The sequence below is a fragment of the Parasteatoda tepidariorum genome, chromosome 2 (genome assembly GCF_043381705.1).
Source record: "Parasteatoda tepidariorum isolate YZ-2023 chromosome 2, CAS_Ptep_4.0, whole genome shotgun sequence".
In the NCBI taxonomy this organism is placed as follows: Eukaryota; Metazoa; Arthropoda; class Arachnida; order Araneae; family Theridiidae; genus Parasteatoda; species Parasteatoda tepidariorum.
In genome coordinates this window covers 46911674-46964623 of record NC_092205.1, presented here as the reverse complement: position 1 = coordinate 46964623, position 52950 = coordinate 46911674, and the positions used below count along the sequence as shown (strand labels likewise).

The 52950-nt window shown below is 28.5% G+C and overlaps 2 protein-coding genes across 2 annotated transcripts; both read left to right on the top strand.

Annotated features, from left to right (window-relative positions):
* The first annotated feature begins 20616 nt into the window (after positions 1-20616).
* On the top strand, positions 20617-27854 carry LOC107453491 (zinc transporter SLC39A7-like). Its single transcript, XM_016070350.3, has 3 exons — positions 20617-20702; positions 22517-22596; positions 26246-27854. Exons 2-3 carry the CDS (start codon positions 22517-22519, stop codon positions 27546-27548), a joined length of 1383 nt encoding a protein of 460 aa, XP_015925836.2. The 5' UTR covers positions 20617-20702; the 3' UTR covers positions 27549-27854.
* Positions 27855-42274: 14420 nt separating this feature from the next.
* Positions 42275-52412, top strand: LOC107453501 (zinc transporter zipt-7.2-like). The gene is made up of 3 exons (XM_016070360.3): positions 42275-42316; positions 47558-47658; positions 50975-52412. Exons 2-3 carry the CDS (start codon positions 47558-47560, stop codon positions 52161-52163), a joined length of 1290 nt encoding a protein of 429 aa, XP_015925846.2. The 5' UTR covers positions 42275-42316; the 3' UTR covers positions 52164-52412.
* Positions 52413-52950: the final 538 nt, after the last annotated feature.

The following is a 52950-nucleotide window of genomic DNA, read 5'->3' as shown; positions in this document are numbered from 1 at the left end:
ATAAATATACGTAACAATTTTATACTTCATTAATGAGAAATAATGTTAATAGCATATCTTTAAGGAGAAAAATACTTGCCATAATTGTTAGTTTATTAAAGTAGACACATTATTATTTTATAAAATAAAATAAATATCAAGTCATATATTTAATAATGATATTTCTAGAGACATTTCTTTAAAACTAAAAAAACAAAATTCCACTTAAGCAAACAAAATAATGAGCAATTTATAATATAATGAGGCAATTATTTTTTAGCACTTCCTTTCGTACTTAGTATCATTTGGAGTCCATTTATCTCTGTCAATTTTATGCAGTCATACTTTCCATCGTTCTTTATTGCGATCTCCATCAGGTAAACGATATAATTTAAACCCTAATTTTGATTTATTAAACACCCAAAATGTGCAACAACCTGTAGTTATCCATTTAAAAGTATGAAACAAATAAAGTAATAAGAAAAGCGAAAAAGAAATAACAGATCGAGTGCAACGATACTTCATTGTTCAAACTAGTCAACAAAATGGCACCTGTTTACCCAAGTGATCGGAGACAGCCAATCAAAATCGAAAGCGGCACAAATGTCGCGAGAAAAAGAGTGACGCGAATTAAAGGCTAGGGCTTTAGAAAAAATAGCATCGATTGATGTTTATCTTCTTGTTGTCGAATAAGCAGGATTAGTTTTCAATTGCGTCTAACATACGTTTCTTAATCTTAATATATCCAAAATTCTTTTCATTCTGCATTTTTCATATTCATATTAAAATTGTCGGCCAAGACGGTCTTGTCAAAGCAAACTTTTCATACCATCCATTAAGTCATCGGTTATTGAGACCAATTTAGCATGCAGCAAGGCAAAATTCTACAGCTTCATGAATCCCTGTTACATATATGCTTGTATGGTTTGCACGTTTATCCTTTTCTTACATAAATATAAACGCCACTGGACTTTCTGGTGCGGATTACAGTTGAGATAATTTTAGTTGCCAGCTTAAAAATTCGGAAACTTGACATTTTCCCCTGGTATGGATCATGTCTCTTTCAAATAGCCGTATATCATTCTGCATAAAGCTGTAGTCAAATGTTAAGTCTTTTTTGTGGGAATTTACAGACTGCACATTATGGTAAATATATTGATCATAATTTTCCTCGCTTTTATGTAAAAAGGCAACTTTTTGTTTAGATTCAATGGCTATCCATCCATCCATTTAATCTATTAAATTCTATTTGGAAGGGATCATCCCCTTTTATCATTGCAGTAGGATGGTGCTCATCTAAGACGTTGGCACTGACCACATGTAAATGCTACTTATTGCAAGGATTGGCGACCAAATCAAGCGTGCATTGCTAATCGCTATGGCTCCAACTAAAACTATTGAAAACTGATGACGCGTTACCTTTTACACTTTGTTTTTGGTTCCATGAATGTTTTGTGTTTTTAACTCCATCGGCGTTAGATAATATTCAATTTTGCTGGTAATCATATACCAGTAGCGAACAGTCCTTGTTTTGGCTCCAACTTCTTTTTCCGTCTGAAAATACTAGCCAAACGATTTTGACACTTGTTTCTAGAGTGTTTTTTATACTGCAAAATTCAACGCAATATGCCAAAGTCCCCGTTGTTCAGTTTGTATCTTGTAAAAAAAATAATCAAAAGTAATTCATTTTTTACTCTCTGCATGGCATTAAAAATCATAACGAAAATTATTATCCTTTTTATCGTCTTTTACAAACATTAAAAAAATATTTCAAATACATTAAACAAGCAATAAGGTAAAATATTTAAATTTGTAAAACTACTCATTGAAAATTTAAGAGCCTTAATCAAAAAGGAGGTTCCCCCTAGCAGTGCACTTTGATTGGTTGAAGCAGGGGTCGCCAAACTTTTTTGATTATCGACCCCTATATAATTTTTCGAAATCTCCATCGACCCCCGCAAAAGTAATTTTCTGTTAATTAAAATAAAACTCTATTAGATACTGTGTTTGTACATTTATTTTATGATTTTAAACATTTATTAAAGTAATAGTACATTGTGTAACAATAGTTTTATGAAAAATATATTAATATTGAAATTTAAATACCTTATTATTAAATAATAAGTAATTATGCATAAGTAGATATAATAAGTAAAGTAACTAAAGATTTACTGCTTCTTGATCAATAAGATGGGTGTGCCTGGTGTTTTTTTGCAAGGTTCGCTATATTGGGTTCAAAATTGGTCAATTTTAATTTTCGTCAAAATTGGTCAATTTTGTAATTTTCGTAAAAAAATACAAAGTGTGCTATAGTTTTGTCGCGGGCTGTACTAATCCATATCATTAATGCTTACCTTCTTTTTTGTGCATTGATAATTAAAATTGATATCTAAACCAAACGAATGGTTTTATCGAAACAATAACTAATTATCCAAAACTATAAAAGTTTTAATAATGACACTGCAAATATTCAACACAGTTTGCAAAGATAGCTGAAACTGCGTATGATATTTGCATTTGTAACGTCAATGCTCGTCACACGTGACATTTGGACAAGCGCACATATGCATATGACTTATAAACTGCGCTGAGTTCGTGCCACTGCGCGGTGGTACGTAAATACTTGTTTCACCCCAATAAATATACGTTTATTAATTTATGTTTTATAAAGAAACTGATATTGAGTCAATTAAAAAAAAATTCACAAATTTTGCATACTTAATTAGGTATGTGTGATTTGCGTATTGGAGAACTGTTTCTTTTTTCGACCCACAATTGACCCTTCCGATTCAGATCGACCCCCCATTCGCCCCCCTGTCTCAGATCGACCCCTGCTTTTGTTAAATAAACCCTTGGGGTCTATATAGACCACTTTGGCGACCTCTGGGTTGACGCTTGCCAAATCTACAAATTGCGCTTGCTTGGGGTGCACAATTTTTGGTTGGGAATAAAACATAGTGGTATGCTTTACTGCTGTGAAAATATTCTCTTAACTTTTTTTTGGCCTTACTTTGGGAAAAAAGAGAATATAAAAAATTAAAATCTTTAATATATTTTAGATGTCGGAAAAATAATATTGAAATAGTATAAGTTTTTAAAATGGTTTGAAATTCGTTCATTATTCAAGGAAACAAAGTTCCCAATGCTTTTTTTCAAATTTAAAAATAAGAATGACGCAAATTGGTACCTCAAAGTTAATAAGAAATATATTTTTACCATGAACAATCGGGCAAAAAATCTGTAAATTAAGCATTTCAGACATAACTTATGAAGTAAAAAAATATCATTGTAAACTTAACTGTTCTCAAAATAGTTGGAGAAGAAAACTGAAAATATCGAGTGTTGAATTGTTATAGTGAAATATATAAAGCTGCTTTTATGTTTAAGAATATATTCTATTAATTTAATTTGATTTACAATTTATTATGACTGAATTATAATTATTTCCCAATTTTGACTAATCTAAGAACCCGATACTATTCTAAACATTTTTTTTATCTAATCTATTGTTTTTACATACAACGCCAAATGAATTTATTAAAGCAATATGAGTAAGTTCAATTGCAATTTTTGCTTTCTCTGAGCTGTGGAAAAGGAAAATGCAGACACTTTATGCACACAATCTATTAAATTCTTATACATTCTTTGCAAGAAATTATTTATAACCAAACTATTAAAGCAGAATCAATAAAAATTAAATTAAAATTGTTTATAACTATACAAAAATATTAAAGCAGAATTAATAACATTTATATAAAAAATTGTTTGTAACTATGCAAAAATATTGAAGCAGAATCCGTAACAATTATATTAAAATTGCTAGTAACTATACAAAAATATTAAAGAAGAATCAGTAACAATTATATTAAAATTGTTCGTAACTATGCAAAAATATTAAAGCAGAATCAATTCCAATTATATTAAAATTGGTTGTAACTACACAAAAATATTAAAACATAATCAAAAACAATTATATTAAAATTGATTGCAACTACACAAAAATATTAAAGCATAATCAATAACATTTATATTGAAACTGTTTGTAACTATACAAAAATATTAAAGCAGAATCAATAACAATTATATTATAATTGTTTGTAACTATACAAAAATATTAAAGCAGAATCAATAACAATTATATTAAAATTGTTCGTAACTATACAAAACTAAAGCAGAATCAATGACAATTACATTAAAATTGTGTATAACAATACAAAAATATAAAAGCAGAATCAATAACAATTAGAGGACACAGTTATACGGGAATTAAATTAAGCCTAAATAACGACTTAAATAAATTACTGGATAAAGTCTAAATAATTACATAATAAAGCCCTAATAACAGCATGGAATACAAAGCAAGTTGCCACTATCCTCAATAAAGCTGTTCCTCAACGTCAATGCGACTATGGAAATTGGAACAAGTTTAGTACCAGAAATTTTCTGAGTCACTACGAGAAAAAAAATCACTGTGATTCATAACTGCCAAGAGCCGTATCACAAATTTGTCATGATCACGATTAATGTAAAAAAAAAAAGTAAAAAAAAGAAAAAAGAATCTTCTGATTTGTAGATCAACATATTTAAAATAAAGTAAGATTTTTATGCATGTATTGTATTTTTATAAATGCATTTTATTTACGCTTTAGACTTTTATATATGTGCATCTAAACTTGCGATGTACAGGGTTCTAAACCTCTGCCAGGTAAAAATCTTATTTGCTACCCACCGGTTCCGGGTACCCGATAAAAAATTAAGATTTGTTTCTCAGTCGAGTATTATAACATTCAAGCAAAGCAATATAAAAATCATATAATTTTCAATTGAACAAACAGCTTGCAAGGTATAGTTCTAAGGAAATTTATTGTACGTCTATATTTAAAAAAAAATGTTTAATTTTTAGTTTTTTTTAAAAACTAAATTTAAAAAAAAGGAGTTTCTAAAAGAATTTATGGATGACTCTTCAGATGTAGAATGATTAACGCAAACTATGGAGACTGGAATAAATTTTACACCAGAAAGTTTCTGTATCATCCCCAGACAAAAAAGTGAGGAATCATGGGGGTTAAGGAATGAAGCGAGAAAGGACTGAAGTCCCTTATTATTTCAAAATTATATCTTTACTTCCACTTTAAGTTACTCAAATTGTAGTGTCGTTAGCTTGGCGTTAAAGCAATTCCTAAAAACACAGCCTTTATGCTGAGTGTAAATCATGCTACGCAACACTTACTTAGATGAAGGATAGCTAATTCACTATAAATTTAAATTCTTAGATCAAAAATTTTACGGAAAAAAGAAAAATATTGAAGTACATATTATTTTTGAAACTACTTTCTCACAAATATTTATAGCATCGCAATACTTTTGTTTATTAGTTCCAATCAAACAACTTTCTCAGGTATGAGAACATTAAAAAAAGAATTAAGAAAAAAATTGCGGCAAGTTCCTTACTTAGGAGACATTAATATGTTGTTTTTTTCCCTCTAAGTAAGAGGATATAGAGAAGAAAAAAGAGTTTTTGGCACTTTGGTATTCAATTTCCAAAATCTAATCTTCTTAACGTAAATAGCAATTATATCCTCTTCTATTTTAAGGTAAAATTAAACTTATTTTTGTTCAATCAGAGTGAAAATAGTATGGTGGGAAATTTAAACTTAATTATAAATGAAGATCTTGAGAATAAATTCTAGAGGCTGTCTTTTTTCAATACAATTTAAGTCCTAACTGCACAAGATTAATGATCTGTATCAAAAGAATAACTGCCAAGTAGAATGTCATGATCATGGCTTGTATATATATNATATATATATATATATATATATATATATATATATATATATATATATATATATATATATATATATATATATATATATATATATATATATATATATATATATATATATATATATATATATATATATATATATATATATATATATATATATATATATATATATATATATATATATATATATATATATATATATATATATCCTGGAAAAATTTTATTTGTTACCAGACAGGTAACAATTGATTTTAAAAGAAGTAAATTGATTTTAATTGATTTTAAGTAAAATTTGAATTTATTTCCCGGCCCGAATATCAACATTTATGTGAAACAATATAAAAACCGTAAGACTTTCCATTAAACAAATAGCTCAGAGGATATAGTTCTAAAAAAATTTACTGTACACCATTATGAAAACCTTATTTTGTTTTTCATTTTTTTTAAACAAATTTTTTAAAAAAATGTTTCGAAAAAAATGTGGGATAATTGTTTGAATGTAGAATGATTAACGTAAGACTTTGCTATGTAGTAGGGACATGAAGTCTGTTTATATTGGACTTGATAATAGATTAATTTTCACTTAATTTATATAAATTTTCGATAACTTTAGAAATGTAGCTTCTGTTAAAAATAGGATATTCTAAAAGTATTTTAATAAAATGACAGTACATTAAATGAAAAATATTTTTTTTTTAATCTGAGTTTATTTTTTAATCATCCAATAGCTAAAAAAGCATAAATTATCTGCAATGAGATTTACTTAAGTATCATCTCAAAAATTTTCTGTTACTTGATGAGAAATTTTATCTTCTATAAAATTTTAAATCGATGATTCTTATAGCCGAACAGAAGATTCGATTCGTATGCTTTGCTTAATGTTACGATTCTGTCTTCGTATTAAGATTCTGCAGGTAGGTCAGGGCAATAGCCGAGTAATGAAAAACACCAGTTACCGGGTAATTGCTGGTTATGAGGTCCATCTCTAATTCAAACCTTTATCATTTAAAACACAAGTGGGATAACAAGTTCAAATTTACGAAATGAGAACTGAAATTAATTTCTTTTGTCAGAAAAACACAAGTACAACGGAAAACAGCGAAGCCTTCTATGTGTTTCAAGCTTTTAGTTGGAATCTACCTTTAATCCAATAAATATAGAATTTTTACTATTTGTTCTCTCTTGTTGTGTGTGTGTTTCTACTTTTTAAATATTATGATGTATAATCAACTCAATACCATCATCCTAATTCCTATAAATATCCTATCATTACCTAAAAATGCGTATTGTTTTGGTATATATTGTTTACATAATTCAACAAAATTATTACTAAAAATAGCTGTACGAAAAGTGTTAAATCAGCAAGACATGCTCTAAAAGTGCTAGCTAGGCTTAAATTTATACTCGACGAAATTTTCTCCAAGAATGTGGATTTACTATTAAAATATAAACAGATATAGTATAAAGAATTTTTTGGTGACCAAAGGCAAAAAATAATGTAGAACTGAAAAGTTTAAACGCATTGTAAAAATGCTATCAATTTAAAATAAGATTATTATAAGGTTTAAATAGTTTCAATATCATAGACATTACATTAATACAAGAAAAATATCAGAAATGTTGAGTCTCAATTTGCAGCGAGTAAACGCAAACTCAAGGAAAATATTAATTTGCAACATATAATTTTACAAGCCAAATTTTTTTACCAGTCATTAATATTTAATGACCAATACTACACTGGAGAGAGGAAATTTACATCCCTGATTTACAGTACTGTAGTTTTTAATAATAAGTAAAAAAAATTGATAAAATTTTTAGCTTTATCTTAAAAATTAAACTAATTTTTAATTTTAAAATTAAAATTAAATTCCCAATTAAGAATGAATAAATACTCAACTAATTGCTTGAGTTTAAATCTAATTTTTGCTAATATTTCTTTTTATTAATTTCTTCCTATTTCTCAGAAATTATGTTACAATGACAAATGATTATATGAAACTGCTGAAATAAAGTAATCTAAATTAATGTCACCTGTCAAAATTTATCTCGAATTTGTTTAATCCAAAGATTATTGATAATCTTAATCGGCATTAATGATTCTTTAATGCTCCGAAATTTGTTCTTTACTTTCAGTAGAGCATCAAAGGTCCACAAAGCTTGCAGACGATTATTAACCTAGTTTCGCTACACTGAGCTCAAGACATCTGTGAAAATTGGTGGGCGGAAATTGAAAATCGAATTAATCCGTAGTGATCCTCAGATTCTCTAAAGAGAAGGAATTTGAGCAAGTTACGAACAAAGTGTTCTCAAGATTATCAATACAAACATTGAAATAGCAGAGGCAATCTGATAATTTTAACAATGCACATCTTTGGGGAAGGAAGTAATGCGAGATTTGTCGTGCAAAGTTTTCACTTTTTTTAAGAAAAGAATTATCGAATAAAATTGTCTAAGTTTGACAGGTTCTTGAAAAGAAAAGAGCGAAATTTCAAATAGAATTCCGCACGCGAATTTGTAATCAAGTGGGAACAAAGCCATTAACATTTTTAGGAATTTTGAAAGATAGCACTTTATTTGAATTTTCAAATTATGAAATTGATTACGATTTGTGTAGCTGCAAATAAAGTAAACTATTAGTTATTGCTTTCCAAATTAGAAGAGGGGTATTTCGAATAAGGTTTAATCCAATAAATCAGTGTTTCCCAAACTTATGACTTTTGTGTACCCTTTCTAAATTTTTCGTAGCGCTGTGTACCACTAATTAAAAAATGAATGTACTTTTTACTGTAAAAAAATTGCACAAAAGTTAAAAATCACAACTGACTGTTGACGCCACTAATTTTTAACTGTTAACTCTCCAAAAAATAGTCAATAGAAAAATACGTAATCATAAATTTTCATTGCTTAGCTTTGTTTCTTAAAAAAAAAATTGAAATTTTTGTTTGTTATAAGATATTTTGCATAAGAAACGTACCCCCGCTAAACTGTTCCCGTAACCCTGGGGTACGCGCACCACACTTTGGGAAACACTGCAATAAATGGATATATATAGTTTCTAAAAGAATTTATGGATGACTCTTCAGATTTAGAATGATTAACGTAAACTATGGAGACTGGAATAAAGTTTACACCAGAAAGTTTCTGCATCATCCCCAGACAAAAAAGTGAAGAATCATGGGGGTTAAGGAATGAAGCGAGAAAGGACTGAAGTCCCTTATTATTCCAAAATTATATCTTTACTTCCACTTTAAGTTACTCAAATTGTAGCGTCGTTAGCTTGGCGATAAAGCAATTCCTAAAAACACATCCTTTATGGTGAGTGCAAATCATGCTACGCAACACTTACTTAGATGANAAAAAGAGGAGAAGAAAAATAAAAATTATTAGAAATTAAACAATAAATTAAAAAAAATAGTTAAACTTATTAAAATATAATTTGCATCTTTAAATTATATTTTTTATAGTTTTAGTTAATTTTTTTTCTTCATATTTTTCATAATTTCTGTTCCTTTTCTCTTCTTCAAAATTTTTTTATTTCTTTTCTGATTCATGAAGATGATGTACAAGTCATCAAGGTTCATAATACGAGTTCAAAAGTCAATTTTTTAAAATTTGACTAGGATTAAAAGTAATTTAATATTAGTTTTAAAAATATTTCGAAAATCAATATAAATTGTCCTTGCATTGTGATGATAATATGCAATTTTCTTTTTATATGATTCTAAAATTACATGGCATTGACGGTAACCAGACATTCAACTATAATAAACTATATTCAACTACAGACGAGTTTTCAACTATATTGAGGAAAAAAAAAGGAGAATTAGTTAATATAAATATTATTTTAAATTAAAAAAAAAGGAAATCAGAATATATCAATGTTTCTAGAAAGAAAAACTCACTTAAATAAAATTGTATAATTCTAATATTCCTCACTTAAAAAGTTCCATGCAAGAAGTTTTTTAGTTTTATAAATATTTAACAATTTTTAAAAATATAAACTAAACACATCGAAAACATATAAAAATACATAAAGACATATAAATATAACAATAATAATTCACGCTTTACTGAGAAAATATATTGTATTGTACTTGATTGTTAAATTTTTTATGAGTACTGATATAATTTCTTATTTAAAACCATTTTTTAACATTAAAAAGAAAAATTGATGCAGTTTTTTTAAGTTTACACAATATCAAAATATCGTATCCAAAAAAAGTGTTAACAATTTGGAATTTATTAAGTTTCAATTCGTGTGTTACTATTTATTGTTACGGATATTTTATATCTATCGCTAAATTTTGAATTTAAATATGTGTCTCAAATAATTCAGATAAAATTCTTCCAAACTTTAGAAAAGAAGTTTTCTTTTTTCTACTCAACACGCTAGAATGAATCCTTAATATTTTCATAATGTAATTATTTTTTTTGAACCATTGGCAAGTTCTTTACGCATCAGTTAATTTAGTGAATGTTTCTTGAAATTTATGTAAATTGATGTTTTCCACTTTCCGTCTTACGTCCAATTTATTAGCTAATATTTACTGGAGTTAGAGATACTTTTTAGTTATTTCAAAACTACAAACTTGATGCGTGATTGCTCAGTTGCTAAAGTCCTGAGATGTCTTAATGAAGGACTGGGGCTCGATTCCTGGTGGCTGTTTAAGTTAACTCAGCTCCAGATCCATGGGTACCACCATGTTTGGGAGGAGGTAAAGACGGTCGATGTGCGATGTTGCAATAACATGTTGCAAACACGTCGTTGGTCATGAAGCTGTTGAGTCTTAATTTCCATGACACTCCTAAACCACGTAAGCTGTTGCGGGAACAGTTATTTTACAGTTACATAATTGATGCAAGCTTTAATTTATTAATGTCATTGTTAGATGACTTTTTCTGCTATAGTGTTTAAAATTTGTGATCTACATACTAAAGACAAGAAACTTTTAGATTTTTTAATTAACTAATAACCGAATGGTAATTGGATTTCCCACAATATTCTTTTTTTAAAATCAAAAAAGAGATGAAATTTCGGATTGGATCGGAGAATATATTCGTACGTTATTTTCTAAAAAAATTGTAAATCGATATCTAAATGTTTCAGTTTTATAAATTACTATTTTTAAGTAATTTTTTTTAAAATTTCAAGTTGCTTAATTTGCGTAATTTTATGACTTATTTGAGTAACTTTAAAGCTCTATATTTAATGGCAAACTTTAATGCCTAATTCTTAGCCATTGACAGAATGCATCTAAAATTATATGTTTTAACACAACAGAATCTATTCTTAGCAAACCTTTTGAATATAATGAAGTGGCTGTTATGACCTAAATTTTCTGAGAACTCCCCCATCGTTAATTTTCGTGCTCCATTAAACGATCATGACACAGGAGAACACTAGACATATGTTCAATTCTAACTTTGCATTGTCATAATGAGAAATTACAGGAATTCAAGCAAACTATTTATGGTTCAGAACTGAGTAAATATATCAGAAATAAAATAATATTTTCAAATAACTTAATTAAATAAGTATATATACCTAAAGATATTATAAAATCCACTGATCAGTTCCATTAATTCATTTAGAAAAAAAACTTGGAACTTTGATGACGCATGAGAACATTAAAATACGCTCAATTCTAACTTTGCATTGTCATAATGAGAAATTATAGGAATTCAAGCAAGTAAACTATTTGTGGTTCAGAACTGAGTAAAAATATCAGAATCAAAATAATATTTTTAAATAACTTAATTAAATAAGTATATATATCTAAAGATATTATAAAATCCAGAGATCAGTTTTATTAATCCATTTTTAAAAAAAATTTAACTTAAACTTTGATGATACAAGAGAACACTAGACATGTGCTCAATTCTAACTTTGCATTGTCATAAGGAGAAATTATAGGAATTCAAGCAAACTATTTGTGGTTCAGAACTGAGTAAATATATCAGAAATAAAATAATATTTTTAAATAATTTAATTACATAAGTATATACAGGGTGTCCCAAAAGGTCGTTTACAAACTTAACATGCTGGTCTGTCATATCATGATGAACAAGATTTACATAGGAACTTGTGTCCGAAAATTAAAACTGCGACCGCTAGAGGGCGATAATTGCACGAAAACGGGAGAGTGGGAAAAACAATCATTTCAGGCGTGGACGTTGAAGGAGAAGGATGAATGAGTTTAGTAACGCAGAAATGGCCGACATGCATTACGTATACGGCGCCGCTGATGGAAATGGACGAGCCGCGGCACGGACGTACCTTGAGCGCTTCCCAAACAGACGTCAGCCAAGTCATGTTTTGTTTGGACGATTGCACCGCAGATTATGTGAATCAGGTGCTTTCGTAGCACGTAGCCACATCGGTCGAGAACGTGCTACACGCACACCTGTCGTAGAGGAAACCGTGCTACAGGAGTATGCCATCAACCCGCAAAGAAGTCTCCGAGAAGGCGAACGTGTCTTGGGTGTAGCTCGTTCCACCATAATGCGCATACTGCACGATGACATGCAACACCCTTACCACTTCCAAAAAGTACAGGCATTGTGCGCTGACGATTATCCCAAACGCATTGCATTCTCACGCTGGTATTTGCAACAGCGGGTCGCACAGCCAGATTTTCCATCATGGATTTTGTTTTCTGATGAATCCTGCTTTACACGGGATGGTGTCGTGAACCTGCACAACAGGCACGTATGGGAGCATGAACATCAACAACGATTCAGCGTAAACGTTTGGGCTGGTATTATCGGTGACATGTTGATTGGCCCTTACCTTCTACCTGAAAGCCTCGACGGAAATACCTATCGCATTTTTTTTTAAGGAGTTTTGCCGGATCTGATGGGTGACGTTCCAGCAGCTACACGCCGAAACATCTGGTTTCAGCATGATGGAGCGCCTGCCCACTTTAGCTATGTTGTTCGAGAATACCTAGATAGGATTTATCCTAATCGCTGGATCGGTAGAGGCGGACCAGTCTCATGGCCGCCGCGATCCCCCGACCTGACTCCCCTGGATTTCTACCTGTGGGACACATGAAGTCCATAGTGTACGAGACACCTGTAACATCGGACATGGATTTTATCACCAGGATCGCGGAAGCGGCAGCACGTGTCCGTGACACTCCTGGCCAATTTGAACGGGTACGTGAATCCATGCGCCGACGCTGTGAAACGTGCATTGTGGCGAATGGAAGAAATTTTGAGCATTTGCTGTGATGTAATGATGTTTTATAATAAAAATCATATTAACACCGCTATCGATATCATTTTTTCTCTCCTCATCCAAACCTGCACTTATCGCCCTCTAGCGGTCTCAGTTTTGATTTTCGGACATAAGTTCCTATGAAAATCTTGTTCATCATGATATGACAGACCAGCATGTTAAGTTTGTAAACGACCTTTTGGGACACCCTGTATACCTAAAGATATTATAAAATCCAGAGATCAGTTTCATTAAATAATTTTAAAAAAAAAATTACTTAAACTTTGATGACACAAGAGAACATTAAAATATGCTCAATTCTAACTTTGTATTGTCATAATTAGAAATTACAGGAATTCGAGCAAATTATTTGCGGTTCAGATCTTAGTAAAAACGTCTGAAGTAAAATAATGCTTTTTAATTAACTTAATTAAACAAATATATATACCTACAGATACTATAAAACTCACAAATCAGTTTTTTTCCATCCATTATTTTAATTGTTTCTTAAACTTTGATGACACAAGAGTACGCTAAACATATGCTCAATTTTAACTTTGTAATTGTCACAATGAAAGGAATTCAATCAAATGAAGGAATTTTAAGCAAATAATTTGTGGTTCAAAACTGGGTGAAAACATCAGAAATAAGATTATGGTTTTGAATAGCTTAATTAAACAAATATATATACCTAAAGATACTACAAGACTCACAGATCAGTTTTATTGATCATTTATTTTTGAATTTCTTTTAATCTTTGATGACACAAGAAAACATTAGACGTATGCTCAATTCTAACTTAGCATTGTCGAAATGAGATATTACTGGAATTCAAGCAAATTATTTGTGGTTCAGAACTGACCAAAAACATCAGAAGCAAAATAATATATTTTTTAAAAAACTTAATTAAGCAAACATATGTACCTAAAAATACTCAGATTAGTTTTATTATTGAATTTCTTAAAAATCCATTTAAACTCTATTGCTGAGAGATTCTGAAAAGTTTTCTCGATTGAAGAAATTCTTAACTTCAGTCTACAAAGATAAAAACAAACATTTATCCACTTGTTTATTTTTAAGAGTATGCAATTAAACATAAGGTAAGAGATAAATAACACGAAATTTTAAAATAAAGAGATTAAAGTAAAAAATTATATTTTTCACAAATTATTTCAATGCTTAAAACATAAACATACGATATTGTTTGTCTTTAGAAATTTCAATTAAAACTATTCTTTAGTTTGATGTTAAATAAATAAAAACAAGACAAAATGATAGAAGTCACATTCGAAAAAAAAATTAACAATGTCTTATTCTTGATTTTCGGAATCCTATAAATGAAGTGTAGATTTGAAGGTGAATTTAACCCATTAGGAACTAGATATAAAAAGTGACCTATATACGAAACACAACAACAGGAAAAAAGTGGTAATACACATTTGTTTATTCTACCACTGTTGTTTGTTGTCGAAGTGGATATTTCGTTTTGTTATCTTTTGTTTATCTTTAAAAAAGCAAACTTGACCAACGACACAAATATAAATATTTATATTGCTATTGTTTCTTATGAAGCTTGAACAAACTAAGCAAGTTAGCCACCGGCCTTTGTGAGTTAAGTCAGTAAGGTGCGCTTTTCGTTTAACAAGAGAGTACCGCTTGGGTGAAAGTACGCCTTAGCTCAAAACTTCCCGGATTGATTGCAACCCTTCTCATTCGTGAAGCCACTTCCATAGTTTTAAAATAGATCTGAAGTTGAAGAAAATTTAATTCAGTACTCATCGTGCTACTCACCGAACAACCACAAGATTTAAGATACCACAGACTTAACAATCGCTTACATCAAATGTACTCGATCTTTAGTGGAGTCGAAAACCGAAACCCGGTCCAGCGGGACCAGAGTTCAATTCTCTAACTACTGGTCTACCACGGCTAGTAAACATTTATATTTCAAATATATTGTGGGAGACCGAACTATTTCGCTTCTGCAAAATAATTCTTAAGAATAACATCCCTATACCACCACTTTTTCCTTTTTTTGAAAAGGGAAACGTCTTTTTAAAAGAACTCTAAGCACAATTGGGTTAACAATTCGGTATAGAGGGGGTTGAGTGAATGTCGTGAATTATAAAAGCATTAAAAAATGCAATTTCTTTTCTAACTCAGTGTTTGGGATCTTCAAACACAAACAATTGCATAGTAAGCTGAAAACATTAGTGAATAGTTGGTAAAGCACGTTAGTTATTTTGCCTTTCTTTCTCCCATAATATACACTTGCAATGGATCCCATCTCATGTCGATGTTGAGGGTAATGAGATTGCAGACTCCTTGGCTAAGAGCGGAACTGATCTGCCCTTGCATTCTTCGGCATCTCTGACTTTCTCGGAGCTCCACTCCCGTTTTAACAGGCTTCGTGATCCTGTGGCCCCTCCTGTTCATCATTGGTATCAGTGCAACCGCCCAGGTGGCAGCCTGACCCTTCAGTGCAGTAGGCGGGATCAGACGGTTATATCAAGATTTCGAAGCGGTCACCTAAGAACTATGTTGTTCAGTAATGGTTCAAGAGTTTTCCCTGTTCGCACTAAGTGTAACGACCAACAAGCTACTCCTGAACATATACTTCAATGCCTAAATATCTCTAAAGTGGACCTCTTTTCAGATCCACTTTTTGTTACAGACTTACTCAGAGTCTCTGGAGTCATGGCCTTGGTTTAGCTCCGCTAACCGTGTGGGCCAGCAACAACAACAGTTATTTTGTATTCTTTTTCAATTTTTTATTTTTGAAATTTAGTTTTTTATTGTCAGTTATGCATATATATGATATCTAATGTACAAGGTTAAAAAAATATTTAAGATTATGGAATATTAGCTTAAATATAATTTTAATTGCACCTTTTTAAAAAATAAACGCTTAGCTTTGTCAATTTCTTAAAATTAATTCAATTTTTAAAAAAATTTAGTTTCTAATAAGGTTTAAATAAATGCAACAAAAATGCTTTTAAACATATATATTTACATTGATCAACACAAATGAAAATTTTTTTATACACTTCTTAATAGAGTGGTGTAGAATGTTCTGTTAAAAAAGAGCACTTGAAACAGCTATCTTGAAAGCTTTCATGTAGCTCTAGACCCTTTTTTATAACCAAAATTTTAATAATTTAAAACGAAAATATTTGTTTGGGGTATTTTTAATTATTTATAATTAAACACATGTTTGAGGTAACATCTCACTAAATCTCAATATTTTTAGGAATTCTCGTCATGGAATCCTAATAATAATTGTTGTTTTCTTGCTTAAAAGTCATTATTTAAAAAAAATAAACGATCAGTAAATAAAAGATTTTTGATGAAATTTATTATACTAAGTGCCTAATATTTGCATTAAATTCTGCAATAGAACAAGGTTTGTTTTTTTTTTAAAAAAAAAGAAACATAATGAAAAATAAAACCATTAACTTTCTTAAAAATTTCAAACCTTCTGTGTTTAATTTATATTCACTGCAGAGGTTTGAAAAAAGGAATGAATTACTGTAAAAAAAGAATTTAAAAGTTGTCACTTTTAGTGCAAAATAGACTTTTTTTAAAGTAGCTCAAATAGAAAGTTACAGTTCCAATGCTTTCCTTCAGGCTATATTCTTATTCCTAATATGTTTTCATAAACCGAGTGGAACCATGAGGTATAAATATAAAATGATACTTGTTCTTTTTATTAAACATTAAATTAGATATGCCTAGTTAATTTTATAAAAATTCCAGAAATGTTTTGCAATAAATATATTCAATGTAATATTATCTTAATGAATTCAAAATTGTAATAGTTTAAAGAAATTATTCCACTATCTAAATTTTCTGAAAGAGCCTTTCCTTTTTGTGTCAGGTGTATTAAACTCTTTATTACAAGTAGCTCCAAAACTACTCACGCGGAAACAAGTTCAAGAGAAAACTATTATCACTTTTGCGTTCGTATAATAGGTAATATGTAGTATTTTAGCGAAGGGGCATGGCAGATAAGTAATATTTGGATTTAATCTGATAATCTAAGAAATATATTTTTAATGAAACACATAAAATAGGAAAATTATGTTTTAATCAAATTAATAGTTACAGAACAATGCCTGGAATTCAAATAATTTATTTAGAGAAATAAACAATAAAATTGTTTGGATGGAGTATTGTTTTGAAATATTATTTATCGTTTTTTTGTGTAAAATAGTTTTTTAAGTTCATGAGTTGATCTGAAACTTTTGCACTGTTTTTATAATAAAAGTTTTCATATTTTTCAATTTCGAATGTTTTTGCAATTAAGGATGATTCCTCTTGTCGAAGTAAAATTTAAATAAAATGATTATACATTTTACATGAAAATATATTATTATTTAAATGAAAAGAAGACTATAGATAGTTTTTTTAAATATTCTTAATGATGCAAATTGCACAATAAAAAGGAATGATGGAGTGTTTAGGACAGATAAAAATTAACTCAGATTAACAAAGGTTTGAGAAAACAAACCTTCTGCTTGATTTAGATTGCTTAATTACAGCACTTTTTTGAAAGCTTAAGATACACAAAGAAAAAATTTTTTAAAATTACTGTTCATTTCTAGTAAAAAACTTCACAATTCTGGTTATAAAAACTAAAATATATAGCATTTAAATCATTCATTTGATAATTTTTTCATTTATATGGTAACGGTTAAATTGGAAATTTCGGTTTTCAAAAATAAAATTCTTATTACCCCACATTTAAACACAAATACAAAACTAAAACGTAAATTTAACGGAATAAAGGGATTTTATGTCATGGTCTAAGATAACATGACAAAATTGCCAAATTTTACCAAATTTACTTGTTTATTTGCATTTTCTTTAATACATGATCTCATTGTTACTTTGATCTGAAAATACTATNAAGAAAATTAAAAAAGTTTCTTTGACTGAATTATGAAAATGATTGTTGTTGTACTTCATTTACGTCACACTAGAATTGCACAATGGGCAATTGGAGACGTTCTGGGAAACATCCCTGAGATTGGCATCCAAGGACATGCCATCGCAATTTTGATCCTCTGCAGAGGGGATGGCACGCCGGCTTTGGTAGCCCGACGACCTGCACGCGAAGTCGAGCACTTTACGGTAGAACAGTTTTAACGAAGACCAACACTGAACACCCTCAGTCCCTACTCAGACTAATCCCAGTTTTCACCCACACACTGACCGCAGTCACTGATGCTTGACTTCGGTGATCTGCTGGGAACAGTGTCTTAACGATCAGCCCACTGCGGGACTATTAAAATGATGATAATCATCTTATGAATGATGATTTATAAACCATATTCACCTCTAGGCAATTTCTTTAATTAAAATTTTATTCTAAAATACCTGATTGTTTTTTTTTTGAAAAATTGTGCGGTGGTATTAAATTTAACTCTATAAGTATTTAAACTATGTGGTTTTAATAGTACAAAACATACCTTAAGAAGGAAAAAAACGTGCTCTTTCATATAGTTTATAGCGCTTAAAATACTTATTAAATGAAAATAAATTTTGGAGCTTGTAATAAAGTTTTAAAAAACATACCATAAGCTTAATTTAATCTTTAAACTGACTTATATTTTAGTTTCATACGAGAGTCGAAGCAAGATATTACTGTTAAGAAAAAATTATGTCTAAATATTTAATTAAAATATGTTTAACTGTTTTCTATATTCCTAGCACAGTGCACCATCTTTTTAAAGCTATCAAGTTTTTTTTTTAAAATTTAGAAACTCTTAGCTTTTATAGTTTAATGTAATGAATCACTGGAGATTGAGCCGCTTGAAATCTATCTAACTTCAGAACTGTGGGTACCGGATTATCTTGAAGTGAAGGCGTCTGGTGCGCTATGTTAACCACATAATCTCCTTCATGTCCATATGTCCATACTTACGAAATTCTGGCGACTTAACTTTCATGAACTCCCTTTTCTAGAATAAGCTGTTCCTCTTTTACTTTCATTTTACTTAAAAATCTAAGCTTAAAGATACGCTTCCATGTCTTAAAGTTGTGTGGCAAATATGCAATAGTAGTTATATAAAAATAATTGAATAATTGAATTGAATTGAAAAAAAAAACATGTTTGACTGTTTCACTAGATTCCCTATTAAAGTTACTCATATTTGTTTCCAAGTAATAAAAAAATTATGATTTTCCAGCTGAGAGACAAAAAAGTTTTAGTAAAATTATCGTACTGTATGGTAATGACATTTCTGGAAAAAATAATATTTCTGGTTAATAGAACCAAAATATACGATATTTAAACCATTAATTTAGAAATTTTTCCGTTTATGTGTTAACGATTTTCTTGAAAATTCTGTTTTTCAAAATTATACACATTTAGTAAAAATAAGAAACTGGAAAGTAAATTTTACCAAATAAATGGTTATTATGGCATGGTCGAAAGTTTCATATTGAATTACTAAACTTTAACACATTTATCAAATTTTATGACATTTATAAAACAACATTTTATTGCGAATTTTACCAAAATCTTACCAAATTTTTACGGTAAAAATTATCACTCTTCTTGTTGTTCCCGTGGAGACAGAAATATGATATATACTACCATATTCTTGCAGTAGTTTCTATAGTATTTTTTTCTCAGTAAGGTAATTATAGGATTTATTTTATATATTATAAAATAAAAGTACAAGAGTATGGTATTTTGAACTTCGGATTACATAAAACATTTTAAATTTTTCACTTAAAAGTCATAACTCTGAATTAATTTAATATTTCCTACTGAACTGCTTTAAATGAATCTATCTTAAAAAAATTCTGTGACAATACTCCAAGTGCATTTCTAGAAAATATTTTTCGATTTTCCTCTTTGATGATTTACATAAATATTTATTTACAGATAAAATACTTTATGCATAAAGTGATCGAAAAATCTTCTTCTCTTTAGAACCACACTGTTTAGTTATTGGAAAATGATTTATATTGGAATTGTACTTCGGGTGAAATTAAAATCAATAAAAAAATTAAATATTAAGAGCGTTTTTATTTGAATAATACAGTTTTTTGTTGAACATTAAACTAGAGCTACTTCATGCACATTATGGAACAATAACATAAATATTATTGCAAAATAATGAATGGTTATCTGTTTCAGAACAACGTGATATAAATTTTAAGAGAATAAATTCATGTTAACGTATTGGGAGCAGAGTCTAGTTAGGAAATAAATAAATTAATGCAATTGAAAAATAAAAGAAAACCAATTCACTCTTTCTCACAGCATCGGGAGAACAATTTCTACCCAAACGACTTTAAACACTCTTCAGAACCTTCCGGAGACGTTGCCATATTCAAAAATAATAATTTTAACCGCTATCAATAAATGCAAACGATCACAAAACGGGGCTGGACAAACAAAAGTTACAAAAAAACAAGTCAGATAATAAATATAATGACGAAAATTGATCAAAGAAATTGTTCTTTCTTTGTTTTTTGTCTTTTTTTTTTTTGAAAGCAAATGTCTATTGAAGGAAGTGAGTGACGCCGTTACGCTTGAAGTGTTAATTCGAATTCTTCGGAGGTATAGGAAGTAATTTTTAGGTAGGTGGGGGTGTTTGGTAAGTAATCTTAAGGTAGTATAAAAGGATATGATACATTTTCATTTCCATCACACAATCTCCATCGAGCAAGTAGCTCCAGCAGCACTTACTCGGAAACAAGGTATCTATTGGATTATTATTTTGTGGATTAAAACGATTTGGATTTATATTACAACTTCAAGTTTGTATTGTGGTAATCTCATGTGTTCGGATTAGGATTAGTATAGAGTGTGTAATAGGCATGAAGTTTTTAATAGTTCCGGTTAGGAAATATCTAGTCTCTTCAAAATTATTTTGCGTTAATATCAGTTAAAAAAACATTATGTTCTATTTTAAATTTTTATGATAAAAATCAAAATTTTGCAAGTAAATTTATTTTAATGTATGGGAAGACAATTTGGAATGTAATACTGAATATGTATAAATAATTCTGAATATGTCAAGAAAACTTTAAATATTTCGAATTTGGGTTAGTATAAGCAGTAAAACAAGCGAGAAGTTTTATGCAATGGAGTGTATATTTAGAAATTTTTTTTTAGATTCTTAATATCTCTTAAATTATTTTCGAATTTTTCGCATAAATTTCAGTTAACTAAACATAAGCTTAATGTTTGGTATAATATTAAAAAATTAAATCATATTTTAATCTTTACGAAAATTTTTTTTGAATTTTGCAAGTAATTTTCATTAAGTGTAGAAAATTAATTTTTAATATATCTATACAATTTAAATTTAGTACATCAATATATGAAATGTATGATATAATTGATAAATATTTTAAATTTTGATATAAAGCTTTATAGATTATCAAATGAAATTAAAGGAAATGGATAGCTAATTTTAATTAAATACAAAAGATTTATAAAAAATTTTCTTTACATTCTTAAGCTTACATTCTTACTACTAAATATCTTAGTAAAAATACATTCATTGTTAAACTAAATTCAATTTAATTGTGAAAAGGCTTTACTTACACAAAGTATTCATTGCAAAAGATAAAAATAAAATTTATAGACATGTCTGTTTATCTTAAATTTAAAATGAATTAATTCATGTTTGCAAAAATATAGCTTTTGTTAATTTTTGTTACTAGAAAATTAATTGTATTCTATGTACTATTATTTGAAATTATGTCTAACTATAAATTCTAAATTTATTTAATTTTAAAACAGTTATTATTTTTTTAAAGCAATTTATTAGTTTAAAAAATAAATTAGAATAACATAGACTCTTAGAAGGTTTTGAACATAAAATATTGTTGTAATTTTACATTCAGATAAATAAATTAGTCGTGTTTTCGTAATATCATAAACTGTTTTATAAATTATAACATAATTTATAAACAATTTAAAAATAGGAATATTAATTTTTGTGGACATAAATAAAATTTTAAATTTTGGAATGAATCATTAATTTTTATGCTAATAAATATGAAATCTTCTAAACTTTTAAATCTATCTTCTAAACTTACTATTTCGTTTGAAGTAAGTACTGCGCCTATAAGATTGTTCTTAAATTATATCGGTCAATCTTCATTAAATGCCTATTAATGAGCAAAATAAAATAATAATTTGATAATGTTTACTTAATTTAGACAGTAATTTTTTTCTTTGCTTAAAAAAACATAATATATTTCAATTACGGAAAAATAAATGGTTAAATTATTTCTCTTTGTTGTCAAATTAGCTTCATTTTTACCAACATAAAACCAAACTAGTATCATATTTTCTCTCCCATTAATTCACTTTGTCATTTTCATACTCATAGTAAATGACCACATTTGCACAGAAAAAGAAACGTAATTTTCTTTTATTTTGTACTTATAACAGGTCATAGCGCTCAATGTTATTTATTGGTACTATGTGATTTAGTTTAAGTATTCTTAATATTCATTATTAACAACTTATTTAACTAAAAGTAACTTTTGAATTTCAGATGAAGATCAATATGAAATTAGCGTTTTTGTTCCTGATTGTTGCTGTGGCTTACGTTACAGCTGAACCAGAACCTGAACCGTAAGTTATACCCCTTGTTTTTCTTTCTTTCTCAAAAGCTAGTTCAAACAATACCTAACATATATTTATATACTGTCAAAATTTATTTAATTTTACTACATTTAATTTACTATATTTAATTTTACTATATAATTTAACAGTGCTTCAATATTTTATATTATAATTTCTTGTGAATGATATCACTAAAATGTAAAAATAAATGTGCAGATTAACTAGTGTGTTACATTTAAATATCAAAAATTAATTGTTTTATTCTTCCATTTACCTAAATAATCTGTGAACCACCTAAATAATCTAAAAATTACCTACTAGACACTCATTAATCTGCACTTTACTTACTAAGTATTCATTAAAGTGAAAATAAGAACTTTTTCTGGAACATCAGCCTTTCTATACTCTTAATTAAACTTAATTTATTTAATTTTCTAAATCTAAAGAATAGAATAAATACAACTAAACAATAAACTAGTTTTATAGGAACTATCAATCATAAATAATTAAAAAAAAACTTTAATGCTTAGAATCAAACGGTTTTAAAATATTATTAAAATTTAAAAAATTAAAATCATGTACTCTATTTAATATTTAAAGAATTGTAGCTAATATAATCAAAAAACCAAGTCAAAAAATTATTTGAAACAATCAGTCAGCAATTAATTGAGAGTTTAAAATAGATAAAATCAAATGGCTGAAAATGTTATTAAAATTCAGAAAAATTAGCTTGCTTTTTTCTTAAAATTTTGAATGGAGGGATGGAAAGAGTAAGTATGGGGATGAGACAAAGAAATTTTTGAACTTAACGATATGGAAGCTGTTAATGTGCACATTACAAAAGTAAAATGAGTAAAACTCTTGATTCCATGCTTTAAGGGATCATTTTAGTTAATCTGAAGATTAGCTAGGTAATGTGTATGCTAAAGACTTTCAAGCTTTAGCTGTAGCATATTTAATAATCGTTTATTGATTTGAAATGCAACAAATGAAATGTCATTTTTTAAGATAATAATATTTAGGTTTGCGGACGAACCTAATGAAACAAAAAAGAAACTGTTTACTAAAATCCCGTCTATGGTGGATTGTTGTAAAGTATGTTTCACATAAATGGATCGCGTATATACTAGCACTTTTAATAGATTTAAAGAACTGAGCATTATTTTTCAATATAGAGTAAGCGTCAAAAACGCATAATATATGAAAGCACAGAAAACTGGAAAAAAAAGTAATTTATATTCCTGAGGGAAAAAAATCATTATATTCTCGTAAATAATAGCTTCATCAAGAAAGGATGAATGAAACTATTTTTTTAAACTCTTCAATGGTTTGTGTATAGTTTAATATAATTTAAATTTTCATAAAAAAAATTTTTTTTTGCTGAACTAATAAGTTTTATAAATTTTATTAAATTCAATTTTCTCCATCGTATAAAATTCAATAATTTTTGCAGAAAGGATAGACGTAACACACGATCATTCTAATTTATAGTAAAATCAATGTATTAATAAATTATAAATGAAACTTAAATAATAAAATTAATATATGATATTGTTGTTCTCTACACGATTTATAATTAGGAATATAGTTGAGAAATGAAAAAAATGCACTCTATATAATGAAAATTTACTATTCTCTCAAAGCGTGTCTTGATTCAAAAATTGTTACCAGAAATGTTTAAATTTTTTTCTCACTTTAATGAGACTTATTCTAAATAGGATCAATTAAAATACTATTTTATGCAACGAATTGTTTAAATTATGCTTAAAAATAAAGTACTACATAATCTAGGTAAAAATTACAGACACGCACCAGAAATAATTGTGGAATAAAATATTAATCCATAATTAATTAAATTTTGAATAAGCAGATGCGTAATTTCGTGCATTTTATAGAAAGTCTCTAAATTTTAAAGTGTTTTAAGGAAATAGTTAGTTTTTGATTTATAATTTATTATGAGCCTTAATTTGAATTTATTTTCCAAACGTAGGTCTTTGATTCGAAATCTAAATACTGAGTTGTTTCGGGGAAATTTTCAAAAAACACATATTTTTTACATATAAATTGATGAAATTGTCTGTGTTCATTAAAAATTTGTTGTATTCGAAAATTCTTCTACGCTTAGGAATCTAATTTTTATTATTAATAGAATTATACAGAACTTAGGAAATAATTAAATTCTGTATTAGAGAGATTAAATTTTCCTTAACTAGAAGACTAATAATTTTTCAATTGATGAAATATGTTTTAGTCAAATAAAATGCATTGCTTATAAAAATACTAAATAATTAAAGAGAATGAAATATTTAAGAAAAATATAAAATTAAAAATGTGATTCATCGCATTAATTTTAAAAATTGATTTTGAAACTGAATTTTTTTTTACCAAAATTAACATGCATCTGAACATACTAAGATTCGATCTTTTTCAAAAACAATTATTTCTTTTACTATTCAGGAGTATTTAGAATAACGCTAATATTTTTGTATTAAAAGAATGCGCTTTAAACGTAACTAATTTAAATTAAGCTGCTGCTTGAAGTTATTGCTTTTCCAACTGTTTTTAAAAAAATAATTTATTTTAGTTTCAACTAATTTTCTATCCTTTTCTCTACTCAAAGAGCTTTAAATTTTATGAATTCTTACTTTCAAGCTGCTTTATAAAAGATATAATTCTTTAACAACACTGATTTAAAATCATATGATATAAAAAAATCATAAAAATACTGAAGGGGTTTTAATTGAAAGTGTTTTCGTTGGAATGTTTACATTGATAAAAGTCTAAAAAAAGTCTAATTAATATACATTTGGTTTTGCTTAAATATTTAAGAATGTATTGAAGACAAAAGTTGAAACATAAGCAAGTTGTTTTGATTTCGATAAGCGCAGCAAGCAAGTCAAACCTTTTGGATGGTCTGTATAATTAGTCAAATAACTGAAAATATTTCAGTTTTTAACCTGGATAGTTTTGTTCGAATAAATTTCAGATATTTTTATTGATTTGCACATAGCCTTTAAAAACACGGTCACTAAATTTTTCAGATAATAGTTGATCAGTAGAGCTTTTGCAAGGTAGTAAAAATAATGCACCAATGTGACGTCCCACACAGATTTCATTTTGTCTTACAGACAAAAATTAGTAAATACAAAATTTTTTGAATGCAAATAATTCTGCTAATAAATCTTTGTCCAAAAATTGGCAGATAAATCCTTGAATTTTTCCTTGGTGGTGAAGGTCAAGAGAGAAGTTTCTCCTTTTGGGATCAATTATACATAGATGTTTTTTCATTCTTTCTTAAGAAAGCACGACTTTTTTAGTACAGAACTCAGATATTAAAATTAAAAGATTGCGTATAGGAGTTGAAGAATATGATAGAATAACATGTAATGAAATTTTAAAAAATGCTCAAATTTTTAAACTCGAAAAAATTATCTATGTCAAAGACTTGAATTGAAGAAAAGATTTCAAAAATTTCTAAGCTTGTCGGATAAATCTCTATAGGTAAACTTAAATTAATCCTTTTTAATAAAAGCTTAACTGGTATCGATGTAATTTATTCTGTTATAAATACGAGTATAAGAAATGTATTCATTCTAATTTTAGAGTAAGTAAGCAAAATCATTTAAAAAAAATCTTTATTTCATTTATTTTCTTTTAGACATGATGACAAGAAAGTAATAGTTATTAAAGACAAAAGTGAACACCACCATCACCACCACCATCATCACCATCACCACCATAAGCATGGACACGAACATAAGCATGGTCATGAACACAAGCATGGTCATGAACACAAGCATGGGCATGATCACAAACACGAGCATGGACATAAACACGAGCATGGCCACAAACACGAACATGGTCACAAACACGAACATGGTCACAAGCATGCTCACGCTCATAAGCATGGCCACGAACATAAACATGGACATGAACATAAGCACGGACATGAACATAAACATGATCACGCTCATAAACATGGCCATGAACACAAACATGGACATGAACATAAACACGAACATGGACACAAACATGGTCATGCACATAAACATGAACACGGACACAAACATGGTCACCATCATCATCATGGACACAAGCACGAGCACGGTCACAAACACGAACATGGACATAAACATGGTCATGGACACAAACATGAACACGGTCACAAGCACGGTCATGAACACAAGCATGGTCACGAACATAAGCATGGCCACGAACATGGTCACAAACACGGTCATGCCCATAAGCATGGTCATGAGCACGGACATAAACATGGACATGAACACAAACACGGTCACGCTCATAAACACGGTCATGAACACGGTCACAAGCACGGTCACGAGCACAAGCATGGTCATGGACATAAACACGAGCACGGTCACAAACACGGACATGAACACAAGCACGGTCATGAACACAAACACGGTCATGGTCACAAACACGAGCACGGACACAAGCACGGTCATGAACACAAGCACGGACACGGACATAAACACGGTCATCATCATGGTCATCACCATGGACACAAACACCAACACAAATGGCACGGAATCATCCACGGACATGGTCTCGATGCCGGACATGGCCTTAATGTCGAATCTCATGGATTCGAGCAGCCAGAAGCTGAAATTCACCACGGATTGGATATTGAACCTGAAGGCATCCATGCTGAAGGCTTAGATGTTGAAGCTGAACCTGAATCAGTTGAAGCTGAGCCTCATCACCAAGAAGAACCCGAGCATGTTGGTTTCAATATAGAATCATTCGGTCACGATGAACCCATTGTAGGTTTCAATTCAGAAATCAAACACGAGCCTCTTTTTGCTGGTGGACATGGTGTAACTCACGAATACCGACATTTTGGCCATGGAAGTGGACTGACAAACCCTCTGTTTTCAAAATTAGGAGGATTTCATGCCAACTTTCCCGAAATCAAAAGAAAAGACGCCATTGTACAGTAATGTAGTGCCTTGAATTTCTGAAATAACGATTAATTTATGGAACTTTCAAACAAATGAGTGAAAATCTGTTTTTTCACATTCCTATTTATTTATAAAGCCTCGGCCATAACTCATGATTCCCAGTGTGATTGGGAAAATCATTGATCAATAAGTTTCATATTTTTACTGCAAAATATCAAATTTTTGCCCTGGAGTGAATATCACCGGGCATGTGAATTTGAGTTATGTATTATAATGTACAAAAGCAGCATGTACGTATATTTTGCCAAGGCATAAGTGTTGTAAAATAAAGTCATTCATATAAAATGAATAGTATTCTTTTTTATTTCATTCGAAATCACTTTATCGATTAAGGACGGTTGCTTCAATCGAAATTTTTAATGAAAAAATAATAAGTTTCATCGAATAGACTTGAATTTTCTTTGTAATACTAATGGTCTTATCGAAACTTGAATTGTCATTTTAAATAACTGTTTTTTTTCCTTGAAAAGTACGACACAAAAGTTGAGACTGAAGATCACATCTTTGCAATTTTCGGTTCTGCATTACTGCAATTCAATAAAACCTTCATTTATAGTTAACATATATGAAGAATCAACGAAAACTGAACAAGAGTATATTTAAAAGTTCCTAATATTCAATGTTTTTTAAGAAAATCAAAAGCAGTTCTCACTTTATTCTTAAAAGAATGGAAGAAAAAGCACAGTTTTTCACTTTTACATCATAAAAATATTACATAGGTTCTTTAAAGTTCTTACTATATAATGTCTTACCATATGATGACTTACCATATAATTTTGACTCATGGATATAAATTTCCTACGCCATCACTACTTTATTATTTATAACAAGTATTCCTTTAATTATTTTATAACTGAAAAGAAACCATAGGAAATTATAACACACATTAAAAATAAAATTTATGCTTTAATAAATCAGAATATGAATAAATATACTATAATCTAATTAATATTTTAAACAGAAACGTTACACATTTTCTTATACCAGAAGCTTCAAACATTTTTCAGAACATCAGTTCAGTAAGAATAGTGCACATCGTAAAAAATATTCTGTTACTGTTGAAAAAACATTTTGCTATAATTTTAAATTTTATGCATAGTATTTTTTATTTATTAAAACGATTACTAAATAAAATATCCATTCCATATTTCTTTTATTTAATTGTCTTAATTCAAATTAAAATATCTAACTTTGAACGAAAATATATTTATTCCGTTTAATAATTAGATACATCCAATTTGATTTATCAAGCTATGATTCAAATTTAATTGGTTTAACGGAAAAAATATTTAATAATTTAAGATTCTTTCGTTTTTTAACAATAAAAATTTTCTCTCTTTCAATCTTAATTCATATATAATATTAAAAATTATAACTTTCCCTTCGAAAACAGAACTAAATTCAATTTTTAAACATCACCCAAGAAAAAAATATGAAGCGTAAAAGAAATATCAATCATTAAATTCAAACTACAACTAGACACTACACGCAAACAGATGATAGTTATTTGAAGTTAAGGAAAATAAATAACTGCTGGAGCAAATTGCCTCTTAAATACGTCAGAAACTGCTTCGAGGAGTCCAGGTGCTTTGATAAATAGATTGCTCGAAGAGTAGAAACGAAACACCTCAACTTCATCCTTAATCTGGAATAATGATCTACAAAATAAACCTTTTTCTAAGTAAAAACAAAATAGAACAATTCGTTGTCCCAACAGCAGTAGTAAGTTTTGTTCTATCCTTTTAGCAATTTCGTTGTAGATGTGATTGCAGTGACCAAGCTAACTAAATAACATGTTATCAGATTGTACTTCGCTTTATTTATTTTCTTTCTTGTTCTTTTTTCGTTGTACCAGATAGCCCATCACGCTGGACATTCGCATTTTCGTTCCAGAATGGAAATGGAAGGAATTGGGGGATGGATTTATCTGGGATAGGATACAATTTAATTTCCGATGGCGGATAGACAAAAAGAAGTTTTCTTTCCCTTTCTTTCATGATCTGGACGAGTTTTAGATTGCTGTAGTTCGTTTTGAGATAGTTTAAAGAAAATTTAGGTTTTTCTTTTCCTGTTTTTTCTTCCTTTCTGTCCTTTCCTTTTTTTTAAAAAAATAGATTCCGGAGAGACTTACGTTGAAATAAGATGATGGAACTTAAAGTCTAAAACCACATAAAGAATAAAATGTATAGAATGTTCTGACTACCAAATTTGTTGCTATGTTCCGATCTGAATAGAATATTTAACAAAGAAAGGTGAATTTTCTTTTTTGTAGTTTCCGAAAACAAAATCGAATCTTTCTTGTTTATTTTACCTATTTGTTCATGGTTTGTAATTGAAATATTGAAAGAAAAGGAACAGTTTAATATAGAAACTTATTAGATTTTTTAAAATTTTTATTTTACCAACTTTGAATAAAAAGTTGGGCTTGTATAATGGTGTCTGATATTTTGTATTTAATTATTTAAATTAACACATAACAAAATAACAAATATATTACGTTTGAATANATTAACGGTATTTATTTTCGATAAAATTGTAAAACTTAGTAAATGTTATATGGCATTTTAAAAGCATTTATATATATATATATATATATATATATCATAATAAAATTACCAGCCAAATATTACCACATTCACCAAATTTTATCACATATTACAAAACCCTATTTTGTTCGTTCTTTCACCAAAATCTTTACCAAAGCGCTTCGGTAAAAATTGCCAAGTTTTTTGATGCTCCCATAGAGCCATAAACACTGCATATCTTATCATATCTTTCGACTATATTTTGTCTCAATTATAAAATTCTCTTTGAGTAAATGATTCCTGTAATATAAGACATGAGAAACGACATTCTGAATAATTTTCGATTTCAAAGTATGTAAAAATGCTTAAATAATAGTGTTTTTCTGTCACGTATTTGAATAAGGCGTTTTTTTTTAATGAAAGAGCGGTTTTGTAGGCAATTTTGCTGCTTATATACCTCTAAAAGAAGATGTTTCTAAATCCTCTAAAATGGCGCATGGTACTTTTTTCAACAAAGATTTCCAATATTTCTGTTAAATAATTTCTAGATAAGCACAGTTTAGTTTAGAGGTATGATTACATCAAAAAGATTAAAAATGACATTAAACGGTATAAACTACACTATTTTTAATGCCGTAATTTTAAAATTCTGCCATACCTCTTGTAATATGGATCAAAAAATTTAAATTTGTTGGAAAATGTGTGTTTATTACGAGAAAGTAAGCTTTTGTATAAGATTTTGCAGTTTATACAAGCATCTATGCTCGTAAATTTATAAATGAAAATTCAGATCTGTGGAATATTATAATTGTAAATGATACAGGAATCGTAAATTTAAAATTATTTTGTTTCTGATTAACTTTTTATAATGGCAAATGCGATATTTAAGCAGTCCTTTATCAGGTTCAGTACTTTAAAATTTCTGTATTACGCTATGAATTTATTTTGATATGAGACAGGTTTTATGAATTTTTCAAAGCTAAACAAGTGTAAATAAAACCTACAAGCATCAATGTTAAGCAAAAATAAGAACTTTCATAATACTTCAGCAAATGAAAATCACTGAAAAAGGTATTTTTACATTATTTCCATGGAATGCAGTTTTTTTTTTAGAAAAATAATTATAATAAGAAACTAACTCTTATTAAAATAGAATCTAGAATAAAAAATTCATGAAGGGTATTAAGTTTTTATCATGGCAAATGTGATATTTAAACAGTTTTTTTTTTCAGGTTCAATACTTTAAAATTTCGATATTACACTATGAGTTTATTTTGATATGAGGTAGGTTTCATAAATTTTTCAAAGCTAAACAAATGTAAATAAAACTTACAAGTATTAATGTTAAGAAAAGGAGAACTTATATAATACTTTAAAAAATGAAAATCTCTGATAAAAAGGAATTTTTACATCATTTCTGTGGAATTTTTTTTTTTTTTAGAAAAAGAATTATAGTAATAAGAAAATAATTCTAAATTAAAAAGAATCTAGAATAAAAATTTATAAAGGGGATGGTATTTTAATAGGAATGCAGTTCAGGTTCAAAGGAAAAATTTATAAACAGAGTGTAAATAGGAAGTTTAAAAAATGTAACTGTTTTTTATAAACTAATACAATTTGAAAAAGTTCTTATAAGTTTTGTGTAAACTGATAAGACTTGAAACATGGCAATGAGATAAATATAAAGTGAAAAATAATGTTTATTAAATTTATTTCATCTCAGTATACATATTTATTGAAAATTTTTCAGTTTGTTACTTTTGTTAAAGCTTAATATTGAGTAATAAATTCCAAAAAAAAAATGATTTGATCAGTTTTATTGTTTCTTAGCAAGTAAAAATGACAAGCATGTAACAACAGTTTTTTTATAGCATTATTTTCCTGGCAGATTTTAAAAATATTTGTTTGACAGAAATTCAACCGTATTGAAACGTGATATTTTTTCAAATGAAAAGAATGAAACATTCTGGATTTTTAAAAAAGTATTATTGTCAAAGAATTTTTAGAATGGGATAAATGCGTTCTTGTGATAAGAAGTTTATTTTTCTAAAAAAAATAACTCCAATGATTTTGAAACGGAATAGATTTTAAAAGTAGTTGGAGATAGTACTTAAAAAAGACAGTATTTAATAGTGGAAAAAATAGGTTTATGGCTGATTTTTCTAAGCAAGTTTAAAGATTTGAAAAATGTACAGAAATATTTCAATTGTTATTGTGTGAGTTTTGTATTACTTTTATTTGAAGCATTAAATTGTTTACAGAAAACAACTGTAATAAATGCTCTCTTGCAGTTAGTATACGTAAATTTATTTTTTAGAAATAACCGTAAAATATTTTTAAAGTGAATTCTTACAATTATCAATTTAATTTTTATTTTGAAAACATATTTCCATTTGGGAAATAATCTTCTCTTAGCATGACTATGCAAAAAAACGTACATTTCGGTTAATAAAAAAGCAAAGAATTTAAATTTAAATATTGACGACAAGACTTATATATTTGATTAAAAATTAATTAATAAGACAATTCGTAGATTTTCTTACTCTTTATTTAAAATACATTAAGAAGATTAGAGTTCTACTTGGATTGAATTAAAAACTATTAATGTATTTTAAAGTGAATTAGGAATTATAAAGTTAAAAGAAGAAATTATCATTGGTATTTAATCACACTCCCTGCAAACATAAATTTAACAGAAAAAGAAAGGCTGCGTATATGTTTTAAGAAAATCAAACCGTACCGCTAATTCATACCGCTAATTCAAAATGAGCAAAAACACGTTTTTCTACTGTTAAAACACTAAAGAGGATTTTCAAATTTGACATTTTGGTTTTGTTTAATAATAAATCACTCAAAATACATAAAAGGTATTGTTTTTCAAACAAATTTTGCATATATATCAACACTTATTTCATAAAAAAGTTCAGATTTTCACAATTTTAAGACAATTTCCATTTGTATGTTAGTTGAATTACAAATTTCTATGATGTTAAAAAAGCTCTTTGTGTCACATTTAATAATGCCGTCTGGTCTATTTGGCTGGTTTTTCGTAGAAACTACATATTTCAACACCAAAAGATAATTTTTCTATAAATCTACTTCTCTTAAGAATCTGAACATTGGTTTATTTCTTTCATGTTATTTATAACAATTTAACAAATTAAAAAGAGTCTTTATCTAAATCCCTAAATGATTAAAAAAATTTTTTTTTTGTGCTTAAAAATTACTCTGGGGATTATTTTTCTTTCTTTTGTTTTCTGTTGCATGAGATTTTTTAAAACAGATCTTGGATAATTTCATGTCGCTGATTTCAAATCTGCAATCAGTTTTTCTCTCCAAACTACAGTTTTTTTCTTTTTTGGCAAATGACATTTTTAGTCTGTTGTTTTTCTCGAAATGTTCAAGTTTAAAAACGTTATATATAACAGGGTGTTATATGTTGCAACAAACACATAAGAGAGTAAGGACACATTATCAGGATTAAAATTGGATATGAACCCATGCCCGAAATGTCGTTAGATGTCACTGTTATGGACTGTTTTTTGTGAGCTTCTAAATGGGTCTGAATAGGCAAGCTTCCCCAACCGCGTATGACATTTTTGCGAATGGGTTACTTTGCAATTTTAATCCTGATGATGTGACTCTCCCAGCGAATGGGTTACTTTGCAATTTTAATCCTGATGATGTGAATCTCCTAGCGAAAGGGTCACTTTGTAATTTTAATCCTGATGATTTGACTCTCCCAGCGAATGGGTTACTTTGCAATTTCAATCCTGATGATGTGACTCTCCAAGAAGTTTGTCGCAATATTCACGCGGCACCCATTTACGTGAAACACATTTTAAACTTGTATATTTCGACAAATAATAGACAAAAAAATGTCGTTAAAAAAATCTGTAGATTTAGAAGCAAGACTAATTTTTGACTTGAAATCACCACACCTTAACTAGACAAGATAATGTATTTGAATAAATGCAACAAAACATTTGTTCCAAAGTGTTATTAGTGCAATCTCGTTCGTTTAAGAAGAGGTGTGAGACCATACTAGACTTGAAAATTACCACTCGTTGCTCACCAGGTGGCGCGTCAATAAAACAAAGTGGCTACTTAAATTAAGTAAACAACAAGTCACTTTTTGACACCATTTTTGTTTTTATTAACTTTGAAAATTGTTTGATGATGAAAGTATATCAATGCAGAAGTCTCTAAAAGCAGAGTTTTCATTAAAATGTCCAAAATTTTGATCTTTCAGATTCCATCAATTTGTGGTGGAAAGATTGGTGGGAGAGTTCATGTGATAGGAGAATTCATTAATAATTCACATATATCAAAGTTGTAATGTATACATTAAATGTATTTTGCCTCCTGAATATTCTTAAATAAAGTTCTTTAAGTTCTTAAGTTAAGTTAAATAAAGTTCTTTATTCTTAAATAAAGTTCTTTATGTTTAACTGAATTTTGTCACTTTCTGATATTAGTTTTATAGTTGAACTAAATTTTTATTGTTGTATATTATTTCTACTATGAATTTTTAAAAAGAATATATAATTTATTCCAAGTAAAGAAGAAGTTTGCATAAATTGGCTATTAAATGAAAAGGACGTATCGTTATAGGTCACCGGCTCATTAGGTTTGAGGAAAAAGTGGCTACTATGTAGCTGGCCACTGGCTACTAACTAAAATTTTAAATTTTCAGATCTAGATCACAAAAGTTACGTGGGAGTTTAGATCTTATAATAGGTTTGGAATCTTTCTGCAATTTTAGTTCGAATCTTTTTGCATTTTTTGTTTCGAAAATGAGATTTCTCAATAAATATGCATTATTCGTAGAAAAAACTGTTTCCTAATGACCGTAACTAATTTGTAAATATTGATACGCAATTTAATATTAAAGAAAAACCCTTTATAAAGTTTGATATAAATTAAATTGTAGAATAAGAAATGAAATCTTAATAAACATACATGTAAAAAAGTATATTTTTTGACGGAATATTTAATTTCAAACATAGTTTAAAAAATACGCTCACATTATTCAGAAAAAGCTGCTTTTATGGTTGGTTGGTTCTAATGCCACTTGCCACACGGGCAAGCCTTTTTGGTGAAACCGAGCAAATTTAAGGCACAGTTTGTGATTCTTGTTTTTCAGTGGCGCCATCTATGGCCAAGAATTCGACTTCGCCACATCATACGTCACACCTGTTTATAAGGTATCATACGTCACACCCATTCATACATCCATTCATTCATTCACGATCGTAATTTTGACCTGAATCAGAGAACGATCGATCTCCAATCCAGGACCCCCAGACATATTGATTTGTTATGGGAACATGGAGGACTTTTGCGACTCGACAGATTTAACGTGCATCAGTCACTTTACTACACGGGGAGTCTTCGGCCGGCGGGGTTCGAACCCACGAACTCTCGGACATGGGGCCAGCGCCTTACCGACCAGGCTATCCCGGCCGCTCTTTTTATACTGCATATGAGTAAATATAATAAAAAGAAGTTATAAAAAGAGCAAAAATAGTTTCATACATAAGCAGGGTTGACAAAATTCATGATTCTTTAAAAAAAATTGGATTTATTTGATTTCGATCAGTTTTTTTAAAATTTAAATTAAAGAATTTTGAGCTTTTATATTTAACAGTCAAATAATTTAATAAAATATATTATCATTATTTAATATTATTCAAAAACAATAATATACCTAAAATAGTTGATATTTCTAACTAAAATGCTTTAAAAGTTTTTTTCTCCCAATTATTACAAGTTCATTGAATTAATCATGAACTAATCACTGAATCACGGTTATTCTTGTTCAAGCTAAATATCTTGAAGTTTAAAAGGCAGAGGGATAATTTGACAGTTCCAATGAAGAGTAGTTTAGATGCGAATATATTAAAAGAAGAAAAATATTATAAGTTACTCTGAGTGGAACAAGTCTTTCTTCCATCTTCGTGAACAACGTATTTATGATGTTTTAAAAATACGTATTCATATGGATATAAAATTAAATGGACATAATTAAAATAATGTTTATTACCAGCCAATTATTTTACATACAGCTTATGGAGAATTATATTTCATTTTTTTTTATAAATGTTAAAAAAAAATGTATCGTTTCGTTATTTTTTTAAATAAAATTTTCATTATCATTTAGATTAGACTTTGACCATAATCGCACCCTAAAGATTAGATGTATAAAAATGTTTCGACTTATCGAATTTAAATCCCGATTTTAATCACTATCAAGTTATTTCAATCATGCTAACCCTGCACAGAAGTAAAATTATTCAAAAGTTGTAAATTTCGCCCACTTTATATCATTTTTATTTCTTGCATTTTTCTCCATTCTCCAAAGATACCATTTCTCTAAAGAAGCCATTTCTCTAAAGCAGTTATTTCTCCAAAGGAGCTATTTCTTCAAAGATGCCATCTTTCCAAAGATACAATTCCCCCAAAGAAGCCATTTTTTCGATGAAGCCATTAATCCAAAGAAACCATTTCTCTAAAGAAGCTATTTCTCCAAAAAAGCAAATTTTCCAAAAATACCATATCTCCAAAGTAGCCATTTTTCTGAAGAAGCCTTTTTTTTCATTGAAGAAGCCATTTCTCAAATAAAGAATCTATTTATGTGACTCGTTTAACTCACATATAATTTCATTGTACTTGAAATTTGTATTAATATTAATTATTTAATTTAATAATGGCTGAAAAAAACATTTCATTATAAGGTATACAGAATTTTATATCTTCTTAAACAATTTGACGATTTCNAAGCCTTTTTTTTCATTGAAGAAGCCATTTCTCAAATAAAGAATCTATTTATGTGACTCGTTTAACTCACATATAATTTCATTGTACTTGAAATTTGTATTAATATTAATTATTTAATCTAATAATGGTTGAAAAAAAACATTTCATTATAAGGTATACAGAATTTTGTATCTTCTTAAACAATTTAACGATTTCTTAAACAATTTATTAATTGCACGATCTAAAATTTGCACAAATTCAGTTGAATAGTTCCAGAAAAAAAAAAAGATTTTGAAATTTCTTAAAACTTTTCAGAGAGGTGTCAAAAATAATAAGAACTAGAGAATTATTCTCTTTTAAACTTTAAATACGGATATAATTTCTATTAAATATTATTCTGTCAATTGCATTTGTTTTACATGAAAAATGAATTGTCAACAAAGAATTGGAGTAATTTATATTATGTCAACTTCATATAACGTTTCATCGTTGTGTGAAGCAATTGACAAATATATTTTATGAACAAATATTAAGCAATGCTTTTTAAAGTAAGCCCATCGATCATTAATTTTATTCTTATTTATATATCACCTGTTCTGAAAGTGATTTGTAAGAAAACAAAAACTTTGAAAGCTATTAATTTAATTTTTCTGATATGTAAAAATGCACCGATGTCTTTTTATCGGTAATACTTAAACACTGAGAGTCGCAATATTTTGGTAATATTTCAACTCTGAGTATGATCAAAGCAACCAAATTATGGTAAAATTTATAGTTTTTCTGGCTCTATGGGAACACTAAGAGCTCGGTAATTTTTACTAAAGCGCCTTGGTAAAGATTTTGGAAAAATTAACACTGGAATGACTGAAACTTAGTATATACTTATATTGCCCAAAAGCAGTCAAAATGACTCAATTGTAAAAGAATAAATAATGCATAAAGAAATTTGTTTACAATTAATTTTTAATATTTTTTATGTTATTTACAGTTATATAACAAGTTATTAGTAAATATTGACAGTAAAAAAATTATATGTTGTACAAAAAGTCATAAAATTGTAAGAAATTGTGTCATTATATACATCATTGTTTTTCTAATTGAAATTAAACGCAGTCAAAAGGACTTCCTTAGGCAATCTAGTGTTAAAAATAAAATATGGTTTTATAATCTGTGATAAAATTTGATAAATGTGGAAAAATTTGGTAATATTTGACCATACTAATACTTGTCCATATAAGACCATACTAAACTTGAAAATAACCACTCGCTTCTCGTCAGGTGGCGCATCAACAAAACAAAGTGGCTACTTAAATTTAAGTAAACAACCGGTTAATTTTTACCCACTTTTTTTCATTTTTTTTATTTTAAAAATCTTTTAATGATATCACACATTTATCACACATTATGTATGATCATTTTAAATGGTACGGGAAAACACTTTGTTTCCCTAAAGGTAAAAAAAACTCCATTCTTTATCGCTCACAATGCTAGAAAAAACGTTTTTAAACATAACGATACGACTAGTTTAAAATATCGAACAATATGTAAATAAATTCATTTTAATATTGTCTTTTAAGAGAAATCGTGTAATCATTCTGTTTTTATAATAGATGTATTTATATGTTTATGTTCTCTTTAAGATCCATGTAAAAAATTTCAAATTTTACACAACTCTTATAGCCTCAAACAATTTAGATAAAATTTATTTTATTCAAAAATATTATTGCAGAGATAGAGAAATAAATCAGTTATTGAGCGGACTATTTCTTATGCTGAGCACTTTTATAATTGTTTCGTAATCTTTTATTTTGGAGTATAGGTAATAGTTTATTCTATGTAGAGCACAATTTGACTAAAACAGATTATGTTTGCTCTACAAAAATTTTTTTTCAGAAAGAAGTGTCGACAAATTTTCTATGGAATATAAAGCATTTCACCTTTAAGCATGGATTGCACTCAGATACTTCTCTATTTCTTAAATAATCTGTAATTTATAATACAAATAATAATTTAAGCAAAATTTTAAATTTTATTTTGAAGCTTATATAAATGTAAGAGGAGAGATTGTCGATAAATTCGGTAGATCCGAAGAAACTGAAAAGGTAAGGTATTATTTGATTAAAACTTCATTCGCTTGAAAAATATATAAATAGGAAATAACAATCGACTTGTTTCAATGGCTCAAAAACAGGCGCCCATTTTCAAGACTTGCTGAAGTGAATGAGAAGAATATTAAACTATTTTCAATATTCTTCGTATTCTTTATGCTATAAATATTTTCAAACAGTGATAACTTTTGCTGAATGTTGTGTTTAAACAAAGAAAAAGTTATGATCTTGTGAGGATATGGCTAATAGCCACTGCGTTTTTTTTATTCCAAAAAGTATTGTGTATTCCAAAGTCTGCGACTTTAAGATACATTGAGTTTTCAGAGTTATTTCGAAAGCAGAAAATGATTTCTCAACCTCGCTAGTTCCGGTTTTGTTCTAGAAAAAAAAGTACTTTGATGCAACGAGAAGTGTAAAAGCATAATAAAGAGCCTATTTTGTTTTCCTATAATAAGCTATAAAATTAGAGAATAAATTAGTATTTGTGGTTTTTGGTTAATTAAAATAATTTCTGCTTTAAGATTGATGATTAAAGAATATTGATATGTTTTTGATTATCGTTCTATTTTTTAAAGTCTACTTAAGTCCATATTTTAGAAGTCTTCGTTCTTCTATTTTCAAATACTTATTGGGTGTTTATTTTCGATGGCTAAGTCAATCATCACATTTTTTTTTAAAGTTTTCTCTTAATTTTTATAATAAGCAACCCAATCAACAATATTTTTAGGGTTTTTGTTTTATCATTTATATTGATTGATTTCACCGTCTTGGAGGACTTTTTAATGGAGCTAATCCACATTTGTGTTACATAAAGAAGAAAACTACGAAGGTTTCGCACTATTAGCCTGACGGCAAGGGAACTCTAACCCATGATCCGTTTACCACTGAGGATATTTCACGTCAGCACTGTGGTCGGTGCAAGCAGGGTGCGGATTCATATCGACAAGCCATCGCTGGGATCGAACCCGGTTGACCTCATTGGAAAGCGAACGCTCTATCCCTTAGCCATCGCGGCTTAATACATACTAACAAGAAACAGTTAAAATACTTATGATAGAAGCAATTAAAATAATTAAAAAGAAAAAAACGAAATTCTAAAATTTCAGGTCTTAACATTACCTCTTAAAATGAGTAAAGTTGGCGCACAATGCTTTCAGAAATAAAATTTAAAAATTAAGTATGCAATGAATATTCGATTTTCGACTCAAAGCTGAATAAAAAAACCACCGAATAGTTCAGCCGAAGAATAGCATTATTATCGTATCAATTGATATAGTTTAAAATACAGAGCGATTCCATTATAAAGGTCACCGGGGGACAAAACTGTGACATATTCACGTCTCAACAGGGTCATGGTGTGACATAATGACGTCTCAACAGGATCACCGAGTGACTAAGTTGAGACGTGAATGTGTCACATTTCGCTACTCGGTGACATCACTGTAACAATTAAATGCAGTGTGGTCCCACTTTAACGTCTCATTTTGACATCAGTGTGACGTCGAAATGAGACGATACCAAAGGTGGACATTGTAACCGTTTTTGACCTATGCGTCCACGGAGCAGAAGTCACACGTGACTTCCCAAATTAGTCCTGTGACTGTCGAAATCTTGTTGCTATCTGGTAACGGTGCACTCTGGGAAAAATAGTTGAAATTGCTGTAATGATATTTTCTAAAGTTCTTTTCTGATTCAATTTCTAATCGATTTTTTTATTATTAAATATGAATATGAGTTAATGATACTCTTTTTTAATAGTATGCGCAAAAGTTTTTGTATGCATTCTATTTTAAAAGGTATTTAGTACTTGCCAAATAAAATTTGATACATGAATAAGCAGTTAATGAAAACTTTTATTTTTTTCATTAAAACTTTTATTTTATTCATAAAAACTTTTTTTCATATATTCAAGTGTGACAAGTGAATGTTCTAGTGAAAAAATTCTTTTCTATTTTAGTTCTTTTACTATTTTAAATCGTCTTTAATATTATTTATTAAAATCTTCGTTAAAATATTACAAAATGCCATTCCAGCGTCAAGTAAGAAGTAAATTTTGAAGTAAAAGTACGAAAGAAGAAAGCCAAAGTATTTCTATAATCTTAAAAACACATTTAAAAACAACGGAAAAAAAATCATATATCTATCGCATTTGCACAAAAAAAAAATAATTTTTATATTTATGAAAAATCACAAAACCTTAACTAAATAATAAAATAAATTAAGACGGAAAACCTTAATCATTTCTATAAAATTAAACAAAATTTGTCAAAGTGCAACAACTAATCCATATAGTGGATTTACAAAGCTTATTGTCTAGCTCTATAGTCTAGTAAATTTTAGTTCAACCCAAGAAATTAATTCCAACCCGTCTTACTGGCTTCTTAAAATGCATGCAAAATTTTATTTTAATTATAAATAATTTAGAAATACACAAATTAAGACGGAAGACCTTAATAATTTCTTTAAAATTAAACAAAATTTGTCAAACTGCAACAACTAATCCACATAGTGGATTTACGACGCCTATTGTCGCGCTCCATAGTCTAGTAAATTTTAATCCAACCTAAAAAATTAAATCCAACCCGTCTTACTGGCTTCTAAAAATGTATGCAAAATTTTATTTTAATTCAAAATAATATAGAATATACGCATATAATTAGTAATTCTTTGCAAGTTTTTGGACTTTTTTTAAAACAATAAATGAAAAAATGCAACGAATAATAAGATTTTATTTTTTTATTTTAAATTCATTATAAACTTAATTATCAAAATTATTGAAAGACAAATATTTTTGGAAAACTGTTATTTGCAAAGCAACGTTTTTGTAAAACGTTCTATTTCTTACATTATTTTTATATTTCAAAAATGCATCGAATTTAATTTCCAAATAAATTTTTTCTGCATTTCCTAAAAATTACTGTAGCAAAAAACAACTTAGGAAAAAATGCAACATAATATTTTATTTACGAAAACAATAACATTTCCCACTGTTTGTTAGCAATTTCTTCTTACTCGCCATATCTATGTCATCGTTTTTGAAACCAGGAGAAAACAAATCGCCAAAATGAGTTCTCGTATAAAAAATAATTTATTTTTTATTTTTTTCCTCTGAGAAGCAACGTGAGAAAATGGCCCTTGTTGGTCAAATTGCCGACATTGATGGGAAAAGGTAAACTTCCGTTACGGTCGGACGCAGTAATGTAACACCTCTTCTCTTCAAAAAGGAAGTAATTTATTTTTGGGTGGCTGTCCATGAAATTTGACCAAAGTGTATATAAGTGATAGCGAAAGTTCCAATTTCAAATTAAAATCACAATAGGTTTTCTTGTAGACACAGGGATAGTCAATATAAAAGGTATATATTGGTTGTTGGATATATTTTATGTCTGTCTATTTGTATACTTGTCTAAAGGATTACACAAGTTGTGAAGGTATTAGTAAATTTATATGTTTCTTAATCATTTGAAAAATTTACATTAATTGCTTTTTTTAAAAAGTTAAAAAAATTATTTTTTTTGTAATACACTAAATAAGTTTACATAACTTTATAACCGATTTAAATTTTGACCGCATTTTTAATTAAATTCCGTTAATGTTTACAACATAGCAGGTACACTGAGAAAAAAGTTTGGTCAAAAATATCAGAATCTGGTAAAATTTAGCATGTTTACTGGATCTATGAGAGTACTAAATAAACACGATGATTTTACTGAAGCACTTTAAAAATAAATTTGGTAAAATTAACAATGATATATATCACTGGTTCAAAACTAAAACGACGCTTCTGCACTCACTTCTCATGTTATTTCAATGAGAAGTGAATGCAGAAGTGTCGTTTTAGTTTTGAACCAGCGATATGGTTTTAAAATATGAAATAAAATTTCGTAAATGTGGTAAAATTTAGTAATTTTATCATGATACCTTTGAGCATGGCAGAAAAAACCATTTATTCGCTTAAATTTACTTTTCAGTTTTGTATTTTTTATTAAATATGTGATAATATGAACCATATTTTTGAAAACCAGAAAGTTTGTTTAATTTTTAATTTATTTTTTATAGATTTATTTTTATTTATTGCTTTATTTAATTCCTTTTCAATTATTTATTCTATAATATTATTCGAAGATGCCATCAAAAACAACTAGTTTGCAGTTTTTAGTTATTCGAATCTGATAATATCCTTTCATTCATATTTTCTTAAATATTAAAAAAAAGCATTAGTTTTGATAGGGATCTTGTTTTTCTATAAATTTTAAATAATATATTTATACGAGAAAGAGTTGAGAAAATCTCGACTGGATGAACTTCTCGAACTTTCGACTTTTTCGAGAGTTTCAAAATTCTAAACTATAATTTAAAATAACGGATAAAACTTCAATCTTGGCAAGCTGCTGATTAACTTTTTATTTATATTTCACTTATTCGAAAGATGACAGTTTTCTGCTGTCGGTATGGATTTTGAAAATGTTTTTGAAAAAATGCTCTGGACAACATTACAAGCATTATTTATGTCACAAAAATCTGTAAATCTTAAATTCAAAAAAGTGAAAATGTGCGGTTGTAGTTCAAAATTACTTCAAATTGTGGTTCCATTTTTTTTTAAAAATGATAATCGATTTTAGTTTAAGATTGATTTGAATTTTTCATAGTCTAAATTGAGTAAAGAATATGTTATTAAAATTCATATTTCATAAATTGATAAGCATAAAAAAGTGTGTATTCAGGGAAGTTTAATCTATTTAGTTCTTGTATGATACAATGGAAAAAAAATTATTTTATTACTAATTTAATAAAACTATTTTATAATACGTGTTATTGGTTGAATTCAACTGAAGTGATGGAATGCTCAAACTCGAATATGTCCCAGATTCGAGTACTGGAAATGACTAGACACAGTACACACAGTACTGAGGAAAAATATCCCCTAAAAGGTAGTCCAATCGGTCAGACTAATCTAAGAAGCCTTTCATGGTTTTTCTCACCATTTAATGTGAATATAGTTTAATTCAAAAGATCATTCTTGTAGATAAGTGCATATCCATATTTGATCCAGATTGTCCCTTGTATTCTGGGTTAGGTTCATGGTTACGAGTTGATACAACGCTATAGATCGCCTGTTTAACGTCGGTTATGAAACAAAATTAAACAATGCATGAGCCGTATAATGCGATTTATGAAATTCCCTAAAAAAATCCTGTTCAAATTACGGTATAAAGTACAGGCACAATCCATCCATAAAATTAATATTACTGTAAAATCCAATTTTATCGTATCGTATCGAATTATTATTTAATTAGAATAATTATTTAATTAGAATAATTATTTAATTAGAGTAAATAATTATCATTTAGAGAGGCAGTGATCATACTGTATTATTGCTGAAAAAGGTGTTGTATATCAGACTTTTTGTCTAAGCGTTTTTAGATGTTTTTCAACACATTTTGCTTATATGTCTAACATGCTTTTACTTAACTTGAGCAGAAATTTTTTACAATGTACTTCCATGGATTTGAATTGGATTAATAAGTTTGCTGGCAGCCAAGATGGTCATAACGTAGCGCAATTTTAATATTGCGATATACGATACTTTCACGATACTTTTTTATTTATTACCACTTGAAGAATTGGTATTATGCCAGGCTCAGGTAACTCGCTAATATTATCTTTAAACTGTGAGTTAATTAAAAAACAATATGTATTGTCACTCAACTTAATATTTTTGGATGTGGATGATTTTTGTGATATTACCATATAACGTGTTTATTGTTGTCAATAATAATCTTGTTATTACCATAATTAATTATCATTTTAAATAGCTACTTATTATAACATATTTTTCGTAAATATTGTATTGCTTCACAACAGCGTTATCATAATGCTTAATATCTATATTTCCTGTGCTTAATATCTATATCTATATTTCAATATATCACTTAGATTAAGTGGTAATTAACATTATCAATAGCATGTGGTAAATATCATGAAAGAGTGGTAGGCAATACATTATAAAAAAAAAGGTATGTTTTGCTTTTAAAAAAATTTCAGCTTTTTGAGTTAATAATTAATTTGTTTAAACTAATATTTTGGTTTATTAAAAAAATAACAATTTTTTTTCTTAAATCATATGATAATGTAGCTTTGCGACACAATCAATCTGTTTATAAATTTCTTTTTTGTTGATGCATTATAGTACGGAAACGTACGTTAGCATGATCTTCCATTACATGTTTTTCAGTATTAAGCAAATGCATGGTTAAACTAAAATCTATATAGAGACTTGACAAATAGGATGAATTAGATGATTTAATGTATCAATTTCTTCAGGAAAATTTCGCTTTGAAGTATTATGCAATCTCAAAAAACACTTTTAGTTTCGTAATGAAAAAATTACTTTCTTTTACAAGATTCTTAGCTCCAGTAATACGCTTGATTGAAAAAAGCCCACTAATTATAAAAATGCAATCTGATAAAAAAAAAACTGATTTTTATTTTCATCTTAAAACTATTAGTACCAAATAAATACGACATTTTGCACTTAAACAAGTGATTTCTTTGGCGTTTAAACCGGAAACTCTTAGATGTATTTTATCGTACATTTAAAGATACATAAATTTTCAGTTTGTTTATTTGCTGCTGAAACCGGTACCATCCGATTCGATAAAGCAACTCTTCGTACAAATGTCTTCTTAAATAATTCAAAACGAAACTAAAAAAAGAGATCGAAATTAAAGAAATTGTAAATGAGGCCATTTTTAGTGCTGTATTGAATATTTAAAATTGTTTAATTTTCCAAGACTGTCTGCTCTGTTATATGGCTGAATAAAATAAATAAGCTAAATATAAAAATGTACTGCTATTAAACTGACTAAATCTACTGCTACTAAATGAATTCTGCATTTTGTTTGTGAATAATTGATTATGTATTTCATGATGTCTTTGCTGTTTGAACCGGGGACTCTTAGATCTGTTTCATCGTACTTTTATACTTTCGAAAATGTAGCATTAATGCTGATTTACTAGATAACAGGAACGAATCCAGCGTGAAAAGATTTAAAAAAAAAACTTTTTCACAAATTGTTTCCTAAATAATCCAAAGCGAAATTTAAAAAAAGAGAGCAAAATTACAGAACTTGTGAAAATTACAAAAAGTTAGACCATTTTTTTATGCGTTGCATTAGCCTTGATTAAATGACACTTTTTAAACTAACGGTTCGATAAAGAGTAAATTATATAACTCTATTTTTGAATCGTTTTGAAATGTCTGGCATAATTTTATAATTATTTACTACGGTCGAAATTACTTTTTTTTTGGGGGGGGGGATAAATGTCTAAAAGATTTAAACTTTCCCTTTGGGTTATTATATATTTTACTAATATGATTGCTGGTTAAAAAATGTTGTGTACAGTAGTTTGTAAATTGCTTGTAATTTGAATTACATTCCTTATAAAAGTACTGTTATACCTATTCTTCGATTTTCTGTATCTGACTTAGCTAAAGAGTTTCAACAAACAGCGTCAAAATTGTTAAAGATATTGAGTTAACACACTTGGCGTAATTTCTCTAAAATCTCGCTTTCTAAGCAGTGTTTTTCGAACAATTTTACCAAGCAAACTAAAAAATGCCACAGTTTAAGATATAAATTCAAAATAAAGCTATAAGATTTAACTATAAACACAATTTTGCAGTAAAGAATTATGAAAGCTTTAGAAGGGCTTAATTATTAAATATTTTTCAAAAATTATTCTTCTCAAAACTTCTCAAAAACATCTCAAAACTTCGTCAGTTTGACAAGAGTCTTTTACCTAAATGAAAAACGTTGAAAACAATAAAAAATTTCAGTTTTTGCAAATTTTTATGAGGCCGAATAATGCAGAGACCTTTGACTGATTCCATACAATTTTGCATCAAAGAATTATGAGAGCTTCAGAATGGACGAATAGCTATATTTTTAAAAAGTAATAAACTTTTTAAAACTCTGTTAGTTTGACAAGAGTTTTCTACCTAGATGAAAAACGTTAAAACAATTACTTATTTTAATTTTTGCAAATTTTTATTAGGCCAAATAATGCAGATTTGGAGAGAGCTTTGACTGATTACATACAAACAAATGCATACAAATTTAAAATCCTATTCTCTATTTGCTGCATTCAACGTAATATCTGCAGAATAAGAAAGAAAATTATACAGATAATGTTTAAAACTTTCATATAATAAAGTTAATAAAAATCTTTCCATTTATCAAAAATAAAATAAATAAATAAAAAACTCAGAAAAATTTTACTTATGAGTTCGATAACTTCTTATTATTGCTTATACATATATTTGCATGTAGAAACTTCATTCATCAAAAATCCGTGACATGATTTTCGTCTAAACAATGTAAAAATATGATGTATGCAAATAAATAATTAAATACATTTTAAAAAATCCATTAAAAAGCTAAACTAGTAGGTTCACTTGATTCAATAGATTAAAATGTTAAATTTATTGCATTCAATTGTTTGTCAATTTTAATTCAATTCAATTGCTTGTTAAATTTTAAATTTATTGGATTCCTTTGAAAAGTTTTGCTGTATTTACATTAATTTTTTGCAGATGTGGCTCAACGTCAAGGCCTGCATCCTCATTTTTATGATATCTGCAATGTGTATTGCAGCGGATCCTGAACCGGAAACAGAAGCAGACATTGAACCAAGGTGATGAAATTTTGCTAACACCTATATATAAATCACTTTTTCATAAAAGTGTTATAAAAGCAATGGTATAAAAATATTTTTACTCGCAGCTTATTGAACGTAAGTGATTGAATATAAATTGTTTGGAATATTTTGGCAGAATTTAAACAGAATAAACTAACTTGTGAAGTCACGTGAATGACTTATTTGTCAAATCAATTAATTTCATTAAAAGAAGATAAGTAACAATCTGAATGAAAAAGTAAATACTACTGAAATAAATTATTTACTATACACAATTTATAGAAAGCTTTGTTATTTTGTGGCGTTAGTACTAATTTACTGGAGAATTTTGCTTTTGAAAATACGCACAAATGAAATGCTTTGAAATTAAAATAAAGAATTAGAAATGGAGTTAATTGATTTAAGAAATTAATTAAAAAAATTTAAGTCATTTTTCGCTTAGTAATTTCTAGCCAATATTTAAGATATTGTTATCATTAATTTTCTTTTCAACTTTCAAAAACTTTAATAACTTTAAAAATCTTGAAATAATTGTTAACTATGCAATTTTAATGAAATTACGAGAATATATTTATTTTGAAACTACACTGAAAACAGTATTTTTGTGTAATTCTTTCATTTGTAAAGGGGGGAAAAGAACATCCATGGAGTTTGTCTTGGCAATCTTCCTTCACGGTTATTCGTGTGTTAGATCTCCTTTCGGTCTCATGTGTTTTATCCTTTTGGGAGGCAAAATTATTCTTGTATTTAGAACCTTTGATAGCATCAGCTTTATGTCCTTTTTTATCAGCTTTAGCTTTCCTTTCCTAATTAGTTCTTTGATTTACTTCCTTAGTTCAGTAGCGTTTTTTGTGCAGTCTTTTTCATTTAAATTGAATTACAAGAATGGCGATTTTGCATAAAAATTTCAATTTAATTTGAATTTTAATACTATAAAGAGCTTATTTTCTATTACAACTTGTTTGGTTTTATGTAAAAATAAGAAGTATATATTATGTTAGAGATTATGAAACATGTTGAATAATAATAGCGTTCCAATTCTTTGAAACCTAAATACCTTTCTTAGCTAAACTTCAATGTATAATCGCATATAGGGTTAAGATGAATTTCATTGTAGTTAATCCTACTTCTTAAAATGATTACATGATACTATGGTTCAACTTCAGAAACAGGGTCAAGTTAGTCTATAGAGACATTATCAAATTTGTATCATATTATGGTTCAACGTTAGATTGAGGATTTCTTCTGAAAGTTCCAACTAATTCAACCAATAATTCTCTGTAATAATTAAACTTGATGGTTCAAGGTACCAATATTATGGTTCTACGCTGTACTGATTTTTATTATAACTAATATTTCCTCTTAATTCCATCATTAATTTCTCTAATTATTAATTTCAGTAATTCAAGGTACCGATAATATCGATTATAATTCAAATCATTATATTCATTAATTATTTTTTTTATTAATTGAATTCGGTGGCTCAAGGGACTGATTACTTATGATTCCAGGTACCTATATTTTTCTCCAACTTTGAATCAATTCTTTCAAAAGGAACTTCTAACTAATTTAACCAATAACTGTTTTAAAGAATGAATTAGGCCTCGATTCATTATTTTTTTAAGGTACAGATATTTTGGTTCAATGTTGGGTAGATTTTCTTGAAAATGAACTTACCAACTAATATAACCATTAATTATTTTTAATAATTAGTTTCAAGTTCAAATTGTTAGTTCAAATTGGTTTCAAGGTACCAATATTAGGGTTAGACGCTATACCGATTTTCATGAAAGGGTACGTCCATTCAATTCTTCCATTAATTTATTAATGATTAAATTAGGTAATTTAAGGTACTTATGGTTCAATATTCTATAAATATTTTTCGAAAATGAATTTTCACCTAATTCATTTATTATTTTCTTTCTTGTTTGGTTGGTCCTTCTTCTTATTTAATTTACATGTAAATAGCTTTCATAGTAAACATCTTTAAATGGCATTCCTTTTTATTTTTATTTGAAATAAATGTAAAAGAATTCCTTCATTATCCATTTTCATGTTTTGTTGTTGTTTCTTCTCCTTACTTAGTTCTCATATAAAAAGCATATGGCATCCTTAAATAGTATTCCTTTTTATTTTTATTTGAAAGAAATGTTAAGAATAAGACTGTTATTGATTTCTTATTACATTATCTTTTAAGATATATGCTATTTATCTGCTTATCAGGAAAAAATTTATGTTTTAAAAAAAAAAAAATTGAAATACTGTTTAGAAAATAGAAACAATTTGGGTTTTCCTCATATTTTTATTAAACTGAAATTGCCATTTTGCCGCAATTCAATGGAGGCAGTACGGGAAAAAATGTCTTCTTTCGTTGTATTTTATAAAAGCATTTTTACTATTTAAAATAATCGAATTCATAACAGATTTTGTTGCTGAATTTTTTCATAAAACAAAGTATTATATTAGTAAAACACTGAAAACATCAGAAATGCAAATATTTTATTTTACGAAATTTCTACCTATTAAATTTCAGTTTTACTTTGTAGTTTTACATATAAAAATTTTTCATAAAGACGTAATGATATAAAATCTATGCTTGTTATTTTAATATCAGAACTGTTTTTTTTTACTAAAAATATTCGGTATATTTTCAAATGTATAAACAAATCTCTATAACAAGCAATAGACTCAAACCTCAAAGATTCTGAATATTTGCAAACGTTCTTTCCGTCAAGGGACACTCGAATAAGTTTAAAATCTGACTGAATCGATTCCATTTATTGCTTTATAAAATATTCAAGAGGATGTAGTTTAATTCTTTGAGCGATTTAAAAAGGCCTACAAGACATATAAAGAGGCATCAAGTATTTTTCAGAAGTTTATATGAATCTAATGCAATAAAACGAGCTTTAAAGTATCTAGTTTGAAAGATGAAATGCAAAATTTTTCAAGATAATTTATATTTCAAAATTCCCTTTGAGATTAAAAAAGTAATTTAAGGAGAAACACAACTATCTTTTTCTTATTAATTACTAAGCAGAATTTTTCTGTGTTGCACATACTAATTTAAAGTGTTTACAGTTGTTTTACATTATTCTGAACTCCTGCATTTAAAATAGTAAATGAATAAATAAATTGTGTGAAACTAAAAGCTCATATGCTCATGGTTAATAGCGTAAGACATTTCTACACTTCTGTGGCATAATATGCCATAACATGGGCATATATAGCATAACTCAATATTTAAGCAAATATAACTTATTGTGTCTTTTTATTTCTATTAACGAAAAATTCGCATTTATTGTTTGTTTAGGCATGAGAAAAAGCAAGTAATCTTGTTCAAGGATCAGACGGAACATTTCCATCATCATCATCACCACCACCATCATCACCACAAGCACGGTCATGATCATAAGCACGCTCATGGTCATAAACACGCTCACGGTCACAAACACGAACATGGTCATAAGCACGGTCATGTTCACAAACATGAACACGGTCATAAGCATGGTCATCTTCATAAGCATGCTCATGGGCACAAACATGAGCATGGCCATAAACATGGGCACCTTCATAAACATGCTCATGCTCATAAGCACGGACACGGTCACAAACATATACATGGACACAAACATGGACATGCGCATAAACACGGGCATGCTCATAAGCATGGGCACTGGCATAAACATGGCCACGAACATAAACATGGACATGTTCACAAGCATGAACACGGACACAAGCATGGTCATGCTCATGGGCATGTGCATAAACATGGCCACGGACATGTTCATGAACACGGGCACAAACACGGCCATCTTCACAAGCATGGTCATGGACATGCTCACGAGCATGGTCATAAACATGCTCACGGCCATAAACACGGTCACGAACATAAGCATGGTCATGTACATGGCCACAAGCATGGCCACGCACACAAGCATGGACATGAACATGGGCATAAACATGGTCACGGACACAAGCACGCTCATGCTCATGGTCATAAACATATTCATGGCCACAAGCATGGACATGGACATAAACACGGGCACGGACATGCTCATGCCCATAAACATGGGCATGGTCACGAGCATTTGCACGGTCATAAACACGGTCACGCACATAAACATGGACATGGTCACAAGCACGAACACGGTCACGGACACAAACATGGCCATCACCATGGACATAAATGGTTCGGCTACATTACTGGCTTAAAAGGTCATCCACATACCATTGCAGAAGAAAAAGAATTCTCCCATGATGAACAAAATGAATATTCTCCCGAAGTTTTAGAAGTTGAACCTGAAATTCTCTATGATGACGCTTCTGAGGGAGTTAAAACTGAAGCTGGTGACGAAGTTGAACCTGAACATACTTTAGACTCTAAGTTGAAATACGATCTTCTGCCAGCTGAAGGCAAAGCTGTAACCGTTGAATACCGACATTTTGGTAAATCTAGTCCTAACTCTTCAAATGAAATCAAAAATGTAATTATACATTAAATTTAGTGGGAGTCTGTATTTTGAAAATCTCACGCAAAAAATCCATCTCATAATGAGATACATGTATATTAAAAGTCTGTTCATTTAAAAAAAAAAAACTAAAACGCACATACTTGGTGATGGATAGCAGAAAAGGGAAGCTTTTATTTAGGTAGCAGGTCGTTATTTTAGATTCTATATTTATAGCCATCCAATTGTTATATAATTTATTTTTTGTCTATTTGCATTTATACTTAGTAAATTGTTTTATGTACAAGCCATATATGTATATTGTTATGAAAAATAAATATTTATATTTTGCAATTAAGGCATATTTTAGTTTAATTTAATTTAATTTATTTTCAATGTCACAAACAAGGATGGACAAAACAATATGAATGATTTGTGTCGATTTTATAGGTCTATGCATACTATGGACAAAATGGTTTTATATGTTTTATAGGTCCAAACTTTTAACGCATTTAAATGATTAAGATAACAGCTTTACAATTATGAGGACATATGTATCCGTAAAAATATATACTACTAAAACGTAGGGAAAGTCGATTAAGGCTTGGGTTTTTTTTCTCCAGTTATTTCATAAATAATAGCTTTGCAAAATTCATATTTTGATGTCAATAGGCATTTTTACAATGGATGATGTCCCAAGAAACATTTCGTAATTAAAGAGCTAATTCTTGAATGAAACAAATAGTTATGTGGTTTCTTTTGTACAAAAAATACCAAGTCTTAAATGATCTTCGGATTATTGTAGTTGATTCAAGTTTTGTAAGGATTCAGTTGTAAT

Excerpts from the sequence above, each read along its gene's own strand:
- LOC107453491 (XM_016070350.3), top strand. The coding sequence starts at position 22,517 with ATGAAGATCAATATGAAATTAGCGTTTTTGTTCCTGATTGTTGCTGTG. Across the intron at positions 22,597-26,245 it reads GCTGAACCAGAACCTGAACC|ACATGATGACAAGAAAGTAA; the intron begins GTAAGTTATACC and ends ATTTTCTTTTAG.
- LOC107453501 (XM_016070360.3), top strand. The coding sequence starts at position 47,558 with ATGTGGCTCAACGTCAAGGCCTGCATCCTCATTTTTATGATATCTGCA. Across the intron at positions 47,659-50,974 it reads GAAGCAGACATTGAACCAAG|GCATGAGAAAAAGCAAGTAA; the intron begins GTGATGAAATTT and ends TTGTTTGTTTAG.